The sequence below is a fragment of the Pristiophorus japonicus genome, chromosome X (genome assembly GCF_044704955.1).
Source record: "Pristiophorus japonicus isolate sPriJap1 chromosome X, sPriJap1.hap1, whole genome shotgun sequence".
Lineage (NCBI taxonomy): Eukaryota > Metazoa > Chordata > Chondrichthyes > Pristiophoridae > Pristiophorus > Pristiophorus japonicus.
This window is the reverse complement of record NC_092010.1, coordinates 35,373,887-35,445,975: the sequence shown is the minus strand read 5'-3', so window position 1 is coordinate 35,445,975 and position 72,089 is coordinate 35,373,887. Positions and strand designations below refer to the sequence as shown.

The following is a 72,089-nucleotide window of genomic DNA, read 5'->3' as shown; positions in this document are numbered from 1 at the left end:
GCAGGAGTAGGCCATTCAGCCCTTCAAGCCTGCACCACCATTCAATAAGATCATGGCTGATCATTCCCTCAGTACCCCTTTCCTGCTTTCTCTCCATACCCCTTGATCCCTTTAGCCATAAGGGCCATATCTAACTCCCTTTTGAATATATCCAATGAACTGGCATCAACAACTTTCTGCGGCAGGGAATTCCACAGGTTAACAACTCTCTGAGTGAAGAACTTTCTCCTCATTTCAGTCCTAAATGGCCTACCCCTTATCCTAAGACTGTGTCCCCTGGTTCTGGACTTCCCCAACATCGGGAACATTCTTCCCGCATCTAACCTGTCCAGTCCCGTTTCTATGAGATCCCCTCTTATCCTTCTAAACTCCAGTGTATAAAGGCCCAGTTGATCCAGTCTCTCCTCATAAGTCAGTCCAGCCATCCCTGGAATCAGTCTGGTGAACCTTCGCTGCACTCCCTCAATAGCAAGTACGTCCTTACTCCGATTAGGAGACCAAAACTGAACACAATATTCCAGGTGAGGTCTCATCAAGGCCCTGTACAACTGCAGTAAGACCTCCCTGCTCCTATACTCAAATCCTCTAGCGATGAAGGCCAACATACCATTTACCTTCTTCACCGTCTGCTGTACCTGCATGCCAACTATCAATGACTGATGAACCATGACACCCAGGTCTCGTTGCACCTCCCCTTTTCCTAATCTGCCGCCATTCAAATAATATTCTGTCTTCGTGTTTTTGCCCCAAAAGTGGAGAACCTCACATTTATCCACATTATACTGTCATAAAAGAGAGGAAGTTCATGTGTGTTAATTATATGCAAGTAGTATATATTTTTTTTTAAAAAGCACACCACTCCAACACGTACATATACATACATTTATCTAATTTTGATATCCAGCCAGCAACAAGGAGAGTGAGATCATCTGCTTCGAATGGAGGAGTAATGTTTGACGAAAGCATTTCATGGCTCTGATCAGATGAGTGGAAACATCCTAAAAACTGGCAAGATGGTAGAGATAAAAATAAAGTGAGCTGGTCTGGGAGAAGAGATATTGCCATGGGGGCAGGACACAGGTTCATCCCCCATTTCATTGGGTTCCTGATCTTCACCGCATTACCTGGAAGGCTCCTCATAGAGTAGCTGGGGTTATCCCCAAGCTGCTCTTGGGCACTTTCTAGCAGCTGGTTCACAGCAGCATAAGTAGATGTTTGGGAAGAACAGAAAAATAAATTACTGATGAGAAAGCCATAAATACTTGTTTATATCAGTGCAGATGAAATATAGGGGCCTGTTACAGTGAGGAGTGTATGATATCAAAGATAAGGGGATGGAATTCCTCTTGTTGAAAATGGGAGAAAGCCTGTTTTCCTTTATAAGTAACAAAGTTGCATTCTCAGAACTCACACATTCCTGCAATTTTGTTCAGTATCTGACCTGGCAGTGCTAACACTGAGTGCCACAATGAAAAGTGGCTTATTCCCCAGCAATTGCATGCCTGAGCTTGATAAGCATTATGTTCACAAAAAAAGTATTTTCCTCAGTTACATCTTTCACCTGAAATGTTTTTAAAAGTAACACATCTTAAAAGAATCCATGTTTTTTTGTTAAAAACTGCAGTGCACTATGAGGAGACCTGCTGTTTCAAGTCAGGTAAAAGCTGCAATTTGAAGTCCATTAACATCAGCCACTGGTGAGTGCTTGTATTGAGATAATATGAATCAGCATCTATTCAATCACAGACACTGAAAAAAGAAGCTGGGATTTGCTCCCTAACAATACTGCATCCAATTTACCGGCAGATTCTCCCTAACCAAATATTAAGTGTCCCAGAATCCTGCTGAATTGTTCCCTCGTAGCCTGCCCATCTGTATGTCATTTAAAGAGCAACTGATTTTACAGCATACTTTATATGGAGTGCATTTAACTCAGTAAGTGCCAAGTTCCTTCAGGATTTCATTTTGTTGAACACTTCCTTCAAGTGCTGTGCTATGGTGTGGTGCAATGCAGGTTCATACCTCGGGTCCTTCGTTCGGTGAGTTACCGAATCACTGCAGCCCGAGGAATGGACTGAACAAAGCAAAATGCCTATTGGACACAGATCATTTTCTCAGACAGGAATGGTGTGTGGTGCAGGGAGAATCAAGAGAGGAGATTGCGGGGGGGGGTTTGAAGATGCTTCAAAAAAATAAATTAAAAAAATTAACATGGAGTCCAAATAAGATAAACTCCTGTTTAGCTCCAATTATAAGTTACTTGATACCCACCTCCCCTCCCCCCCTTGACATACATCCTCTGCCAGCAGAAAGGGCAGACAAGTAATGCTGCTCCTCAGCCTCTGGGGAATGCATCTTGGGGCCAGGCAGTGGAGGGGGGGGGTATAATTAGTCTATTACTATTCCCTCTTTCCTTGCAACAAAGTGCCTTTACTTAGTACCTTCCCCATGGAAATCATGGGCAAGAACACAAATCCCATCTTTTTATGATGCTGTGAATTAGAGTATCAGTGCACCAACACCATCCATTGTAACTGAATCCCATAAAATCAAAAGTGTTCCATCAGATGCAGACTCTGTGCCCATGCGTTTTAACATTTTCAATAGTATAGTGTATCTGATATCTGGAATGAGGAGCGGACAGGCATTGTATCCCTCTACTGTCTTCGTCCCCACTCCCCCCCAAAATACCACCACTTCCCGCTCATAGATTAACTACCTCGACGTCTGTACTGGTGACTAATGCAGATAGTTCCACTTTAATGGAACGGTGGTTGCAATCTCTGGGATCGAGGTTACCATACGCCACTGAACTGCAAGCTTGTAACAACATTAAAAATGCATTTTTGCTTCAGCCACCTCTGCACTGGGGAGTAAGGAAGGATACATTCTACACCCAGTGCCCCATGCACAGCAACCCTCTAATAAGGAATTTATAACAGATCTAATGAGGAAGAACATCCAAAAAGAACAAACCATCCTAAAATCTGCTACAATTAAAAATAATAACGTTTTATCAACAAAGGCATGCAATGTAAAAAGTATCAGAATGCAGTATGACCTCACTCTATTGGAACTTTTACCCCATCACTACCAACCCTTATACGGAGAAATACGACAAATCATCCTTCAGATAAATAGGTTTTATATATTTTTTTTAAGTATTCAAATCACAGCCACGCACACATCTTATTGTCATGTGAACTTTTAACATTTTCTGCACTGCTGCTGATGTATTTGGAGGAATGACATGAGCGCACATCTGGAATGAAGGATTGCACCGGCGCTAGGACCACGCGCATCCCTCTTCCCCCAATAATGTCTCTGACTGGGATTGCGGTTCCGCACAGATACAGAAACTTTGTAACTAAAAAAGAAAACTCCTGCACTTTCTGCACGGCGAGGCTTGCGGCTGCCCGTCCCTTACCCAGGCTGGAAGGCTGTTGTTGGTCCTCCTTTTGGTGACGACCTCTTCGTTCTCCAGGAGGTAGAAGGCGTCCCTCAGCTTGTTCCACTTGCTGTCCCTCCGCATTTTCCAGCCCATCCACAGTATCAGCCCGAAAACCAGAAAGCTGACACTCAGCCCGAAGTAACCGGTCAGATAGATCGGCATGAGCCACAGCAGCGTCTTGCCGAACCTGGTGAGCAGAGCCATCATGTCGGTGACGGCCAGGCTCGGCGCCCCGGCTTCCCGAGGGGTCCCGCCAACTGAGGCCGGCGCCCCCTCCTCGCGAGCGCTGGCCGTTCGATCCATGGGGTTGGAGGCTTTTTTTTCTCACACACAAAAAAAAGGATTTTGAAACCAAATAAAACACAACACACTCACACACAAACTGAAGGGGAAAAAAAGAAATGTTCGGGATTCAGTCAAAGGCACGGCAAGTCATCCCAGCGCGAGCAGCTGACTCCCTGACTCTGCAGCGTGCTCCGGAGAATAACAAATCGTTCGCTAAATGTCGGAGGACTGCGGCCAGAACGTTGCCCCGCCGCCTGTCAGCAGCAAGAAGTGAAAGCGAGCTCTCCTCGCTCTCTCTTATAGCCCTTTGCTAGAGGGCGTTGCTGGCGTCTGGATCCTGAAGAAATCCTTTGCTCGCACACGGCTCTCCTTTTTTTCGGGAATTAGGAAGTGGCTGCAAATCTCAAGTTATAACCACACTTTTCCCCTCAACTCACCCTCCCCCCCCCCCCCCTCCCCCAAATGGAGGAAAATATATTTAATTCATCCTGTAGCCACATAGAACGGGCAGTTTGTTATTATCAGGTGATTTATCTGTTGTGGGGTATTTTTTTGTGTCGATCGAAAAGTTTGGTCCCAACGTACAGAGCAGACCCAGGCACGAAGAGTGAGCCAGGCCGACCCTCCACATTCATCCAACTTCCGTCACATCCGTTCGCTCTTTCTCGCAGTTTTTAAAAAATATAATAAAAGTACCATCTGGTTCCTAAATATGTTTGTGTTGTTTTGAGAAGTAACCAGTAGTTTGTCAGCCGCAGGCTGCAGCACGCTGACACCGAGTACACAACCTATGTTGAAGATCACATTACTTATTTAGAAAGGCCGCCTTTCCAGTCACCGCCTCAAGTAACTCCTCTGTTTGCCACATTCAGTTAGCAGGAGGATTTACTTATTATGGATTAACTGTAAAATATTACTGAGGATTTTCAGGTTTTTACACACTTGTTGTCAACATCCAATAAATGGAGTGACACAGCCAGCAAAGGTGGCAGATAACAAACTCGTCTCCACATACTGGGCGGGGAGGCATGATTCCTCTGTGCAGCGAAATGGTAAACGAGTTTATAAATAGGTTCCGGTTTTGTTACAAATAGATAAAGTCTCCCCCACCCACGTGGAGTTGCGTTTATTACTGAGTGACATCCATCAAAACGAGTTACATTGTAAAATCAAAGTGAGTGTCACTGCCAGTGATTGACACGTGGCCCATTTGATCTCACTCTTCCAAAACACCAACCCTGCCACCTTCCTGTTCCAGCATCTGAAATGCAGGAGGTTTTGCTGAGGATCCCAATAGACCCCCAGTGTGCCAAGTAGTTCTGCATCCCTGCCTAGAAGCAGTTTTATTGCTGATTAAAACTGCTGATAAAAAAAACACTACCATTCTGACACAAAGGCACTCCATGTGTTCATGCACAAACATACTCTGAACCTGGAGCGTTTCAAAAAGTAGCAGTGACGGCTCTAGCAGTGAAATAGGAAACTGGGATGTCTGTTGTCAGGAGGTTGTTTCTAATTGGTTCTACTTTAGTACAGGTCACTGGCTGTCTGTAGTTTGCAAGGATGGACAAATTTGAAACTCCAGGCAACCTGAATTGTTTTTTTGGGGGTTGTGTTATTTAGATCCAACTATCCTTTTAAAATGTCTTTCTACACATGCACACAATTCTTCCCATTTTGTCATCATAATGAGAGGAAACTGCCAGCTTTCTGTTGGTGGCGTAACAGCAGCAGTAGCATTGTTTTCATATTACTGTAATGATGGGTCTGCATCTGGTCTTCAAGTGGCAATTACCTGGATGATATAGTCATCCCAAAATACAGGTGAGAATACAATATTTTCTCCTGCTATAGGAGGAAGATTTAACGCTGTTATTAATGCTCAAATTAACCATCACAGTAAAAGTTCTGGTCTAATCCTTTAGTACAGTTTTGGCATGGCTGTTCCACACATGATCTTCTTGCCATGTTACATATTATTTGAAAGATGGCTCTTGAACAATTTGGTGATTCATTTGACATTGCCATTAAAATTTCCTAAGCCCATGAGGGTCTGGCATCATATAATGGTAACTTATCATTTGGTCTTCTACCAAAGTTATAGTCATGGCTCACAGGTTCCTTCTCAAATCACTCTGTGCTGTGGTTAATGGCTGAGTGTCTGCCTCCGTTTCTGTCAATTCAGGGGTTCCCCAGGGCTTTGTTCTCTTTTCCACTCTGTTTCTTCTCTGTATTCAGTCATCATCCAACCTTATCCATTCATTTGCTGATGATTGCATGTCCATCAAGTTCCTTCGGATCATACAGCCTTGGTGATCATAACCTTAATTTCTCTCACATTGCAGTGTTTGAATTATGACACCATTATCTCAATGCCTTTCAATGGGATCGAGCTCCAACAGATTGCACCATGGAGTGAAGGATTAAATCTGCATCCTGTCCGTCCACAGCATTGTTACTTTGGAACTCCGATGCAGTTCAATGCTCTGCTGCATGTTTAGAGAATCGGATCACACTAGGTCATCTACCTGAGCCACAGCAATCACAGCTTTAACCTGGGCTTTCCACATCTGGTCAAGGATCCGGTAACTCCTGGTAATGTATCTGGTTCAAATGCAACATTATCTAAAAACAAACCTGTCTGATCAGATTAAATTAAAGGAGCATTTGCAAAATGCCTTAAGGTGAAATTCAAATAAGAACATAAGAATTAGGAACAGGAATAGGCCATCTAGCCCCTCGAGCCTGCTCCGGCATTCAACAAGATCATGGCTGATCTGGCCGTGGACTCAGCTCCACTTACCCGCCTGCTCCCCATAACCCTTAATTCCCTTATTGGTTAAAAATCTATCTATCTGTGATTTGAATACATTCAATGAGCTAGCCTCAACTGCTTCCTTGGGCAGAGAATCCCACAGATTCACAACCCTCTGGGAGAAGTATTTCCTTCTCAACTCGGTTTTAAATTGGCTCCCCCGTATTTAGAAATATAGAAACATAGAAAATAGGTGCAGGAGCAGGCCATTCAGCCCTTCTAGCCTGCACCGCCATTCAATGAGTTCATGGCTGAACATGAAACTTCAGTACCCCCTTCCTGCTTTCTCGCCATAACCCTTGATCCCCCGAGTAGTAAGGACTTCATCTAACTCCCTTTTGAATATATTTAGTGAATTGGCCTCAACTACTTTCTGTGGTAGAGAATTCTACAGGTTCACCACTCTCTGGGTGAAGAAGTTTCTCCTCATCTCGGTCCTAAATGGCTTACCCCTTATCCTCAGACTGTGACCCCTGGTTCTGGACTTCCCCAACATTGGGAACATTCTTCCTGCATCTAGCCTGTCTAAACCCGTCAGAATTTTAAACGTTTCCATGAGGTCCCCTCTCATTCTTCTGAACTCCAGTGAATACAAGCCCAGTTGATCCAGTCTTTCTTGATAGGTCAGTTCCGCCATCCCGGGAATCAGTCTGGTGAATCTTCGCTGCACTCCCTCAATAGCAAGAATGTCCTTCCTCAAGTTAGGAGACCAAAACTGTACACAATACTCCAGGTGTGGCCTCACCAAGGCCCTGTACAACTGTAGCAATACCTCCCTGCTCCTGTATTCAAATCCCCTCGCTATGAAGGCCAACATGCCATTTGCTTTCTTAACCGCCTGCTGTACCTGCATGCTAACCTTCAATGACTGATGTACCATGACACCCAGGTCTCGTTGCACCTTCCCTTTTCCTAATCTGTCACCATTCAGATAATAGTCTGTCTCTCTGTTTTTACCACCAAAGTGGATAACCTCACATTTATCCACATTATACTTCATCTGCCATGCATTTGCCCACTCACCTAACCTATCCAAGTCACTCTGCAGCCTAATAGCATCCTCCTCGCAGCTCACACTGCCACCCAACTTAGTGTCATCCGCAAATTTGGAGATACTGCATTTAATCCCCTCGTCTAAATCATTAATGTACAATGTAAACAGCTGGGGCCTCAGCACAGAACCTTGCAGCACTCCACTAGTCACTGCCTGCCATTCTGAAAAGTACCCGTTTACTCCTACTCTTTGCTTCCTGTCTGACAACCAGTTCTCAATCCACGTCAGCACACTACCCCCAATCCCATGTGCTTTAACTTTGCACATTAATCTCTTGTGTGGGACCTTGTCGAAAGCCTTCTGAAAGTCCAAATATACCACATCAACTGGTTCTCCTTTGTCCACTTTACTGGAAACATCCTCAAAAAATTCCAGAAGATTTGTCAAGCATGATTTCCCTTTCACAAATCCATGCTGACTTGGACCTATCATGTCACCATTTTCCAGATGCACTGCTATGACATCCTTAATAATTGATTCCATCATTTTACCCACTACTGAGGTCAGGCTGACCGGTCTATAATTCCCTGTTTTCTCTCTCCCTCCTTTTTTAAAAAGTGGGGTTACATTGGCTACCCTCCACTCGATAGGAACTGATCCAGAGTCAATGGAATGTTGGAAAATGACTGTCGATGCATCCGCTATTTCCAAGGCCACCTCCTTAAGTACTCTGGGATGCAGTCCATCAGGCCCTGGGGATTTATCGGCCTTCAATCCCATCAATTTCCCCAACACAATTTCCCGACTAATAAAGATTTCCCTCAGTTCCCCCTCCTTACTAGACCCTCTGACCCCTTTTATATCCGGAAGGTTGTTTGTATCCTCCTTAGTGAATACCGAACCAAAGTACTTGTTCAATTGGTCTGCCATTTCTTTGTTCCCCGTTATGACTTCCCCTGATTCTGACTGCAGGGGACCTACGTTTGTCTTTACTAACCTTTTTCTCTTTACATACCTATAGAAACTTTTGCAATCCGCCTTAATGTTCCCTGCAAGCTTCTTCTCGTACTCCATTTTCCCTGCCCTAATCAAACCCTTTGTCCTCCTCTGCTGAGTTCTAAATTTCTCCCAGTCCCCAGGTTCGCTGCTATTTCTGGCCAATTTGTATGCCATTTCCTTGGCTTTAATACTATCCCTGATTTCCCGAGATAGCCACGGTTGAGCCACCTTCCCTTTTTTATTTTTACGCCAGACAGGAATGTACAATTGTTGTAATTCATCCATGCGGTCTCTAAATATCTGCCATTGCCCATCCACAGTCAACCCCCTAAGTATCATTCGCCAATCTATCCTAGCCAATTCACGCCTCATACCTTCAAAGTTACCCTTCTTTAAGTTCTGGACCATGGTCTCTGAATTTACTGCTTCATTCTCCATCCTAATGCAGAATTCCACCATATTATGGTCACTCTTCCCCAAGGGGCCTCGCACAATGAGATTGCTAATTAATCCTCTCTCATTACACAACACCCAGTCTAAGATGGCCTCCCCCCTAGTTGGTTCCTCAACATATTGGTCTAGAAAACCATCCCTTATGCACTCCAGGAAATCCTCCTCCACCGTATTGCTTCCAGTTTGGCTTGCCCAATCTAGCCAATCTAGCCCAATCTATGTGCATATTAAAGTCACCCATTATAACTGCTACACCTTTATTGCATGCACCCCTAATTTCCTGTTTGATGCCCTCCCCAACATCCCTATTACTGTTTGGAGGTCTGTACACAACTCCTACTAACGTTTTTTGCCCTTTGGTGTTCTGCAGCTCTACCCATATAGATTCCACATCATCCAAGCTAATGTCTTTCCTAACTATTGCATTAATCTCCTCTTTAACCAGCAATGCTACCCCAACTCCTTTTCCTTTTATTCTATCCTTCCTGAATGTTGAATACCCCTGAATGTTGAGTTCCCAGCCCTGATCATCCTGGAGCCACGTCTCCGTAATCCCAATCACATCATATTTGTTAACATCTATTTGCACAATTAATTCATCCACCTTATTGCGGATACTCCTTGCATTAAGACACAAAGCCTTCAGGCTTGTTTTTTTAACACCCTTTGTCCTTTTAGAATTTTGCTGTACAGTGGCCCTTTTTGTTCTTTGCCTTGAGTTTCTCTGCCCTCCACTTTTTCTCATCTCCTTTCTGTCTTTTGCTTTTGCCTTCTTTTTGCTTCCCTCTGTCTCCCTGCATTGGTTCCCATCCCCCTGCCATATTAGTTTAAATCCTCCCCAACAGCACTAGCAAACACTCCCCCTAGGACATTGGTTCCGGTCCTGCCCAGGTGCAGACCGTCCGGTTTGTACTGATCCCACCTCCCCCAGAACCAGTCCCAATGCCCCAGGGATTTGAATCCCTCCCTGCTGCACCACTGCTCAAACCACGTATTCATCTGCGCTATCCTGCCCCTAGTTCTAGTCTCCCCGACCAGTGGAAACAACCTCTCTGCCTCTATCTTGTCTATCCCTTTCATGATTTTAAATGTTTCTATAAGATCACCCCTCATCCTTCTGAACTCCAACGAGTAAAGATCCAGTCTACTCAATCTATCATCATAAGGTAACCCCCTCATCTGCGGGATCAGCCTAGTGAATCGTCTCTGTACCCCCTCCAAAGCTAGTATATCCTTCCTTAAGTAAGGTGACCAAATCCTGGAGCCACGTCTCCGTAATCCCAATCACATCATATTTGTTAACATCTATTTGCACAATTAATTCATCCACCTTATTGCGGATACTCCTTGCATTAAGACACACCAATACCTTATACAGTTGCAGCAAGACCTCCCTGCTTTTGTACTCCATCCCTCTCGCAATGAAGGCCAACATTCCATTCGCCTTCCTGATTACCTGCTGCACCTGCAAACTAACTTTTTGGGATTCATGCACAAGGACCCCCAGGTCCCTCTGCACCGCAGCATGTTGTAATTTCTCTCCATTCAAATAATATTCCCTTTTACTGTTTTTTTCCCCCCCCCAAGGTGGATGACCTCACATTTTCCGACATTGTATTCCATCTGCCAAACCTTAGCCCATTCGCTTAACCTATCTAAATCTCTTTTGCAGCCTCTCTGTGTCTTCTACACAACCCGCTTTCCCACTAATCTTTGTGTCATCTGCAAATTTTGTTACACTACACTCTGTCCCCTCTTCCAGGTCATCTATGTATATTGTAAACAGTTGTGGTCCCAGCACCGATCCCTGTGGCACATCACTAACCACCGATTTCCAACCCGAAAAGGACCCATTTATCCCGACTCTCTGCTTTCAGTTAGCCAGCCAATTCTCGATCCATGCTAATACATTTCCTCTGACTCCGCATACCTTTATCTTCTGCAGTAACCTTTTGTGTGGCACCTTATCGAATGCCTTTTGGAAATCTAAACACACCACATCCATCGGTACACCTCTATCCACCATGCTCGTTATATCCTCAAAGAATTCCAGTAAATTAGTTAAACATGATTTCCCCTTCATGAATCCATGTTGCATCTGCTTGATTGCACTATTCCTATCTAGCTGTCCCACTATTTCTTCCTTAATGATAGCTTCATGCATTTTCCCCACTACAGATGTTAAACTAACCGGCCTATAGTTACCTGCCTTTTGTCTGCCCCCTTTTTAAAATAGAGGTGTTACATTAGCTGCTTTCCAATCCGCTGGTACCTCCCCAGAGTCCAGAGAATTTTGGTAGATTATAACGAATGCATCTATTATAACTTCCGCCATCTCTTTTAATACCCTGGGATGCATTTCATCAGGACCTGGGGACTTGTCTACCTTGAGTCCCATTAGCCTGTCCAGCACTACCCCCCTAGTGATAGTGATTATCTCAAGGTCCTCCCTTCCCACATTCCCGTGACTAGCAATTTTTGGCATGGTTTTTGTGTCTTCCACTGTGAAGACCAAAGCAAAATAATTGTTTAAGGTCTCAGCCATTTCCACATTTCCCATTATTAAATCCCCCTTCTCATCTTCTAATTGTTATCACACAATGTCTATTTTCAAACCCTGCTCTTGCCTGGTATCTGCCATCTTTTAAAGAGGATCTAGTTGCTCCTTCGATACAAAGGAGGTTTTGTAAATGTCCTTTTTACACAGAATGAAACATGGAGAGACAAAAAGAGCAGCTGACACAAATTCCAATACAAACACTTCTGTAGTGTGGGTACTTCACATGAAAACTACGGCTGTTGCCTGTTTTGTTCAGTAAATAGTGAAGTATATATCGGTCAGTACTAACCGATGGTTACGTCCTATTGTTTGAAAGAAAATATTCCCCCAAATCCTTTTTTCTTTTGTATAGAGCCATCCCAGGAATGAATAAGAAAAATACTGGAATGACAGGAGGAGTGGCTCAGGTAACTCATTTACATTAATACAAAAGCAAAATACTGCAGATGCTGGAATCTGAAATAAAAACAGAAAATCTCAGCGGGTCAGGCAGCATCTGTGGAGAGAAACAGAGTTAAGGTTTCGGGTCTGTGACCGCTCCTCAGAACTGGAAAAGTTCGAGATGTAACAGATTGTTAAGGAAGTGCAGGGGCGGTAAAGGGGGGAGGGGAGGAAAGAACAAAAGGGAAGGTCTGTGATCGGGTGGAAGGCAGGAGAGATTAGAGAGACAAAAGGGATGATGGGCAAAAATGAGATAGTAATAGCAGGTTAGGAAACAAAAGATGAGTCTAGATGGGGTGTGAATGGCAGAACCATCACCAGCTGCCATGGGAAAGAGAAAAAAAGAGGGGCGGTTATAAACAAAAAGAAAGGAAAGGAAAAAAATCTGGGCAGCGGTTATGGTCTGAAATTGTTGAACTCGATGTTGAGTCCAGAAGGCTGTAAAGTGCCTAAACGATAGATGAGGTGCTGTTCCTCGAGCTTGCGTTGAGCTTCATTGGAACAGTGTAGGAGACCGAGGATGGGGATATCAGAGTGGGAATGGAGCGGGGAATTAAAGTGACAGGCGACCAGAAGCTCGGGGTCATGCTTACGGACTGAACGGAGGTGTTCTGCAAAGCGGTCACCCAATCTGCATTTGGTCTCCTCTACATTGGGGAGACCATCATCATCATAGGCAGCCCCTCTAAATGTAAGTTCTCAGGTGGGAAAGATAGTCGTTGAGGGAAAGGGTGGGTGGGACAGGTTTGCCGCATGCTCCTTTCGCTGCCTGCGCTTGGTTTCTGCATGCTTTCGGCGACGAGACTCGAGATGTTCAGCGCCCTCCCGGATGCTCTTCCTCCACTTAGGGCGGTCTTTGACCAGGGACTCCCAGGTGTCAGTGGGGATGTTGGACTTTATTAAGAAGGCTTTGAGGGTGTCCTTGAAACGTTTCCTCTGCCCACCTGGGGCTCACTTGCCGTGTAGGAGTTCTGAGTAGAGCGCTTGCTTTGGGAGTCTCATGTTCGGCACACAAATAATGTGGCCTGCCTAACGGAGCTGGTCGAGTGTGGTCAGTGCTTCGATGCTGGGAATGTTGGCCTGATCGAGAACACTGATGTTGGTGCGTCTGTCCTCCCAGGGGATTTGCAAGATCTTGCGGAGACATCGTTGGTGATATTTCTCCAGCGACTTGAGGTGTCTACTGTATATGGTCCACGTCTCTGAGCCATACAGGAGGGCGGGTATCACTACTGCCCTATAGACCATAAGCTTGGTGCCAGATTTGAGGGCCTGATCCTTGAACACTCTCTTCCTCAGATGACCGAAGGCTGCGCTGGCGCACTGGAGGCGATGTTGGACCTCGTCGTCGATGTCTGCCCTTGCTGATAGTAGGCTCCCGAGGTATGGAAAGTGGTCCACGTTGTCCAGGGCCGCGCCGTGGATTTTGATGACCGGAGTGCAGTGCTGTGTCAGGCTGGTGGAGGACCTTTGTCTTACGGATGTTTAGTGTAAGGCCCATGCTTTCGTACGTCTCATTGAGGATGCTGACTATGACTTGGAGTTCAGCCTCTGAATGTGCGCAGACGCAAGCGTCGTCCGCATACTGTACCTCGACGACAGAGGATGGGACGGTCTTGGATCTGGCCTGGATGCGACGAAGGGTTGAACAGGTTCCCACTGATTCTTTAGTTTAGTTCCAGTCCAGCGGGGAGTGTTGAGCGTGAGGTGGAGCATTGCAGCGAGGAAGATCGAGAAGAGGGTTGGAGCGATGATGCAGCCCTGCTTGACCCCGGTCCAGACATGGATTGGGTCTGTGGTGGATCCATTGGTCAGGATCACGGCCTGCATGTCGTTGTGGAGCAGGCGGAGGATGGCGATAAACTTTTTGGGGGCAGCCGAAATGGAGGAGGATGCTTCTTAGTCCCTCGCGGTTAACAGGCATTCCAATGCCTGCCCTCAGCCAGGCCTCAGTTTTCTCAACACCTCACCGAAGGGCGCTGCTCAGCGCCGAGCTTATGGCTCGCATCCCGCTGCAGGCAACTAGGCCCATACAGCAGTGCCTGGTCTCCAGTCATCTTGGGCCCCCTTGCCACTGGAGCAAGACCTTGCTCAGCTAAGCCCGTTTGGTAGCTGGTGTACAACGGCCACCCCACGTAAAAAGAACTTACGCAGGCATCTTCCACCCTTCAATATGAAATTCAGGACCTGGAACGTCAGGACCCTCATGGACAACACCAACATCGACAGACCGGAACACCGCACCGCCATAGTTGCCCAGGAAATTAGATGCTTCGATGTCGACATCGCCGCCCTAAGTGAGACCCGATGGGCAGGGGAAGGCCAGCCCAAGAACAAGGTGGAGGTTACATCTTCCTCTGGAAAGGCAAACCAGAGGAAGAACGCCGCCTCCATGGAGCTGGTTTCGCTATCAAGAACGAGCTGGTCGACCGCCTCAGAGACTCCCCCTGCGGGATTAGCAAACGTCTCATAACTCTCCGACTCACCCTGTCCCGGAACTAGTGCGCCACAGTCATCAGTGCATACGCCCCAACACTCGATGCAACAGATGAGACCAAAGAGGAATTTTAGTCCAGCCTTAAACAATCCCTGTCCCGCGACCCTACAGACGACAAACTGATCCTCCTCGGCGACTTCAATGCCAGAGTCAGTAAGGAAGGACACAGACCTCTGAGGAGGCATGATCGGCAAAGGGAATACCAACTCCAGCGGTACCCTATTCCTGACAAAATGCCTGGAACACTTTGTTCCACCAGAGGGACAAGTACAAGGCATTGTGGCAACACCCTCGCTCCAAGCACTGGCACCTGCTCGACTACATCATCGTTCGTTCGAGAGATTGCAAGGATGTGCGCATCACCGACATCTTGACAGGAGCCAATGACTGCTGGATGGACCACCACCTAATCCGTTCTATCAACATCAACATAGCCCCAAAGCGGTGACGGCAACAGAAGCAATACCGCAGAAAAATTAACGCCAGGGCACTCAAAAACCCAGCTAAGAGAGCCCTATACAGCCAACGCCTCACTGCCAACCTGGCGACCCTTGATGACCCTTGGACACAGAATGTCCACAGCGCTTGGTCTGCCCTCCAGGGCTCCATAACCAGTGCCTGCGAAGAGACACTCGGTCACTCAACCAGGAAACACCAGGACTGGTTTGATGAGAATGACCAGGAGATCCAGGAGCTAATAAACGGCAAGCGCAGGGCATTTCTGAATGTAAAGCAACAACCCACCTCGGGAGCAGCAAAGCAGTTTTACAGACGGCTTAAGGCTGAGGTCCAACAAAAAACCCGCGACCTAAAGAATAGATGGTGGGTGGAGAAAGCACAGGAGATTCAGCAGCTGGCCGACAGCCATGAAGTGCGAGGATTCTTTACCGCAGTCAAGTCCACTGATGGCCCAAGCACACAAGGTCCCACCCCACTGCTGGCCAAGAACGGGGAGACACTCATCAAGGACACCGAGGCAGTCAGGACCCACTGGAAGGAGCACTTCGAAGATCTCCTTAACCGAGACTCTGCCTTTGACTCGAGTGTTCTCGACTCCATCCCGCAGCATGCTACCCGCCACCATCTCTGCATAACACCAGCCCTACACGAGGTAGAAAAGGCCATCCGCCAGCTCAAGAACAACAAGGCATCGGGAGCGGATGGAATCCCCGCTGAGGCACTAAAGTATGGCGGAGAGGCACTACTGGCACGAATGCATGACCTCATCTCTCTCATCTGGAAGATCTCAGAGATGCAGTAATCATGACCATCTTTAAAAAAGGGGACAAGTCCGACTGCGGCAACTACAGAGGAATCTCCCTGTTATCAGCCACTGGGAAGGTCATCGCTAGAATCCTCCTCAACCGCCTTCTCCCTGTGGCTGAGGAGCTCCTCCTGGAGTCACAGTGCGGATTCCGTCCACTACGGGGTACAACGGACATGATCTTTACGGCGCGACAACTGCAAGAGAAATGCAGGGAACTGCACTAGCCCTTGTACATGGCCTTCTTTGACTTCACAAAGGCCTTTGACAGTGTTCCTCGAGCTTGCGTTGAGCTTCATTAGGACAGTGTAGGAGGCCGAGGATGGAGAAGTCAGAGTGGAATGGAGAATAAAAGTGACAGGTGACCGGAAGCTCGGGGTCACGCTTACGGACTGAACGAAGGTATTTGCAAAGTGGTCATCCAATCTGTGTTTGGTCTCCCCAATGTAGAGGAGACCACATCCTTAAGAATCTGTTACAGCTTGAACTTTTCCAGTTCTGACGAAGGGTCACAGACACAAAACGTTAACTCTGTTTCTCTCCACAGTTGCTGCCTGACCTGCTGAGATTTCCAGCATTTTCTGTTTTTAACTCATTTACGTTCTTGAGTTCATTGATATTAATTTTTCCCTTGCACTATGGATGCGAGAGACTGTTGCAAACCTCTCTCTCCCCCACCAGAGATCCAGCACCTAGTTAAGAATCAAATTCCATATTAAAACATTCCATTGGAAGAAAGTCCCTACGATGTGCAGTACAATGTTGACCTTTCTATATGGATTTGTTCCCAGTATGGTAAAAGTTTAAAACACACTATTAAACTGACATTGTTGAAATGTAGAAGTGACTAGTATTTAGACAGATTTGATGATTGATCTATATTGTACCTGTTATCTGTATAGGTCCAATCCCTTTAATGCATCATAGTGATAACATCCTATCCAGAATGCAGTTCAGAAAGACAAAGTGATGATATCCCCTTGTTAATTAAAAATACAATGTTAAATCTGCAATCTTTCCTTTCTTTGCCAACTTTCTGTGTTTACTCGGCAGGAGTACTCACCATTTCTTTTGTCAAGGGCTGCAATCTTTAGCATTGGTTTGCTTAAAGGTGGCTCTCACAGACATGCCATAAAGCAGCGCTACCTGCTTTTTAACAAAAAGGTTCCTTTCTCTCTCTCCATCAACCACAGAAACATGCCAGTATTAATGGATTGTGAACTGAGGCCCACAGACACATATATAGGACGGGTATCACTACTGCTCTGTACCATAAGCTTGGTGCCAGATTTGAGGTCCTGGTCTTCAAACACTCTCTTCCTCAGGTGATCGAAGGCTGCGCTGGCACACTGGAGGCGGTGTTGGACCTCGTCATCGATATCTGCCCTTGCTGATAGTAAACATCCCGAGGTATGGAAAATGGTCCACGTTGTCCAAGGCCGAGCCGTGGATCTTGATGACCAGGGGGCAGTGCTGTGTGGCAGGGTCAGGTTGGTGGATGACCTTTGTCTTACGGATGTTTAGTGTAAGGCCCATGCTTTCGTACACCTCAGTGAAGGTGTTAATTTCGGTGAAGGCTTGGAATTCGGCCTCTGAGTGTGCACAAGCATTGTCCACGTACTGTAGTTCGATGACAGAGGATGGGACGACCTTGGAGCTAGCCTGGAGGCAACATAGGTTGAACAGATTCCCATTGGTTCTATAGTTTAGTTCCACTCCAGCCATATACAGCAGACACCTCAAAGCGCTGGGGAAATAACACCAGCGCTGCCTCCGCAAGATCCTACAAATCCCCTGGGAGGACAGACGCACCAATGTCAGTGTCCTCACCCAGGCTAACATCCCCAGCATCGAAGCACTGACCACGCTCGATCAGCTCCGTTGGGTGGGCCACATCGTCCGCATGCCCGACAGGAGACTCCCAAAGCAAGCGCTCTACTTGGAACTGCTACACAGCAAGCGAGCCCCAGGTGGACAGAGGAAACTTTTCAAGGACACCCTCAAAGCCTCCTTGATAAAGTGTAACATCTCCACTGGCACCTGGGAATCCCTGGTCCAAAACTGCCCAAAGTGGAGGAAGAGCATCCGGGAGGGCACTGAGCACCTCGAGTCTCGTCGCCGAGAACATGCAGGAAACAAACACAGGCAGTGGAAGGAGCGTGCAGCAAACAAGACTCCCCACCCACCCTTTCCTTCAACCACTTTCTGTCCCACCTGTGACAGAGACTGTAATTCCCGTATTGGACTGTACAGTTACCTGAGAACTCACTTTAAGAGTGGAAGCAAGTCTTCCATGGTTTTGAGGGACTGCCTACGATGATGACAGACACATGCAACGCCAGCTCTGCTGAGGGAGCTGGGTTCAAGGAAAGTGGGCCGCAATTGGCTCTGGGACTGAATTATGAGTTGAAGATTGACATTATGATGCTGGATTAAATAATATTCTTCTGCACTCCCAGCTCTCCCATCTGTTTTCCACCCCATTGAGCCCTCACCATTCTTCTCTCTGCCCCTTCTCCTTAACACACTCATTTTGTCCACAAGAACATAAGAATTAGGAGTAGGAGTAGGCCACTCGAGCCTGCTCCACCATTCAGTGAGATCATGGCTGAACTTCTACCTCAACTCCACTTTCCCGCCCAATCTCCATATCCCTTGATTCCCTAAATATCCAAAAATCTATCGATCCCTGCCTTGAATATACTCAAAGACTGAGCCTCCACAGCGCACTGGGGCAGAGAATTCCAAAGATTCACCACCTCTGAGTGAAGAAATTTCTCCTAATCTCAGTCCTAAATGGCCGACCCCTTATTCTGAGACTGTGACCCTGGTTCTAGACTCTCCAGAGGAAACAACCTCTCTGCATCTACCCTGTCAAGCTCTAAAAGAATTTTGTATGTTTCAATGAATTCACCTCTCATTCTCCCAAACTCTAGAGAATATAGGCTCAGTTTACTCAATCTCTCCCAGTAGGGCAATCCCCCCCATCCCACGAATCAGTCTGGTGAACCTTTGTTGCTCTCCCTCAATGGCAAGTATATCCTTTCTTTCCTTAGGTAAGGAGACCAAAACTTACGAAATACTCCAGGTGCGGTCTCACCATGGCCCTATATAATTGCAGTAAGACATCTTTATTCTTATACTCAAATCCTCTTGTGGGTGTCAGCTGTGTCATAGTGGGTAGAACACTTGCCTCGGAGTCAGAAGATTGTGGGTTCAAGTCCCACTCCAGGGACTTGAGCACATAAATCTAGGCTGACAGTCAACTGCAGCGCTGAGAGAGCGCTGCACTGTCGGAGGTGCCGTCTTTCGGATGAGACGTTAAACGTAAAAGACCCCATGGCACTATTTCGAAGAAGAGCAGGGGCATTATCCCCAGTGTCCTGTGGCCAATATTAATCCCTCAATCAACATAACAAAACAGATTATCTTGTCACTATCACATTGCTGTTTGTGGGAGCTTGTGATACGCAAATTTGCTGTCGCGTTTCCCACATTACATAAGAAATAGGAGCAGGAGTAGGCCATAAGGCCCCTCGAGCCTGCTCCGCCATTCAATAAGATCATGGCTGATCTGATCATGGACTCAGCTCCACTTCCCTGCCCGCTCCCCATAACCCCTTATCGTTTAAGAAACTGTCTATTTCTGTCTTAAATTTAATGTCCCAGCTTCCTTCCACAGCTCTCTGAGGCAGCGAATTCCACAGATTTACAACCCCAAGAGAAGACATTTCTCCTCATCTCAGTTCTAAATGGGCAGCCCCTTATTCTAAGATCATGCCCTCTAGTTCTAGTCTCCCCCATCAATGGAAGAATCCTCTCTGCATCCACCTTGTCGAGCCCCCTCATTAGCTTATATGTTTCGATAAGATCACCTCTCATTCTTCTGAATTCCAATGAGTAGAGGCCCAACCTACTCAACCTTTCCTCATAAGTCAATCCCCCTCATCCCCGGAATCAACCTAGTGAACCTTCTCTGAACTGCATCCACAACAACATTGACTACATTTCAAAAGTACTTCATTGGCTGTAAAGCACTTTGAGACTTCTGATGGTCGTGAAAGGAGCTATATAAATGCAAGTCTTTCTTTCTCTTGTAATAAAGGCCAACATATTATTTGCTTTCTTAATTGCTTGCTGTACCTGCATGTTAACTTTCTGATTTGTGTACAAGGACACCCAGGTCCCTCTGAACACCAACATTTTCCAATCTCTGACCATTTAGAAAGTACTCTGCTTTTCTATTTTTCCTACCAAAGTAGATAACTTCACATTTTTCCACATTATATTCCATTTGCCATATTCTTGCCCACTCGCTTGGTCTGTCTATATCCCCTTGAAGCCTCTTTGCATCCTCTCCTCAATTTACATACCCACCTAGCTTTGTATCATCAGCAAACTTCGATATATTACATTTGGTCCCCTCATCCAAATCATTGATACATATTGTGAATAGCTGAGGCCCCAGCACTGATCCTTGCAGCACCCCACTAGTTACAGCCTGCCAACCCGGAAATGACCTGTTTATTCCGATTCTGTTTCCATGAAGCCTCACCTGCTCCCTCAGTCCTCTCCTGTCGCAGCTCCTGACTACCCAACTTTCATTCCCGAGTCCCCTGCTTGTGACATCTTCACTCCGAAGTCCTAGAATACATCATTGACTTGCAATTATGCTCCTACCTTTCCCAATTTAAGACCTTCCAATCCAGTTGTCCACAGCACCGAGACTGCACTGGTCAAAGTCACAAATGACGCGCTGTGTGACCATACTATGGCTGTATGTTTCTCCTCATTCTCAACGTGTTGACCATTTCACCTTTCCTCTGCAGCACTGCTGTCTTTGGCTCTTCTCATATCTGTACAGGAATTACATCAGGTCCAATAGCGTCGCCTTCTTTTCCCTCAATCACCTCCAGTGTACCCGTGTCCATTCAAGGTTCCCTCATCCTCACCATCTACCTGCTACCTCTGGGTTAATTCATCAGCCAGCATAGATTCAACTTCCACAGGTATGTGGATAGCAAACAGCTGCACCATTCTAATTCCTCCATTGATTCAAACACTGTCGCTGGACTCTCCAAATACCTGTCCAACATCAAGACCTGGATCAGTCAAGGTGGCCTCCAATTTAATGTTGGCAAAACTGAAGTCACCATTTTGGATCACACCAGTGGCCCCGATCTTCGAATGCTCTTCGCTAGCGAGCTGCCTATTAGGTACCCGCAGGTTACCAGAGTAATTTAAATGAGGCCTGAGGGCGAGGCCCAGTATCAGGTGAGCCTCGGGCCTACTTGTTCGGGCAATGCCTTCGACCCATGTTCCGTTCACGATGACAGGATGGCGCAAGCAAATTTATAGCCCATTGGGTCTGGGAGCAGAAACTGCAAGATCCATTTTAGTTCATGGTTAGGCTTGATGTAGTTCGCAAGACCTGGCTGCAGACTTGTTTGGAATTATCCTATCCTAATGTGAATGATTTGAGTCATGTGTGGGCCACTACAATGATCATCTTATGATGTCAAACACAAGAACAGACTTGAAGATTTACAAATTAAACTTTCCAGAGAATCATAGATTGTTACAGAACAGAAATACGCTATTCAGCCCATTAAATTGGTGCAAGTGTTTTTATTCACTGAGACACTGGGGTTATTTCCATTGGAGCAGAAAAGGCCAAGAGGCGTTTTTAAAAACGATGAAGAATTTAATGGTGTGAATAGAGAAACACTATTTCTGTTGGTTGGGAAGTCAATAAAAAAGGGTTCATCAATTTAAAATTGACACTAAGACAGCGAGGAGAGGGGTGAGAGTTGTGAGAGCATGGAAAGCTTTGCCACAGGGAGTGGTTGAGGAGAGTTCTGCTCCTCCCTGCTCCACAATCAGGTAAATATATTTTAGACACTTATCTTGTTGGTTGTGGCCTACAGCGGTCCCATTAAAAAAGTGTGGGGGCCTTGGACACCTCTTTTCTTGCCTGAACCAAAATGGCAGATGTGCACTTCTGGCTTGCTATATTGGAGGCTTAGGAGGACATTTAGCGCTAAAAAATAGGCCAATATATTTATGGTATTAGAGAATGCAGCAGATGATGGAGAAAAGGGTTGAGAAGTGGACTGGGCTAACAGCCTAAAAAGTTATTTGTTTGTAATTTCCTAAGGAAACAATTAAAAACAGATGACTAATTCTGTTGTTAGCTTTGTAGATACAGCCATCCCCTGATGTAGTACTAAGATATATAGACTATGATGATTGGGGCTCAAGCCAGGTCTGTGCTGAGTTTGCTGATCTTAGCTGGACATTTGTTGAATCATTGGCCTCAGCAATGCTGAGCTAGAGAGGGAGAAATGAAATCAGGCAGGGCTCCTGTTGCTGGTTGCTATCCAATGGTCCCTGCTGTGAAGTGTAGGTGCGTTGACCTCAGGTGAGGTCAGGATTGCCTTCATCTGTGATTTTCTCCAAATTGAATAGTCTGCGGAAGCTCCGTCTAGGCTCACAGATGAAGTGAGGTAGCAGAGGGGTGCCAACACCTGTGGAACTGCACCCCTGTGAGGAGTTAAAGCCTTTAGTAGACTGGGGGGGGGGGGGGCGGAAATTAAATTGGCCAGCCAAAAAAATCTCAAGTGGCTTGGTGAGTGAATGCAGCATGTGCTTAATCATACAGACCAGAAATATTTCTTATTCAATTCCCTGCTCTGTGCTGAGTTAGCTTACCTTTGTCATAGTGATTGGTTCTTCCATATTAATTGAATTACAGGACAGGGAATGAATCTTAAAAGAAAGCTAATAACTGATTTAATCTGATTCAATTGCTGAATTTTTAATTTTAAACTTAATTTAATAATTATGGTATATATTATTTAATTTTGTTTAATTATAATTATTTACAATGTACTTTGAATTTTAAAAAAAAGTTTTTTCTCCTGTGTCTATCTGCGTGCACATTTTGGCTACCGCTTCGGACCCGAGCCGTTAATCTCTTTTACATTTCCTTCTCCTGCTTTTTCTCTCTTTCCCTCGATGGTCAATACCTAACGTGTTGTAAAATTGTTGTGAAGCGCTATATAAATAAAAGTTATTATTATAGAGGCCCCAGACTAGGCATAGATTGGATTTGCAGTTCCAATTGCTATTCAGTAATCCCTGCTAAGGATGTTGTGTGAGGACATGATCAAACTTGCCGGTGATGCCACCCACAGCTGAATAGCTTGCCAACACTCACTGTCTAGGCTCACACATGAAAATTGACCACTTGGGCGAGGTATTGGAGGGCTGCCAGTGCCTATGGAAGTACACCCCAGTGTGAGTCAAAACCTTCAGGTGAGGAGAGAACAAAATCAAATTGTTGAAGAAAATGTATGTGCCTCGTACAGTTAAAAAAGCTCAGTTCATTCTCAATGGGTTAAGCAGTTTCCTTTCCAAAATAAAAGCTCAGCCTTTGTACAAGAACACGTCACCTACCGTGGAGTTGTGCTTTTAACAGACTAGGCTGCTTGAAACTATTTGCATGTTATAAACATCTGCATATGCAAACCATGCAAATGCTCTCCTCTCTGCTCCCTGGATTCTCTATGGCTGCAGTAGTGTCACCTGGCAACAGTGCAACTCCTGGAATCTTTAGTGTCATTTTTTGCAAAGCTGAGATAGACAGATTCTTGAATTATAGGGGAGTCAAGGGTTATGGAGAACAGGCAGGAAAGTGGAGTTCTGGCCAGGACCACATCAGCCATGATCTTATTGAATGGCGGAGCAGGCTCGAGGGGCCATATGGCCTACTCCTATTTCTTATGTTCTTATACAACTCCTACTTGGGTAACACACACTCTAGGAACTCTCGTGATGACTCGAAAGAGGATTTTGGCACCAGAGTAAAGGCATTGGTCTGCTGAGGTCTGCAGGGCCTCACTGAGACCTCAACAGTTGTCACAATTTAGGTAGGGTTTAATAGAGTAAGAGCTTTGTTACGCCATGCAGTCGGTGTGCAATTTGTCTGCCACATAAGTTATTGAAATAAGGTCTCCAGTTTAAAAGAAAACTTTATTTTAAAAAAAATTGTCATTAGGGCAGTTTCTATGCATTCACAAGTTTTAGGGCTGTAACAATATAAACAAATCAACAAATTCAATACTATCTAAGATGGCCGTGCTATCCACCAGGACCTCTTCAACAGTACTACTTTCAAAAGAGTTTAAACAGTACATACAGAAATTGTTCATTAATAAAAAAAATATTGCTTTTATACATATGCATACAATCAAAAAGGAAAACTATTATAAATAATGTGAAGGACAATCTGGCATCAGTAAAGTTACGTTAAAAAATTTAGAGCTCCCCGATAGCTCAGTGGTTAAATGAACCACATCGTGTAGCACCGAACAACACAGACCAAGGGGATCCCAAGTTTGATCACCACTTTGTGCTGAGTTAGCTGATCTCAGCTGGGGTAACAGTAAGGGTATTACAATCAGCCTCAACGTCCCACTGTTAGAGAAGGGATGGCATTCCTGATAGCTATCCAATTATCCCGATTGGAAATTTGTGTGTGTAAAAATTACTACAACTTGCATTTATATTTCTTCCTTTATATAGCACCTTTAACGTAGTAAACATCCCAAGGCGTTTCACAGGAGCCAAAGGAGGAGATATTAGGATGGGTGACGAAAAGCTGGTTTAAGAGGTAGGTTTTAAGGAGGAGCGGTGGAGAGGTTTGGGGGGAGGCGGCGGAATTCCAAGCTTAGGGCCCAGGCAACAGAAGGCACAGTCACTGATGGTGAGTTAAAGGAGTGGAATAAGTGCAAGAGGCCAGAATTGGAGGAACATACTTCTTGGAAGGTGTGTAGGCTGGAGGAGATTACAGAAATAGGGAGGGACGAGGCCATGGAGGGATTTGAACACAAGGATGTGAATTTTTAAAATTGAGGCATTGGTGGACCGGGGGCCAATGTAGGTCAGCAAGCACAGGTGAACGGGACTTGGTGCGAGTTAGGACACAGGCTGCCGAGTTTTGGATGAGCTTAAGTTTACGTAGTGTAGAATGTGGGAGGCCGGCCAGGAGTGCGTTGGAATAGTCGAGTCTGGAGGTAACAAAGGCACGGATGAAGGTTTCAGCAGCGGATAGCAGGGTGAGAATGGGCAATGTTATGGAGGTGGTAGTAGGCGGTCTTTGTGATGGTGAGGATATGAGGTCGGAAGCAGTCTGGTTCGGCCCAAAACAGTGGCCAGGGAGGGGGTAGAATCGGCGGCGAGGAGTTTGTGGTGGGGGCTGAAGATGGTGGCTTCAGTCTTCCCAATATTTAATTGAAGGAAATTGCAGCTCATCCAGGACTGGAGCAGTTTGACAACAGAGGCAGTGGAGGGATCAAGAGAGATGGTGGTGAGGTAGAGCTGGGTGCCATCAGCGCCTATGTGGAACCTGATGTCTTCAGATGATGTTGCCGAAGGCCAGCATGTCGATCAGAAATAGAATGGGGCTAAGGATAGATCTTTGGGGAACTTGAGGTGAAACTTGGTGCGGGGGGGAGGGAACAGGAAAGAGAGCCTATTGCAGAAGATTCTCTAGCTATGGATGGACAGGTAAGAATGGAACCAAGCGAGGGCAGTCCCACCCAGCTGGATGACATTGGAGGAAGATAGTGTGGTCAACTGTTTCAAAGCCTGCAGACAGGATGAGGACGAGAAGGATGAGGAGGGATAATGCGTCAGTCACTTAGGGTGTAATTTGTGACTTTGATTAGGGCCGTTTTAGTACTGTGGCTTGGGGCGTAAACCTAATCGGAGATGTTCAACTATGAAGTTGCGATAAAGATGGGCAAGGATTTGGGGGGTAACATGTTCAAGGACTTTGGAGAGGAAAGAGAGGTTGGAGAAGGGGCGGTAGGATGCAAGGTCAGAGGGGTGAAGGTTGGGTTTTTTGAGGGGGGTGGGGGGGGGGGGGGGGGGGATTAATGATGGCATATTTGAAAGGGAGGAGGACAGTACCCGAGGAGAAGGAACCATTTACAATATCTGCTAGCATAGGGACTAGGAAGGGAAGTTAGGTGGTCAGCAGTTTAATGGGAAGATAGGAGAGAAACTAAAGAAAGATGTAAGTTCAGGGCTAGGGCAGGGGGCATTCTTGGGGGAAGTTTGCAGCAGAGGTAGCTGAATGGATGGTTTCAATCTTAGTGACAAAGTCTTCCATTAGCTGCTTACACTTTTTGTCGGAGGGGAGGGTGAAGGAGGCAGGGAAAAGCGGTTTCAGGAGATGGTAGGTAGTGGAAAAAAGAAGCCAGGGGTTATCTTTGTATTCCACGATGATTCTGGAATAGTAAGCAGTTATGGCAGAAGAGAACAGGGCCAAATAGTGCTTGATGTGGCCCAGCTAGATCTGATGATGAAAGCCTGCACCCCTTGGACTTAAGGAAGTGAAGATGGGGGTCGTACTAGTGCAAATGACTGGGAGAGAGAGTATGAGTTTTACTGGGGACAAAGGCATCAACGGTGGAGGTGGAGGTGTGATTGAGCAGATCGAGAGCTGTAGAAGTATCGTGGTGAATGGAGGGCCAAAGGTTGGACATTTGGGAGTTTGAAAGTGCAGCCACAGGTGACCTGGGAGCGTTTTTTCCAGGGGAGGACACAGAAGGAAATGGGGTTGGAAGGAGGGAAAAGGAGGATGCGAGTGGAGAGGGATACAGGGAAGTATTCAGAGATGGCCTTGTCTGTGATTGAGTCAATAGGAACAGAGAGGTCATGTGAGATGGCACGGTCAAGGGGGTGGTCGTGTATATGGATAGGAGAGGTAAATAGAGGAAGAGATTAAGGGAGGACAGGAGTGCAGTGAACTCAGAGGAGAGAGGGCAAGTTGAGTTGAAATGGAAGTTGAAATCACAGGATGAGAAGTCGCTCAGTGCATAAAAATTTGCTCCGAAGCCTAACCACTTTCGGTGCTCTGGGGTCTAAGTTTGACTACAAGGCTACTATCTGTGGTCCTGGTGCACCCATGAGCAATGCTATGAGCGATCTCTCTTTAAAAAAAAGTCTGTCCCCACCCACCCAGCGTCCTGCCTGACTGGTGCTTGACCGGCCCAGAGTTGTTCCTAGGCTGGCACAGGCACCCCAATCTGCCTCAATCCATGCTTTTTCCAACCCAGCTGACCAGTCAGAGCTGCTCCGAACTATTACCATGCTGCCCAGCCTGCTCCAAGTTGTCCCAGCCCGGGTCTTTCTCCTGCTGTTTGGGCTCCCACACGGTACTTCTGTACTTGCAATACTGTGAGAGAACCCAGTGTTGCAAGCACAGTGGATGGGAGCTGAATGCAGAGTCCCAGCTATCTGATTGTTCACCCGTCCACCTCGAAAGCTTCATGGCCCGCCACCGTGACCACATGCTTCACGAGCCCACATGCTTCCTCTTCCGCCTACCTGCCCCAAGTGCTTCCTGGCACACCCTCCTCCGCTCACCCACCCTAAGTGCACACCGAGGTGTGAAAAAAATAGAGCAAAAGGTGAAGGAGGAGAGCAAGATGTGAATGAGAAGAACAAGAGACAGAAATGGCACAGGAGAGAGAAACAGATAGAACTGCAGTGGGAAAGAAGAGACAGTTATTGAGGATAGGGGAGGAAGATAGATTTTCTGATTGATTCTGCCCAATAAATGGGTGTAAAGACATAACCAATCAGAAAATACGGTCAGAGCTCAGTGACACCTAACCTTTTCCTTCACACTCTCAGCCTCCCCAGTGTTTCCATGGCTACTTATTCCTGAGCCTCCACATCTTGCATAAATGTAGATAAATCATTTGTAGCTGATTTTACTTCTCTTCGATGACCATTGTTCAACTCATCCATTCTCTTAATGCAACTTCGGAGCTGAGATGTTGACATGTTGCTGAGACTGCACTTTAGGTTTGTGTTCAACCCTTTCATTCCCTCAACGCAACCTTAAGTCTGAGCGTTTGGCAGGCAACCGAGTTTGAGAGGTTGTTCTCTGGGACCAGCGTTGAACTCATCCACTCCCAACTCTTAGTTGTTCAAGCACTGGAATCCCAGGATAGTGCTGATGAGAGATGGGTTAACAACTGTGTTAAACTTGTGTAGACAGAAATTTAACACAAACAGTTTGACTAGTGTGCTAAAAATTAAATCCCCAACAGTTACATACTCAAAAACATATTTTGTGAAAAAGTTGTACACTTTACATGGTGATTGAGGAGAGTATATTGGGTACACTGGCAATGGTTGCTCATTCACTGGGAGCAATGTGTGCTTAAAGATTGCAGCAATGTGTTAGTTGGGGAGATACTGAATTAGATTGGTTGAAACGTTAATGGTAATAAAACCTTCCACATAACATAAAAGGGAACCCAAAGGTCTTCTATAGGCATATTAATAGTAAAAAGGCTGTCAGAGGAGCGGTGTGCCCAAAATGGAGATCTATTGGTGGAGGCAGAAGGCATGGCTGAGGTACTAAATGAGTACATTTCTTCGGTGTTTACCAAGGAAGAGGACTTTGCCAAAGCTATGGTGAATGATGTGGTTGCTGTGATACTGGATGAGATAAAAATAGATAAAGAGGATGTACTATACAGGCTGGCAGTAATTAAAGTGGATAAGTAACCCGAACCTGATAGAATGCTGAGGGAAATAACGGTAGATATTGCGGAGGTCTTCCAATCTTTCTTAGATACAGGGATGATGCCAAAGGACTGGAGGATTGCAAATGTTAACACCTTTGTTCAAAAAAGGGAGAAGGATAAGCCCGGCAGAAAGTTAACAGCCACTTGGACAAGCATAGTCAGATTTGTTAAGGGGCAAATCGTGTTTGACTAACTTGATTTGAGTTTTTTGATGAGGTAACGGAGAGGGTGGGTCAGGGCAATGCAGTTGATGTTGTGTATATGGACTTTCAAGAGGCGTTTGATAAAGTACCACATACTGGGCTTGTTAGCAAAATTGAAGCCCAAGGGATAAAAGGGGCAGTAGAAACATGGATACAAAATTGGCTCAGGGAAAGAAAACAGAGTTGTGGTGAATGGCTGTTTTTTCGACTGGAGGGAGGTATATAGTGACGCTCCCCAAGGGTCACTGCTGTTTTTGATATACATTAATGACCTGGACTTGGGGATAGAGGGCACAATTTTGAAATTTGCAGACAACATGAAACTTGAAAGTGTAGCAAACAGTGAGGAAGATAATAAAGAACTTCAAGAAGACAGAGACAGGCTGGTGGAATGGGCGAACACGTGGCAGATGAAATTCAATGCAGAGAAGTGTGTGGTGATACATTTTGGTAGGAAGAATGAGGAGAGACCATACATACCAAATGGTACAATTTTAAAGGGGGTGCAAGAACAGAGACCTGGGGGTGCTTGTGCACAAATCTTTGAAGGTGCCAGGACAGGTTAACAAAGCAGTTAATAAAGCATATGGAGTCCTGGGCTTTATAAATAGAGGCACGGAGTACACAAGCCAGGGAGTTATGCTAAACCAATATAAAACACTAGTTCGGCCCCAGCTGGAGTATTGTGTCCAATTCTGGGCACCACACTTTAGGTTGGATATGAAGGCTTTGGGAGAGGGTACAGAAGAGATTTACTAGAATGGTTCCAGGAATGAGGGAGTACAATTATGTGGATAGACTAGAGAAGCTGAGCAGTGAAGGCTAAGAGGAGATTTGATAGATGTTTAAACCCATAGATAGAGTAAATAAAGAGAAACTGTCTCCAATGGCTGAAGGGTCGATAACGAGGGCATAGATTTAAGATGATTGGCAAAAGAACCAGAGGTGACATGAGGAAAAACATTTTTACACAAGTGGTCAGGATTCCGAATCCACTGCCAAGCAAAATAATTGCAGGGATATGGGGAAAGAGCAGGGGAGTAGGACTAAGTGGATTGCCCTACGAAAGAGCCGGCAGACTCAATGGGTTGAATAGCCTTCTTCTGTGCTCTACTATTCTATGATTCTCCTCAGGCACCTATTTAGTCAACCAACATACTGGACCTATAAGCAGCATTTGTCATTAGACACTACAGCTGAAGAGAAATTTCAATATATTGTAAAATGTATAAACAATTTCAAATCAGCACAAAACAATCTATCTAATCAAATTGTACTTTACAGCATTGTGAGGAAATTTGCAATTCTGCTTAAAGAAAGACTTTGCATTTATATAGTGTATCCCACATTCTCGGGACATAGAAAAGCACTTCAAACCCAATGAATTACTTGGCAAGTGTAGTCACTTTTGTTTTGTAGGAAAATGCAGAATGCAATTTGCAAACGAGATCAGTGACCATTTAATCTGTTTTGTTGGTGTTGGTTGAGAGAGGAATGTTGCTCAAGACACTGGAAGATATCCTTGCTTTTCTTCAAAAAAAGTGCCATGGGATCTTTGACATTCTCCTGAATATGCAGACCAGGCCTCAGTTTAGTCTCTCATCTAAAAGGCAGCATCACCAACCAATACAGCACTCTGTCAGTACTGCACTGAAACATCAGTCTAATTGGCTAGATTACGTAGTGAAGCCTGTGGTGGGGGATTTGAACCCATACCCTTCTGACTTGGGAGGTAGGGGTACGACCATTGAGCCAGTTGACACATATTGATCACAAAGAGTGAGAATGAGAAAGTATCAGACAAATAGAGAGATAGACACCACAATGAAAAACAGCAACATAGAATGAATTAGAGTAGGAAAAAACAAGAGAGACAGTTGCAGGAAGAATCAATTTTGATTTGATTTTCCTCTCTGAGTAATACCATGAAAGATCAATTAGTCGGTTATATTTATCGGCAACTTATGCTCCATAGCAACTGAAAGAGGAAACTTCCCAGTTGCCTATCTGTAACCCGAGTTTCTATCAGGCTGTGAATTTATCTTATATAAAATTACCATATTCGTACTACAGTTGAAAAATGTGTTTGTTGCAAACTACACTAAATGGTCAAGAATTTATGGTACACGCTCAGAGTAAGAATTACCTCCTGACCTTGGAACTGTTCTGGGCTGTGAAGTAGATTTGTTCAGGCTGGTATTCAAAGATAATACTGATGTCAATCTCTGGGCATTTACTGTGGGGATAGAAAGCAATGGGCTGGGCAAAGGTTAACATTTTGGGCCATTTGTCAAACTGGAAACTATGCAAGCCCCATTATAGGTCAGTGCTTTTTACCAGAGATAACTTAGCATCAAACTGCACTTGGGCAGCCAAGAGCACAAACTTTGGGAGTTTCCACTCAGTTCAGATCATCCCAATTGAAATTGAATGCAATGCTGACAGGGAGAAGAGGTCATAATATAAACACGGCTCTTGTTAGCCACACAAAGCTCAGAACATACTATAGGTGTCAGTTGATTTGATGGGTGTAGCTGTTTGAAGGAATAAAACTGTTTAACTAGTTTGAAAAAATGAAACAAAAGCAAAAATACTGCAGACACTGGAAATATGATATAAAAACAGAAAATGCTGGAAATACTCAGGCAGCATCTGTGGAGAGAGAAACAAGAGTTTCAGGTAAATGACCTGATCCTGAAATGTTAACTTTGAAAAAATGGAAGTTTGATACACTGGCGATTCACAGAAAAAGACAATGCTATAACTGATTATACAATGATGTGACAGAAGTGAGAGTCGTATTTTTGCTTAACAGGAGTGGGCTGTTAATTCCTAATGATAGGCATTCAGCAGGAGGCCAGTTTAATCTGATTAACATTCAATGAGAGAGAAGGAAACACATAAACAACAGTACATGGGTCTCTGAAACAGACTGCAGAAAGTACCAGATGTGCATTACAATGAGACTGCTGTCGTTTAAATACCATCCACATCATCACCTCAGCCTGCATCATATGCACGCAAGATTTCAATGAACCATTTTCCAGTGGATCCTCTAAAGCTGTAACAGCTCAAAATTGTTTTTAAGGTGATGGGGAGCAGTTAAAATAAAATCTTCCGACCAGCGCCACATCATAAGATTTTCTATTTTTCACAGCACCAGTTCAATTTCTGGATGTTGGTTCCTTGCTCTGCGAGTGACAGGGATTTAGGGCCAATGAGCAGAGGTCAACGATCTGAGTGCACAAACCATTTGTTCATGAAATTGACTTCTCTGAACTCCACTGATGGCTCAACAATAACCTGCATTTATATAGCGTTTTTAATGCACAATAGGTCCCAAAGTGTTTCCCAAAGGAGAAATGCACACTGAGCCATAGCAAAAGAAAAGTTGGGGAGTTGACTGAAGAAGGTATGACCAAAGAGGTAGATTTTGAGGAGGCTTTTAAAAGATGTGGAGATAGCAAGTGCAAGTGCCATTCTCCCTGGTGCCCTGGTCGATATTTATCCCTCAACCAACAGATTATCTGGTCATTCTCCCATTGCTGTTTATGGAACCTACCTGTATGCAAATTGGCTGCTGCATTTCCTACATTACAACAGTGACTACACTTCAAAAAGTACTTCATTGGCTCTTAAGCGCTTTGGGATGTCCTGAGGTTGTGAAATGAGTTATATAAAACACAAGTTCTTTCTAGGAACACTACAATTAGCTCCACTATCAAGGGAGGAGAAAAAACAGCAGCTAGGATCCTGCTCCCATTTGCTGCCCAGTTACCTTCTGCTGGAAGAGCACATGTGTGGATGTTCAGTCAGAAAAGGCTCTATGATGGTCATGACCAGATTGAAAAATGGCCTCAGGGTAAGGTACAGGAGGGCTGCCCGTACCTGTAGAACTGTGCACCCAGCAGGAATCAGCGCCATACGGAGAGAAGAAAATGGGGAAGGGGCAAGAAATTTGATCTCTGCTTTGCAATAGATGGCACCAGGGAGACGTTCCCCCTCCTCCCCCCACTCCGGCTTTTATACGCCTCATCTCCGGAAATTCCACACCATGACAATTACCCAATTTATGGCGCAGATTATCTGATATTATGTTGATATCAATTGATGATAACTAAAAAGGCAGCAATATCTACATTTAATGATGTCTCTCACCCTCATCTTCCTGTGTTTAAAACTACTGGTCAGAAACAGGCTGGGAATGGACATTTTGTGCAGGAACCCCATTTCAATGACATCATGAGATGTGCGCTACCTGTTTATAGCGATTGGAATTCAAGCAGTACACGTCAAGCTCTGCTAAGGCAATCCTGCAACATAGATTGATCATTATTTTGAGGCGAGCAACAGTGTTTTGGAGGAGTTACATTGTCAACTTACAGTAACTAGAATGAACATGGAATGCCATTCAGAGCATTATGTTGAGCTCCCCCAATGGCTTAGTGAGTAAATGCACCCTGTGGCACCGAGCTAAACCTAGAAGATCCCAGCTTCAATCTCCAATCTGTGCTTAATTACGTGATTTCAGGCAGAGTAGTAGGGATACTACAATTGGGCTCAGCATCTGAGAAAGAATGCATTTTTATATAGCACCGTATCACGTCCTCAGGACATCCCAAAGATCTTTACAACCAACTTTTGAAGTGCAGTCACTGTTATATAGGCAAGCAAAATAGCCAACTTACACAATATGCATTAAGGAGGTGCGAGATAAGAGCCAGGGTTCTGGCTTCTTATCGATATCCATACCCTGCAGGAATGTGCTTGCAGTGAATATTAGGTTAGGACAGGATCGGTTTGTGCTGTGATACGCCAAGTTCAAATAGCCTGCCAATACTCACCATCTCATACACGGACAATTCTCATTTGGGCTGGTGGTGGCCATCGAGTTGTATCCCAGCACGAGTCAAGGCCCTGGAAAAGAAAAATAAGATTCATACACAGAGGCATACATACAAGTGGCAAGAAGCAGATAAATGGTAGAGTAGCAAGGAAAGAGTATGCTTTGATATGAAAGAGCAGAATGAGGTGGATAATCAAATGGAGGGATAAAAAGAGAACAGAGAAAAACAAAGATAGAGAACAGAACAATAAGAGCAAAACAGATGAGGCGAGCTTATATTGGGCAGGCTTTATGAGCTGATAGACCAAACAAGTGCATGCAGGTGGTTAAAAAGCAGTTCCACTGGGAAAACAAACTCAATCACTTATCTGGGACATAAATTATTAATTAGAAAAACATGAGAGAGAGAAAATTGTCCAGGTGTTTTCATGTATGTAAAAATCCTGTAAATCATGAGCCATGCAAGGGTTTAACACTTTCTTGGACATCAAATAATGTTCTGGATCTTACCATCACTTGTGATATATTGTGGAGAATGATTCCTTAGTTCTAAAAGTAGGCATTCAATTAATACTAAAATACATTAGATGGGCTAGAAATTGGCTTCCATTGCGCCTCCCGTTAGCGCCTCTGGGGGGGAGGGGGGCGATAACAGGTTGCTACCGGCTCTGCGACCAGACGCGGCGAGAGTACCGACGCCCGCGAACTTGCCGTGGAGGTTTGCGGCGGCGGTAACCCCTAGGCTCCACGATCTCCTGCGGCCCAGAGATTGTGACGACATCTGGCTGTAGGGCGCCCTGGAGCATTCCCTGCAGCATCGCCGGGCATCAACACCGGCAACTGCAGGTGGTGTTGGAAGGTAGGCCGGCCGCTTGGGGAGTGGTATTTCAAGGGATCGCCGCTAAGGTAAGTGCAACAACCCTCTGAGCATTGTTTTTTACTATTCTTCGGCCACGATTGATCAGCCCTGCACCCTGTACCATGGAAATATATTAAATGCAGAGCCTGCAGCAACGGCCTTTCCCTTTAAGGGAGGGAAGGAGCCTCCGATCCCGAAGTGCTGCACGGGACATTGTGCAGCGCTGCACCGCTCCGCTCCTCCTGTGTGGTTTAGCGCTCCCAAGAGAAGTGGTAGCGCTTGATTTAAATCGAAAGTTTGCATCTGCTGGAATCGGGCAGCCCCTGGTGATACTTTTACGCTCCCGCAAAAGTTATCACTCCAAACAGGGCACGACGCAATTTCTCCCCCGTAGTCAGTTATCCAATGATAACGGTCACAATCACTTTTTGTTTTCACGCAAGTAATCGAACACACTTCCGTAATTTGCTTTTCTGTAAAATCTGAGGATGCATCCCACTTATCTACTTCCAAAGAGCTTAGGCAAAAGCCAACGCTTAGTACACCCCAAGTGCATGCAGGGCAGTTGGATTTTAACCAGCTAAAACTGCAGTTTACTAGAACAGAACACTGGTAAGCTTTCCATTGCCTGTCCAGCAAGGATCACCCTACCCATTAAGCCATTTGCTTGTTGGAGCTAGGTGGGAAGTATCCCAGAACCTACTGAGCGGCCAACCCCTATAGGTCCCATTAATGAGCTAGACTGGCGAGTCAATCACCATTAGTGCCCTGGAGCACTGTGGGCCAGCCTGGCAAAGGTATCCACCAGATGATTGACTTGGTTCCAATCTTCCATCATCAGGCATGTTATCTTGGAGCCAACTCCATCCACAAGGAGACCCTGCTTACCTTCCTCCCTCCCTCCCAGAATAGAAGTCACTAGTTGGGCAATAGACAACGGATAAGCCTTCACTAGGCAGATAGCAAGTACCAGGAACTCCTCACAAGTAATGTGGTGAGCAGCACAATTCAGTACAAGATGTATTAGTGCATTCCTACAATCCTCCTGACCATAGCATGAGCACACATAATATCTGATTAAGTGGTGGTTCCACCAGTTGGGGCTGCAGAGCATCAGCAGCAGCCACCTGTCTCTCTACAATCCAATCATGGTAGGCACTGAGCCTTGGATACGAGTGCATGTTCTCATACTTGGTCTGCAGGTAATGCCTTCCAGCAGCTCTTCAAGATTCAGTTTCCTCGTTGCTATTAGTTTGGTGAAAGGATCTATGCAGAACAGCTTGCAACATGCCAGCCACCTTAATGTTCTATTTATTAAAGTTCAATGCCGCCAATGAATGCACTAAATTTGCTAGACAGCTGCAAACAGGAGCCACTTAATCTCTTTTTTCTGGCAATTTGTCTTCCATTTGTGACTATAATTAAGGTGTGAGTGTTTCATTTTTTGTGCTTAACCCTCAGAATTCCACTGATCAAATATTTACTTTCTGCGCATGCTCTTACCTTGGCTGCTAATAATTATCTTGCTGGGAGCTTTGCAATTATTGGCGTAAGCAGTCAGCTGAAAAACATCAACATTTTGATCCTTCACTCAGGCTCGGTCAGATCAGACTCCAACGATCTGTCTCCCACTCTGCTAGAAAAATCAGCCTTAGGATGGATTTTAAACAGTGTGGTGCCTGCTCCAAAATAGACAAGTCACAGAGCCACAGGAAAACAGATAAATTTACTAGATAAAACTAGACAATTATTTCTTATATCTATGTTCTGTTTTATTGCCGTTTATACAAAACTAAATGATAAAATAGAAAGACAATATATAAATTAAAGATAAAATGAATACAGGGAGGAAAAAGACAAGACCGCACAGAAATAACAGTTTCATAATGGTTTAATATATATTATTAATGTTATAGTAATATTACGATAATATACTCAAGAGCATCTCAGCAATGTTTTTGTGCTGAACGTTCTATGTAATATTCTATGTAATGAGGTGATTTTTAAACCTCAGTGTATCAGCTGAAATAAAGAGTTGCATTTTATATAGCGCCAGAGCCTCATACGATGAATTACTCTGAACAGCAATGATTGTTATTATGTAGGCAAATGCAGCAGCCATTTTGCACACAGCAAGATTACATAAACAGCGATGAGATGGATGAACAGTTAATTTATTTTGATGGTGTTGGTGGAGAGAGGAACGTTGGCCAAGCCATCTCCCTACTCTTCTTCAAATAGTGCCATGGGATCTTTAATATCCACTCATCAAAAGGACGGCACCCCCAACAATGCAGCACCCTCGCTGGACTGCACTGGAGGTAGGCTCAAACTGCCAACCTTATCACTCAGGCTAAAGTGCTACCAACTGGTCCAAGCTGACCCATAACACTTTAACCTGAAAAGATACTCTCAGTAAACCACCACCAGGAAGTCCTTTATCCAGTTCATACCTTAGTCTGTAAATAGCTGCAACATTGGCACCTTGGAGAAATAAAATATTCATATCCCATGAGTGGTGTTGCACATCCTTAAAAGTATAAATACAAAATCTTTTCAGAATATTAAAAATATGGTACTGCATAGTGCTGTGCCGCCACTCTATAGTCGGGTCCGCAGTCAGATTACCTGAGCAGGCAAGCCTTTTGCCCTGAAAAGTGAAAGGAAATCTGGAGCAATAGTTAACTTGCTCCGGCCAGTGGTTTGTTATGGAACAGTGTTACTTGAGGGCTTGATAAGTCACATACCGTCCGATGTATTTGTATGACAAATGTTGAAACGTATGCAACCTTTTCCACAGCTGAAATCACTTAAAGCATCATTATAAAATATAATTAATTAGAGCAAAGCATATTAGCAAACATAATTAGAACAATGTAAAGAATGCCCACAATCTCAGTTGGGTTCATGGGGTGAGGCACTGAACTGAAGCTGGGCGGAGAGAAAGAAAACAAATTAAGTGATTCCTCCTGCTTTCGCGCACCTCCTAGTAGCCGCTTATTAACATTAGCAGAGACCAGGGGCCAGTGCTTGCCCATCATCTTGGCCTGGGAACCTAAAAAGGAGGGGGCGCGGAGGGTAGTGGAAGACTATATATAATTTAAATTGAGTTAACTGGTTACTATCAGTACATGACACAAATACCTTTGTCCTTACCGAATCATGTCAGTTCATTAAAATCCAGCCGATTTTTTTGCTTTTGGAACAGAGACATCATAGCAGCTCAATGTGGCAAGCGAGTCAAAAGCAACTTGCAAGCCCTGGTAGTCCCGGCCTCAAAATTCAGCTCTATTTGCGCTAATATTTCTTACTTGTTGATTTGTCCTGCTTGAATTTTGGAAACCTGGAGGTTTAGAAAGGGCCATTTTCAGCGCTGTTACCTCAATGCTGGATAAATCCTAAATCAGAACACCAAAATCTGTTAGTATCAGCAATATATCTGCAAATTAATGCGAACATGAGTTTAAACTTTATACGTGGCCGTCTGAGGCTCCATGGTATCCACCGATGCTGCTCACAAAAGGTAAAAAAAACTTGAGACATTCCTGCTTAAGTTACCCCACACTTCAAGATGAAAGATTGCTCATCCTAGGACTGTACTGATATTATGGAGAGATCCTGTTTCAACACAACCCTATCTGATGATTATCTGGTAATTTTCCCACAGCATTGTTTTGTTGACTGAAAATGAAACAATCAACCCTCAAAATAATTGTCTGTGTAAACAGGGACATGATTTCATGAATGGTAACAAAGTCTACAAGTTCCAGTTTTAGTGAATCTGCGACTCCTGATCTCAACTGATGCTTTCCGAGGAGACATTTTTAAAAAACTGAATGCAACTCAACTCCAATGACTCTCCCACTTTTAGTTACATAAATGCAATAGCAGAGGACTGGAAACTGATCACAGGCATGCCTGTATGGTCAGGGATAGTATGTATGGTGGCTTGGGAATAGCTAAAGGGGGGGAAACCTTTAGTATGGTTTTTAAAAAACAAATCAATTAAATTGTTAGTCTGTGTGTATGGAAAAATATATCTGTATCCATAAAAGGAACACCAGATTATGGGTTCTGTAGCTTTTTCATTCTTATGAAATCTCATGTGTGTATGACAAGCTATGTTTTTTTAATATTGGTAGATATCCAGTGGAGATGCTAATGGGCAGATTTCTTATTTTTATTGCAGCCCTGCTCAGAGACTTCTTGGAACTTCTTGTTCCCACTCCAAGAGTGGCCCGACTCAGATGCCAAAAATACTTCCGAGTGGTTCCTGGACTCAACCAATGAGAAAAAACAAAACGAACATGTTCAAAGGGGATGTTTAATAGACACTACAATCATGGACCGGATTTATACTGCATCTGTTGCCAAGCCCAGGCAGTATATAAGATGACCCCTGGAGATGGTTGCTATAGTTTGTGTTTTTAACCCATCACCTTTTCTTGTCTTTGTGGCTGGACTACAATCTCCATAAGCAAACCAAGTCTCTTGTGAACCCAGCCCTGTATCTTTATGCTCTCTCTGCCTTGTGCGAATTAGCATAGCCCAGGTCTAATTATTAACCCTGATCATAATAAACCATTTACTGGAGAATACATGAGTGAGCCACCACATTCCCCATTCCCTGGTGATGTCAGAAAGTGGAACAATATCAGACCACTGAGCAAAAACAATTTGTCCAGATTTATTTCAAGACAAAATAATACAGAAGCAAAAAGATTGACAAGAAACAATGCAGCACAATAATCAAACTTACACCACAGCCAAATGGGGAAGGCGGGGTGGGGTGGGGGTTGACTCCATGAAAAGACAGCGTCCAGTGTTCTTACAGTTCCTCCCAGAAAGTCCTTAGAAACACAGCCATTGACAGTAAATACGTAGGATTTTGAGCCTTTATTGCCCCCTTCATATAGAGAGACTGAAGAGAAGACCACAAGAAAGTTCCTGAATTATAAGAAGGTCTTTTCCGCTGAAGAAGCAGTCGCTCTGAAGATTGTCTTTAACAAAATTCAAGCAGACTTAAAATACATTGAACAATAAGTTAACATCTCTTCTCAATGGCCTTCACACTCCCAGCTAGACCAGTTTTTAACACTTAACAGAGGAAATTACATTATATGACAGCTAGCACTGAGATGAATTTACAAATGTAGACCATGGAGGATCCCACATAAATAATGGACTGCGTTTTGCCAGCCAGATTTAGATATGAAACAAGCACAAAAAATATATTTGCATTAACTAAGTTGAAGAAGGCCGGTTGCTGCAGCTATGTGTACTGGCGTCAGAATAAAAGGATGTTTCAGTCACCCCAGAGCCACAGCTGGCTAATGCTATTATAAAATCCAATTTACCTTATCTAAATCATATAAAATTCAGACAACATTTCCTATTTCCATCCTCGAGTTCAGGACCCGACTTTGGGTTATACTGGCACTTTTCACATCATTGTGTACCCCAAATCAATGCATTAACATCAATGTGGCAGTATAAGTTCTGTCTTATTTTTGACGTCAGTTTACGACTGCTTCTCACTCTTCCTTCTCTAATCCTAATTTTTCCTACTTTGCTGGGGGTTTTTTTTCAACTCAGTATTCCTCAACATTCTTTTCCTGCTGTCACTACGTTTTCCCCCTTTCTTTTTAAATCTTCAATTTAGCTCTCTGAACACTCATTTCTACTCACTATTTCTTCTCTACTCTTTTGCTCTTTTTTTCTGTTCAGTCCGGCTGCTTGTGTTTTATTTGCTATGTGACCTGATTATGTCTTCTCCACCTTAAAGCATATTACCAGATGTGCCACTCGGAGGCAAAATTTCACGCGTACATGACACACAAAGATAAACATGAGTGGCTCCAAAAATATTGCAAATGGAGGCCTAAGAAAACAATGGAAGTTCTGCGAAGCAAAATAAAAGCTGGGATTGGTAGAAGAGGGGAGGGCTCTTGACAGAGGTAAAGCCAGTGAGGCTTCTGAAGAAATATGATAGTAGTGCACAGGAGGAGATGCAACAACTTGAGGATTCAATGTTTCCATGCCATAAGTCTCTAAAATGGCATGAGTATGTGTGTATGCATTGGGGTCGAGAATTAAAAGACAGGAAATTGGAAAACTCTCGTAACATCCACTGAGTTGCTTGTTTTTTTGTGCGATGTGCTTGGTTCCCTTTTTTCTAAATGGGAATATTTTGAGACAGTGAAGTTCGTTGTGTTTGTTTGTCAGTATTCACGTGTCTATGATTGCTGCATTTTAGTGAATGTGAAATTTGAGCCACACTTTGGAATCTTACAGATACGTCAAAAGACTTTCCATGAGATGGAAATTTTTTTTATATAGGTTTGACAGTGTCAAGAAAGAAATCACTACCAAAATAGAATGAGGAATTGGATTTGTTACATATTTACATTAAAAAAATGGCAACCATGGTCTGACTCAGCTATTTTGATTTAAAAATGTAATTGGGAGTAAAATCTATCCCAAAATATTAGGGAGTTACTGAGGTCTGAAACCACCCATAAGCGCAGGACCATCAGGCAGATTATGTTTTTATTGGGAGAAAAAAATGGCAATAATTAACATGACAGTGAATCCTATCACTGTGGACACAACACAGCTCGATGGTCGATATCTGAACTGCAGGTAGGTGTGATAATCCACTGCATCTTAGAATTTAATTCTTAAGTTTCTCAGATTTGTTCCCTGCCCTTTGTTGCTTTAGCTGGTCCCAGCCAGCGGAGTGGTTTGGGTGTTGCAGTTGGCTTCTGCAGGTCTTTGTTGACAACTGTTTACAATATACATAGATGACCTGGAAGAGGGGACAGAGTGTAGTGTAACAAAATTTGCAGATGACACAAAGATTATAGGAAAGCGGGTTGTGTAGAGGACAGAGAGAGGCTGCAAAGAGATTTAGATAGGTTAAGCGAATGGGCTAAGGTTTGGCAGATGGAATACAATGTCGGAAAGTGTGAGGTCATCCACCTTGGGGGGGGGGGGAAAAAAAAAAAAAACAGTAAAAGGGAATATTATTTGAATGGGGAGAAATTACAACATGCTGCAGTGCAGAGGGACCTGGGGGTCCTTGTGCATGAAACTCTTTTTGTCCCAAAAAGTTAGTTTGCAGGTGCAGCAGGTAATCAGGAAGGCGAATGGAATGTTGGCCTTCAATGCGAGAGGGATGGAGTACAAAAGCAGGGAGGTCCTGCTGCAACTGTTCAGGGTATTGGTGAGGCCGCACCTGGAGTACTGCGTGCAGTTTTGGTCACCTTACTTAAGGAAGGATATACTAGCTTTGGAGGGGGTACAGAGACGATTCACGAGGCTGATTCCGGAGATGAGGGGGTTACCTTATGATGATAGATTGAGTAGACTGGGTCTTTACTCGTTGGGAGTTCAGAAGGATGAGGGGTGATCTTATAGAAACATTTAAAATAATGAAAGGGATAGACAAGATAGAGGCAGAGAGGTTGTTTCCACTGGTCAGGGAGACTAGAACTAGGGGGCACAGCCTCAAAATACGGGGGAGCCAATTTAAAACAGAGTTGAAAAGGAATTTCTTCTCCCAGAGGGTTGTGAATCTGTGGAATTTTCTGCCCAGGGAAGCAGTTGAGGCTAGCTCATTGAATGTATTCAAATCACAGATAGATAGATTTTTAACCAATAAGGGAATTAAGGGTTATGGGGAGCGGGCGGGTAAGTGGAACTGAGTCCACGGCCAGATCAGCCATGATCTTGTTGAATGGCGGAGCAGGCTCGAGGGGCTAGATGGCCTACTCCTGTACCTAATTCTTATGTTCTTATGTTGAGGAGGGGAATACCTGCTGCTCACTATCCAGGGATCCCTGGTGGAAATGTGCATCCATGGATGTTGGGTGCAGGTAGGATTGTGTCTGGCTGTGATATCCTGCCTGACACTCACTGTCTCAGCTCACACATGAATAATGGGCACCTTGTAAAGTATCGGAGGGCAACTGGTGCATCTGGAACTGCACCCGAACAAGGAGTCAATGCTTCAGGAAACAAGGGAAGAAAATTGGCAGAAAAATATAAATTTTCCTTAAATCTCTCAATTACACTTCAGGTTGAACCTCTCTTATCCGGGACTCCCTTATCCGGCACCACCCCTGCCGCTGGGTGGCGCTTGCGCGGAACTGCGACCGCCTGCCCCCAGGGTACAACAGTGATAAATCATGTACCTAAACAGAAAATCAACATACTTACTAAAAAGAAAGTGATCAGCAGTAGCAGAAGCCCCCTCAACTTAGAACACCTCCCGGGGCCTGCTAGGCCTACCTACCTCTCCTCCCTCCCCCTCCTCCCCCCCCCCCCCCCGGCCGGCATCCTCCTTCCTCTCTCTCCCCTCCACCACCCCGCAGGCAAAATCCCTCATCCAACACAGGCCAGGTCCCGAGGGTGCCGGATAAGGGAGGTTAAACCGTATCATGTTATACTGTGGAGTCTTCAGAGGCAAGTTCTCACCCATGATTCCTCAGGTGAGGAGCTTTTGATCTTGGCAGGACTGGGATCAGGACCTGGTTTTAAATCCAGTTCAGACTAATGGAATGAAAGTTTTGTCTCTCTGCTGCCTGCGAGGGTTCTATATGAAATAAGTTTGGTCCACCTCAGCTCAGATTATAACTGGTGTGGATCTACAGCACCAACCGCCCCAAGTTCAGCATTAAATGGCAATCTTACTCAGTGAGATGCAAAGTATGGCTGGCTGTGAGAAATGGATACTCGTTAGCCCCAACCTTTGAACAGCCTCTATCGGAGAGGCCTGCAAGGTAATACCAGGGTCCACAAGGTCATCAGATTTCTCGATTTATGACTGAATAGCACGTTATTTGTGTCACTGAACACTAAAGTTCATTTGCTACAATGATATCTGTTTCCTTTGGGTAGCTGACACTCTTTTGTAAGATAGGTTTGGGGCTGGTGGTCCTTGGGTGTGCCAATATTTGCAAGAGGTTGCTACATTGAAGTTTGAAAACCTCTAGAGTAAAAAGCTTTACTCTGTAGCTGTACCTGATGAGGGGCTTGCTTGATGCTGAGATACTGGGTGCCTAGAATGGTATTGTTCCATTCTTTAATCCAAGCATCTCCCACCTTGATGAGCACGAAAAAGTCACATGTAAGACATGTCAATCAAGGCAATATTTTCAAACACACCCAACATCCTGAATATTTGACTAGTCTCAAATCTATTTAAATCTACAAGAATCTTCTGGTAAAAGTGACCTCTCAGAACCATCTGTTGATCTCTTGATTATGTAGGGCAGGTGGTTTATGTAGCATTGCCTTTTCAATCAGACATATGAAACAAATTAATTTCAGTTAAATGTCTTGTCTTCCCCCACCCAAAAATGTCCACGGCATAGCCAAAACGGCAGATCTGCACTCGGGTTTCTGCCAATTCTGCACAAGTAGCTCTGGGTGAGCTGAACACCCCTGAGGGGGCAAATGGCCTGTTCCTGCTCCTATTTCTTATCTTCGAACACCAATGCTACCCTCCTCTGATCTGTGCACATTGTGCAAGAATGAAAAGACAATGCAATTAATAAGCGAAAAATTACTTTATTGTTATACACTCACCAATCGGCTTTCAGAAATGTCTACTTTTAAAAGGCATACAAACAGTAAATGAATAGGGGGGGGGGGGGGATCTCTAGATTTAGGTATCAATGTAGGATTTAACAGATGGCAGGTATTAACAAATTAAATGGTATCTTTTATGTTTTTTAAGATGTAGCCAAATTTCAATGTAAGGTCTGTGATTTCAATGTAGGAATCCCTGTTGATTTAAGCTAAGTACCTGCAATCTTGAAGGTCTTTCTATCAGCGGAAAGATTTAACCTTGAGAAAGAACATTGACGTAATCGCATAGAAAAGCACTGACAAATACCGTAGCAATCAGTATATAAAGTAGAATTAACATATATACTGTATCATTAAACCTTTCCAGCCCATAAAATAAAGGCATGAATGTGTAGATCAGTAACTTTATTGCCTCTAATATCCAGATTAGTCGTCATCTGCAGCATCTATTAATCTACTAACCATTTCAAAAAATTTAAATTCAATGTAACAATTTTTTTTTAAATGGAACTTGAAAGCATTTTGCCAAAGTGCCTAGCCCAAGGGACCTCAACTCCTTTTGCATTAATCCACCACAATTAACATGGTGTAAAATAGTACAAAAATTAGATCAACTTCACGCTTTATAACTACTGTGACTGAGAGCTGCATGAGAAAGGAAAAAAAATTATTGAGACTATGTATATCACAAACATAACGTCCTAATAATTGAGCATCGCAGCCATTTTCTCACTAGAATTCTCTTAAACTACCAAGCATATTTAAGAAACTGTGTTGTGGGTGTTTTGGTAAATGCCTTATGAAACTAATCCTAGTGGAGTTCCAGGGCACCTTTGGTATACTAATGTCCATACTAAGCAGACTGACATCTGCCAAAGACATAAAGTATGTATAGAGAGCTTACTGCCATTATGGTATAAACATCATAAAAATATAACATTGTGGAGCTGCTGGTCTTTACATACGAAGGCTGGGCCTGGCTTCCTTAGCTGGAAAGGGTTAATAATATTATTCCCGAATATTCACAGGTAAACAACTAAGCTCATTCAGCAAGTTCACACAGCGTTGCGTAATACTAAATATATTTGGGGGAGGGAAAGAGAGCATTTTCAGCATTCTGATGTTAAGTAGCAGTAGGTTGAATACATGTGACATTCAAACCTTCCAAAGGCATCTATAAGGCCCAAAGAATGTTTCAGTTCTGAAAGTGGAGCTCTCAAGCAGTGACATTATGCGCCTTTTCTTGCATACAAGTTCCACTCCTGTCCCCAGTCTGGCATTTTCTTACTGAGGCTGAGAGAGTGGTTAGTATGATAAAACTGGGGACATACTGATACCGCCATGTGCTGATCCAGTATCTTGTGGAGCCAAACTATGAATACCAGATACCATTTTATGAAACATTATTGGATTACAAGTACAGTGTACACAATATTAGAGCAACTGAATAGAAATAATACCAGATTTCAGTTACACAGACTCCTTCATTGAATACTTACATTTATTCTTATGCACCCTTAGAACTGCAAATTCTCATGACTTTTTGGACTGACAGGATAGAAAGGAATTCCATAGCAACTGATACCTGCGCATTTAACTGCTGATATCCAATGTGACCATTACCCAGTGTTACTGTAGTTTGATATTACAAGTTCTCAGATGTGTTGGGGAGGGGAGAGAAGAGAATACGTTCAATGAGGATCTCCAGTGTTTCAAGGGGTTGGGAGGAAATTGCTCAATGCGAGTCAAGATATGCAGATTGCCAAAAAGTCAAAATGGGCGTGGCATATACACTACCATTATACATTTTCTATTCAAAAAAGATGAGTGTCTCTTTTAGACAACATAAGGATAACCCACATAATTTGTTTTCTTTCATTTCATGCCAGCCGCACGGTTCGGTTTGCAAGGCACCACATCTTAGGAGAAAAAAAAGCATTGCAGCTTTATTGTGTCATTCGATTTCAGGGTACTCACTTAACTGGTATTGTAACGTTATCAGAGTTCCTTTGCAATGGTTTACATGATTGTGTCAGACATGTTAGACGCTGTTCCAGATCACTCAATTAGAGAGATTTTGGAACACGAATGTAGGTATACTTGAGTCTGGTTCAGCTCAGTCCAAAGGCAACATGGCCACCACCATTCTGGTCCCAAATACATTGTAACCCAGATCACCATTAAAGGTCTGTGGTAGCACTCCCTCAGTGAGTACGGCCTTGAAATTAACCTGTTGTTTTATACATTGCTTTTTGCACTAGGTATGGTGTTAAGACACAAGCTGTATTTCAACAAAGTTTGCAAAAGATTTGCATTTCCTATGATGCTGGCCTACTTTGGGCACCTACCATTGGTGCGAGCTCTTCAACGCCTTTTCCAAGTAACAATTTTTCCCAATATGGCTTCACTTAGCCATTGCTGCCAGCATCAAGCAAAAGCTAGTCCAGCTAAAATCCATATATGCTTCCTGCAGGATCTTTTCAATTTGTCAAGAAGCTTGGTATGTTCCTTGATTGGATAGACTGAAGCAATAAACAGTACATTTCAGGACTTGAATAATATTCTTCAAGGATAGCACCCCCCTCCCTCCCACCCAATGTCACAGGGAGCAGAGACTCTGATGCATTGAAACATGTAGGGTCACTGCTGAGATGTTAAAGATTTTAGAAGTCAGCCCATTAGAACTATTGGATTAATTTTCAGATTTTGCAATGTTAGGAAGCATTTTACTCCCAAAGTCCTCTGGTCTTAACCCCTGGGGAAGTGCAGTGGCTGAATCTCCCAGTTGTTGTTGTTGTGGGCAAGGAGTTCACCATTGCCGCCTTTATTTGGTTGCGGAGAAATGCATTCTGCTCCAGAAGCACCTCATTGTTGCCCATCAAATTTGACACCTGCTTTTTGAGTTCCTCATTCCGGTTTCGCAACATTAGGTTCTCTTCCTCCAGGTATCCTGAGTCAACTTGCCGTCGAGTTGTGAGATCATACTCGTACACTTCAAACTCAAACCCTTCCAACTTTCTCCTCTTCAAGCGGTGGTCATACTCATAACAATTGATACCACTGTCATCATCCAATCGGTTAGATCTACGCAATGGCTGAGAAAGTGGGGGGTCTCGTGACAGCCTGATATCATGTTCTGAATTGTCACGTTTGAAGTGCCGGAATCTACATTTTGAGCCTCTTTGACAGTCACCTTTAAGGTAGTCACGGCATACTGGAATCTCACCTTTATCAGCAGGTAAGTCAGAAACTGACAGACCGTAGGTTTCAGCCACCTTGGAGCGCAAGTGAAGGGGAAGCTCCCCTGTTTTTTTGTAGTATTCCTCATCCTCTCCTGTCCCGTGTATGAATGTGCACTTTGCACGGGTACAAACATTATTCATAAAGTAATGACAGAAGACAAACTCATTCTTTTTCACACCTAGGTCATGTACCTCATTTATGTCCGGGTGGAGGTACTTGCAGGTCTTGCCGCGATAGCAGACATTGCGCAGGTAGTCCCGGCAAACGTCTTCCTTGCTCTGGCCAGCCTCGTCTTTGCCATTGTTAACAACATTATTGTCTGCCATTTTTACCGATTATTTCTGCACTGCTCAACAAACAACTGCAAAAGAAGAATGAATCATGTCAGAGAAAAAGGGACCGACCACAAAGTAAGCGTGGGTCATCTTCGCTCCCCCCACAAAAAAATCACAATCAAAGGTGACTTAATCGAGGATACACAACGAGGAGTAGTTGACAAGTTTATCCCAGAGTGTGAAAGATCTCCCACAAATTGTAAGCACTCTTTTTATGTATATTAGTTGCCTTGTTTTGTAAAAGCGACAGCATTAAGAAAGGCATTTGTATGAGGCTTCAATGTCAATATTAGCCATTTTGTGTGCCGCCAAGTTGCGTCATCAGGGTGTGATCTCACTTCCCAGCTGTTGGTATAATTGAGCAGTGGGCTCCTGTATTCGACAAGAAAATTGTAGCAAAAATGTATATAGTGATACCCATGACCCTCAACTGACTTAAAAAACAGCCATTGAATCCTGTTCCTAGCCAAGGACCATTTTATTTGGATTTAGCTCCCACCTCCCAAGTGGGTGGTGAGACCCAGGAGACAGAAATTAAATAAGTTTTAAGCTCAATACTTTCATTTTTAAGATTGGGTTGGATTAGATGGAAAAACAATTCAAATAAAAACAAAAATAGCAGACTGAGGGAGAAAGTGGACAAAGAAAAGAAGGGGCTTAAAAATCAAAGACAGGCTGAGCAGAAATGTTTTTAAATAAATATTTTATTTTAAATTATTTAAGGCATTTATTTTTGTAAGTTAATAAAACTGACATTTAATTATCCTTATTGCAATATCAGGGTTTGGTTCAGCACAATATACAGGCTGAAAACTTAAAAGGATGTGGTTAGCCTAGGCAGCCTGAAGGTATTTAAAAAAGTTAAAACACTTCCCTGTGGACTAAAAGTGACACAATGCCCTATTTATATAGATGTATTTTGGATGGTGTTCCTTCCTGTTGAGCATGTTATTTCTCTTGAGTTTGGAGGATCAAGCCTCTGCACTACTTTATCAGCAGAATCAATACCATTCTTCAGTGCAGCAGCGAGGAGGCGCACTTAAGAAGTATGGAAAAGACTCACAGCTTAACCCTCAAACCAGGTCACAACACAGCACCCCAGAGAACAAACTATTAATAAAAGTCCGTTAAAGTTGCAATTTGAACTGTTTTCCCAGTTTGAGGTAACAGTATACACAGAAGCAACAATGCAGCAGAGATGGAAACTGCAAAACACACAAAAATAATTATAATGGAATCATTTGAACAAAGCCATCTAATTCTAGGTCCTGTGTCATTACCAATTTGATTTCCTTTCTCCCTCCCCCATGCACCATTTCCTCACAGAGAAGGATAGCTCTCATGCCTCTCGGTAAGGAAAACGCCTCAAAAAACATGGGACTAAATTCATTGTACAATGCACTGGCATTATATTTTCACCGACAGCATACCACCTCACAACTCCAAGGTAAGAGGTTCATGGCGTGTATGGTTGTCTAGATGCAGTGCCTCATAGATGAAAGTTATACCAATGCACTATGTCACTCAGTTATGAGGAGTTACTACAAATAATTGATGACAACTTTAAGACTTCCACTCAACCTTGGGGGTTCTTCTGGCAGTCAACAACTCTATGTTATCTCTGCAAGTTATTACAACAGAAGACCTACTCAATTGAATTATTGTCCTTTACCTATTATTATTTTTAAGACTAGTTATTTAATTTGTTAAAACTTTGTTGACCTGAGTGAATGATAAATGCCTGTCCGTGGAACTGGGAAAGCAGCAGGAGGTGTGGACCCCTTTCTGCAGGCGATCATTTCGATACACTGTGATCATGGTATTTCAAGTTGAAAAGTTGATTTTCTATTTATTTCTCCGTGAAAAAATGACATTATTATTATAATCTGACTCAAAGTGTGTAAAATATCACAATATACACAGAAGCAACAATATTCTCCTGTAACCTGGTTGGTGAAATAATTTGCCAAATCATGTGATATAACACCACTGAAAGAAAGAACTTGCATTTATATAGCGCTTTTCATGCTCTCAGGATGTCCCAAAGCACTTTACAGCCAATGGATTGCTTTTGAAGTCACTGTTGTTTTGTAGGCAAACACTGCAGCCAATTTGCGCACAGCAAAGTCTCAAACAGCAAATGAGATAAATGGCCAGATAATCTGTTTTTAGTGGTGTTTGATGAGGGATAAAGGTTGGCCACGACACTGGGATAACTCCCCCGTTCTTCAAATTATGCGATAGGGTCTTTTACACCTGCTTGAACAGGCAGATGGAGCCTCGGTTTAACATCTCATCCAAACAATGCCATTTCTGACAATGTAGCACTCCCTCAGTACTCACTGAAGTGTCAGACTAGATTATGTGCTCAAGCCCGAGAGTGGGGCTCAAACCCACAACCTTCTGACTCACGGGCCCACCATGTCACATGGTTTGATCACCTGCAGGGCCAGAACAACCCAGCAGCGAAGAAAAGTAGTGAAACAATAAGAAATCACCAAGGTTCTGTAAATTACCCAGACCAGCACCCTGTGGAACATGTAAGCAGGGCAGCAGCATATCTTATTGCAGATTATATTATATATGTGATAATCCAAGACAAATAGAAATAAATGCATAACATTCACATGGGAGAATTCACATTTAGTGACTTGATTTATTGCACATAAAAACCATGGGATAAATTCACAACCTCCTGTTCCAAGGAAGCACAGGTTCAAGAATCGGTACTACAGAGCTGCAGCCCTATCTCCAACCTGTGCTTCCTTTGAACGTGGTCCCCTGCTGAACTTACTCTCATATTTCAGTGCCAGTGGTGTAAATGTTTTGAGTGATCTGACCAGGCACATAATCACTCACTCAGAAATAACAAACAGTAAACTATCTTGTGAGGTCATTCAACCACTAACACCAAGGTATTGCTTTTAGTTTGCCAATAACTAGTGGATTAGCAAGCGTGTTTATAGAAGGGACTCCATCGCATAGCTGCCAGAATATGCCTATAATTATTCCATTTTTTTTTTGCGCATGACTTGTGCCATCCAGAACTAGCACTGCTCTTGCTCATAGCCGCTGCCACAGATCTGCTAGCTGCTTGCCAGGATATTGCTGTAATTATTCCATTTTTTTTGCGCATGGCTTGTGCTATCCAGAACTGGCACTGGTTTTGCTCAACCGCTGGCACAGATCTGTTCGTTGGTTGCTTGCCAGGATAGTGTTATAATTATTCCATTTTTTTTGCGCGCATGACTAGTGCTATCCAGAACTGGCACTGGTTTTGCTCATTGCCACCGCCACAGATCTGTCAGTTGTTTGCCATCAGAAAAAAAACATTGCATCCAGTATAAATAGCAGTACGATGGTGAAATAAAAGCCGCAGCTCCAAAAATTCAGCATTATGAAAATCCTCCTGAACTGCTCTTCCTGAAGGTTTCATACCAGTGAGAGTCTGAAAGTGTCTCATTATGCGTTAGATGCATATTTAAAGCCAGCACCTTTATCCTTGAAGTTAGCAACTGATATTCAAAGGCTGAAATGAGCATCATACAGCAAATAAAAAGCGACACTGAACAGCGGCAATCAACAGGGCGGGTAGTTTCTCATAACATTGGGAGCCAGGGTGAAGGCTTTTCATAACCAGAATCTGAAGAAACCCCACGAATACCATGCACAAGTGGAGATGAAGGCAGCAATCAGCAGCAGAAGAGCTGGCTAGAATTAGATGCATTTTCCTCCATTTGCTACGTTAGCGCAAAGATTTAGCGTGAGTGCAAGTGGGGATTCAAATGAGAGCATATGACAGATTGATCTCGCTCAAATGGGATGCCAAAAAATGAGACCACAGATTTGGTACACTGCTTTGGGGGTTATTAAGCACAAAGACACAATTCAACATTTGTATTATGTTCACTTGCATTGGAAATTGCATTTTGACAAAAGTCACTATAAAATTGAATGAAAATTTTGCAACTCCTTGAGATTATTAGTCAATGTCTATTACAGCATCAAGTATAGTTTTCAATTTAAATAATACTGAAAGGAACCCACCAGAGTCCGATGAGACAATGTCCCCTATGTTTTTATGGAAGGCAAAAAGCTGCAACTGGCCATAAAGGATCAGGTGTACTGAGAGAAAAACAAGATCAGAATTATTTGCAAGCTGCTGAGGTTTCAGCTTACCAAAGCTGGAAAGTAATTTTGTCTCAGGCTAGTCAGTATATGGAATATTTTAGCCCTATTTCAGTAACATGCCAAATACACATATAGTTATGTGTAATGCCTTGTGAGTTATGTTAGTAAGCATGCACAAATGGAAAGTTTACATGGTTATTTTGTTGTTAATAAATTGAGTGCGTGAAAGATAAAATCACATGAATTCGACTGAAGCCTACTGAAATCCTTAACTTACTGGGGTCATAATTTAGTGTTTTAGATACACAAATACAGCATGTGCACCTTCCTGCTTGCCTAGTATCAGAAGGAGCCAAGAGTCTGATAAAAAATTCCTCAGTAAGTTTGAAGTTTTGTTACTTTGGTGATAAACTAGTGCAAAAGAAATTCCAAGTGTTTGCCTATAGAATCAGCAGAAACAGGCCATTTGTCCCATCAAGTCTGCACCCACGTTTTTCTCCTCAAGCCACCTAGTCTACTCCACTTTCTTGCTCGTTCTCCAAACCCTTTAATATCTCACCAAGCTTAATCCCACTCTCCTACTTGCTCCCCATACCTTTTAATATTCCCCTTTTTTAAGCAACGATCTCATTTTCTTTTAAAATAATTTATGTAGCCTGCTTCAACAATAGACTGTGGCAGAAAATTCAACATTCTAACTACACTGAAATTTTTCAACCCCCTCTTTATTTCTGTGATTATCTTAACTTTGTACTCTCCTAGTCCAGTCATAATCTTGATGACCTCTTATCAGGTCATCCCATAATCTTCTCAACTTGTGAAAAACAGCTTTAACTTCTCATGTCTCTCTTGATAACCATATCTCCTCATCCCTGGTAACATTCTCGTGAATCTACGCTGCACCATTTCCATTGCTTTCATATCCTTCCTATAACAGATTGCCCATAACCGTACAGAATACTCCAGCTGCAGCCTGACTGAGGCCTTCTACAAGTTCAACATCACTCTCCGAACTCTGTACTTCAAGACATAAAGCAAGGACTCTGTTGCCTTTTAAGGCCTGATTCACTTGCACTGCCACCTTCAATCACCTGTGTGTCCACACATCAAGGTCTCATTGCGCCTCTACTTTCTTTAGAATTTTACTATTTACGGTGCATTTCCTTTCCCCTATTCTTAGTTTCAATATGTAATATTTCATATTTTTCTACACATCTACCACTTGTCTGCCCATCTTCTAGCCTATGTCCTCCTGTAGTCTTTCACCATCGGTTACTGGAGAGATGCAATTGGGAGAATTCTGCAGCACTTGAGGACAAGATAATGCTTCTGAAATTTGGTTGAAATACAGTGATGTGTTTTTAAAATGACTGGCGATATTAGAATTTGCAGAATCATAATCATTGTACTACTAAACACAAACTATCAAATTTGTAAAATATAAACCACATTTTCTTTTCAAGCAGAATGTGCTTAAGTCATACTATATTATTTTTAATGGCAAAGCAACACAGGATTCTAGAGATTCTAAGAACCTGCAGGACTCACCACATGTTGCCAGTATTCCTCATTCTGCGCCAGCTAGGCAAACCAGAATCAAAAAGCAAGGCGACCAGAATAACTAAAATAAAGGTTGAATGAGACATAAGCATATAAACCACTTGAACGCAGCCACAAAACTGAAAAATCCACTTACTTTTTTATTACAGAGTTCTGTGAACTGCTCTGGAGATGCTCCATTGGTCCTAATTTTTATAGTAATAAAAAGGCATGTTATACCACCTAGGTGTGTAACATACAGCATTAATAATCCATTTGAAACATATAGTATGGCACAATCCAGAACATAATCAAAGAAGTAACATTACCTATATTGTACGGTCGTTCTCATTCTTCAAATAAAAGTATCCTTCATGTAGCTCAGGAGTGAGTCCAGGTTACCTAAATGGACACAATCCCTTTGGACGTTTCACTTTGATGATGTTGCCCATGAGATTTTCCCTTCCAGTACCCTATAGTGACACCATTCATTTGATGCATACATTTTCCACAGCAAGCAGAACAAAGCATAATACATGATAGCACAATATTATTATGGCATTACTTTGTGTGGAAGCAAATACATGGTACATAATGATGGTTCGTTTTTATGGTATTTCAACAATAAGCGCTGTATGCATGAGGGGTGGCCATCATAAATACCTGATCACATTTCACAAAATACTTAGTGCAAGGAGACATTCTCGGTCAAAGTGAAAACAGTTTTGCAAGAGGGAAAATCCGAAGATGAAGAATTCAGCCCAACTGAACAGCAGCACTCTGTGCAACAATGAAAAAGAACGAGCACATTAGTAATGGGAAGACGGCGCCCTTATACAGTGCAGGAAAAGACCATCTCGTGCATGGTATTCCTGAAGGGGGTGCCAAAACCCTTAAAAAGGAGTATACACATAATCGTTTTCCTTGGCTGATAATCTGGACTTATTCCTACTGTATGCAATGATGCAGAATGTGACAAACTAGTCAAACTGTGCATCTGTCCTATGAACAATATCTAAAATAAGTTCCAATTAGAAAAAGGTATAGCTCAATAAAATGTAAACGTGCAGGATTTCTCTCTGTCACGAGAAGAAAAATCTGACCCACCAATGTATTGAAACTTTCCTTCCCAATCTACCCACAATAACGTGACAGGTGTTGAATGATTTTGTTCCAATTGACTACTTTAACAAAAGAACATAAGAAATAGGAGCAGGAGTAAGCCACCTGGCCCCTCGAGCCTGCTCTGCCATTCAATAAGATCATGGCTGATCTGATCATGGACTCAGCTCCACTTCCCTGCCCACTCCCCATAACCCTTTATTCCCTTATCGCTCAAAAATCTGTCCATCTCCACCTTAAATAGATTCAATGACCCGGCCTCCACAATTCTCTGGGGCAGAGAATTTCATAGATTTATAACCCTCAGAAGAAATTTCTCCAAATCTCAGTATTAAATAGGCAGCCCCTTATTCTAAGACTATGCCCCCTAGTTTTAGTTTCCCCTATGTGGAACTATCCTCTCTGCATCCACCTTGTTGAGCCCCCTCATTACCTTATAAGAACATAAGAAATAGGAGCAGGAGTAGGCCATACAGCCCCTCGAGCCTGCTCCGCCATTTAATGCGATCTTAGCTGATCCGATCATGGACTCAGGTCCACTTCCCTCCCCGCTCCCCATAACCCCTTATCGGTTAAGAAATTGTCCATCTCTGTCTTAAATTTATTCAATGTCCCAGCTTCCACAGCTCTGAGGCAGCAAATTCCACAAATTTACAACCCTCTGAGAAAAGAAATTCATCCTCAACTCAGTTTTAAATGAGCAGCCCCTTATTCTAAAGATTATGCCCCCTAGTTCTAGTCTCCCCCATCAGTGGAAACATCCTCTCTGTATCCACCTTATCAAACCCCCTCATAATCTTATACATTTCAATAACATCACCTGAATTCCAATGAGCAGAGGCCCAACCTCCGTAACACCTTTCCTCAAAAGTCAACCCCCTCATCTCCAGAATCAACCGAGTGAACTTTCTCTGAACTGCCTCCAAAGCAAGTATATCCTTTCGTAAATATGGAAACCAAAACTGCACGTAGTATTCCAGGTGTGGCCTCACCAATACACTGTAACTGTAGCAAGACTTCTCTGCTTTTATACTCCATCCCCTTTGCAATAAAGGCCAAGATTCCATTGGCCTTCCTGATCACTTGCTGTACCTGCATACTATCCTTGTGTTTCATGCACCAGGGCCCTCAGGTCCCACTGTACTGCAGCACTTTGCAATTTTTCTCCATTTAAATAATAACTTGCTCTTGGATTTTTTTCTGCCACAGTGCATGACCTCACACTTTCCAACATTATAGTCCATCTGCCAAATTTTTGCCCACCCACTGAGCCTGTCTATGTCCTTTTGCAGAATTTTTGTGTCCTCCTCACACATTGCTTTTCCTCCCATCTTTGTATCGTCAGCAAACTTGGCTACGTTACACTCGGTCCTTTCTTCCAAGTCGTTACTATAGATTGTAAATAGTTGGGGTCCCAACACTGATCCCTGCGGCACCCCACTAGTTACTGACAGCCAACCCAAGAATGAACCATTTATCCCAACTCTCTGTTTTCCGTTAGTTAGCCAATCCTCTATCCATGCTACTATATTACCCCCAACCCCGTGAACTTTTATCTTGTGCAGTAACCTTTTATGTGGCACCTTGTCAAATGCCTTCTGGAAGTCCAAATACACCACATTCACTGGTTCCCCAGGGCCTGACAGTCTGCATCCCAGAGTACTTAAGGAAGTGGCCCTAGAAATAGTGGATGCATTGGTGGTCATTTTCCAACATTCTATAGACTCTGGATCAGTTCCTATGGACTGGAGGATAGCTAATGTAACCCCACTTTTTTAAAAAATGAGGAAGAGAAAACAGGGAATTATAGACCGGTCAGCCTGACATCGGTGGTGGGGAAAATGTTGGAATCAATTATTAAAGATGGAATTAGCAGCGTAATAATTTGGAATAGCAGTGACAGGATCGGTCCAAGTCAGCATGGATTTATGAAAGGGAAATCATGCTTGACAAATCATCTAGAATTTTTTGAGGATGTAACTAGTTGAGTGGACAAGGGGGAGCCAGTGGATGTGGTGTATTTAGACTTTCAAAAGGCTTTTGACAAGGTCCCACACAAGAGATTGGTGTGCAAAATCAAAGCACATGGTATTGGGGGTAATGTACTGACGTGGATAGAGAACTGGTTGGCAGACAGGAAGCAGAGAGTCGGGAGAAACGGGTCCTTTTCAGAATGGCAGGCAGTGACTAGTGGGGTTCAGTGCTGGGACCCCAGCTACTTACAATATACATTAATGATTTAGACGAAGGAATTGAATGTAATATCTCCAAGTTTGCAGATGACACGAAGCTGGGTGGCAGTGTGAGCTGTGAGGAGGATGCTAAGAGGCTGCAGGGGGACTTGGACAGGTTAGGTGAGTGGGCAAATACATGGCAGATACAGTATAATGTGGATAAATGTGAGGTTATCCACTTTGGTGGTAAAAACAGGAAGGCAGATTATCTGAATGGTGACAGATTAGTAAAAGGGGAGGTGCAACGAGACCTGGGTGTCATGGTACATCAGTCATTGAAAGTAGGCATGCAGGTACAGCAGGCAGTGAAGGCGGCAAATGGCACGTTGGCCTTCATAGCGAGAGGATTTGAGTATAGGAACAGGGAGGTCTTACTACAATTGTACAGGGCCTTGGTGAGGCCTCACCTGGAATAGTGCGTGCCATTTTGGTCTCCTAATCTGAGGAAGATCATTCTTGCTATTGAGGGAGTGCAGCGAAGGTTCACCAGACTGATTCCAGGGATGGCAGGACTGACATATGAAGAAAGATTGGATTGACTAGGCCTATATTTAATGGAATTTAGAAGAATGAGAGGGGATCTCACAGAAACATCTAAAATTCTGACAGGTTAGATACAGGAAGAATGTTCCCGATGTTGGGGAAGTCGAGAACCAGGGGTCACAGTCTAAGGATAAGGGGTAAGCCATTTAGGACCGAGTTGAGGAGAAACTTCTGCAGTCAGAGAGTTGTGAGCATGTTGAATTCTCGACCACAGAAAGTTGTTGAGGCCAGTTCATTAGATATATTCAAAAGGGAGTTAGATGTGGCCCTTACGGTTAAAGGGATCAAGGGGTATGGAGAGAAAGCAGAAATGGGGTACTGAAGTGCATGATCAGCCATGATCATACTGAATGGTGGAGTAGGCTCAAAGGGCCGAATGGCCTACTCCTGCATCTATTTTCTATTTCTGTGTTTCTATCCACCCTGTTCGTTACATCCTCAAAGAATTCCAGCAAATTTGTCAAATATGACTTCCCCTTCATAAATCCATGCTGATTCTGCCTGACCGAATTATGCTTTTCCAAATGTCCTGCTACTGCTTCTTTAATAATGGACTCCAACATTTTCCCAACCACAGATGTTAGGCTAACTGGTCTAGTTTCCTGCTTTTTGTCAGCCCCCTTTTTTAAATAGGGGCGTTACATTTGCAGTTTTCCAATCTGCTGGAACCTCCCCAGAATCCAGGGAATTTTGGTAAATTACAACCAATGCATCCACAATCCCTGCCGCTACTTCTCTTAAGACCCTAGGATGCAAGCCATCAGGTTGAGGGGATTTATCCTCCTTTAGTCCCATTATCTTACTGAGTAACACCTCCTTTGTGATTGTGATTGCTCCTCCCCCGACTATAGCCCCTTGACTATCCACTGTTGGAATATTGTTTGTGCCCTCTACCGTAAAGACTGATACAAAATATTTGTTCAGAGTTTCTGCCATCTCCATGTTCCCCATCACTAATTCCCCGGATCGCTTTTCCTTTTTATATACCTATAGAAACTCTTGCTATCTGTTTTTATATTTCGTGCTAGTTTACTTTCAGTCTATCTTTCCTTTCTTAATCATTTTTTTAGTCATTCTTTGCTGGCTTTTAAAAGCTTCCCAATGTTCTGTTTTTCCATTAGTTTTGGCCACTTTGTATGCCCTTGTTTTTAATTGGATACCGTCCTTTATTTCTTTAGTTAGCCACAGATGGCTATCTTTTCTTTTACACCCTTTTCTTCTCGCTGGAATATATTTTGAGAGTTGTGAAATATCTCCTTAAATGTATGCCACTGTTCATCAACCGTCCTACACTTTAATCTATTTTCCCAGTCCACTTTAGCCAACTCTGCCCTCATACCTTCATAGTCACCTTTATTTAAGCTTAGTACGCTGGTTTGCGATCCAACTTTCTCACCCTCCATCTGAATTTGAAATTCAACCATGCTATGATCACTCATTCAAAGGGGATCCTTTACTAGGAGATAGTTTATTAATCCTGTCTCATTACAGATCCAAGATAGCCTGCCCCCTGGTTGGTTCCGTTACATACAGTTCAAGGAACCCGTCCCTTATGCACTCTATTACTCCGACCAACAGAGTTGCTACTGTTCGGGGCCTATAGACTACACTCACCAGTTTTAATAAGATCATCCCTCATTCTTCTGAACTCCAATGTGTATAGGCCCAATCGACTCAACCAATCCCGTCATCTCTGGAATCAACCGAGTGAACCTTCTCTGAACAGCCTCCAATGCAAGTATATCTTTCCTTAAATACGGAGACCAAAACTGTACGCAGTACTCTAGGTGTGGCCTCACCAATACCCTGTACAGTTGTAGCAGGACTTCTCTGCTTTTATACTCTATCCCCCTTGCAATAAAGGCCAACATTCCATTTGCCTTCCTGATTACTTGCTGTACCTGCATACTAACTTTTGGTGTTTCATGCACAAGGACCCCCAGGTCTTCCTATACTGCAGCACTTTGCAATTTTTCTCTATTTAAATTATAATTTGCTTTTCTATTATTTCTGCCAATGTGGATAACCTCCCATTTTCCCACATTATACTTCATCTGCCAAATTTTTGCCCACTCACTTAGCCTATCTATATGCCTTTGCAGATTTTGTGCGTCCTCCTCACAATTTGCTTTCCCACCCATCTTTGTATTGTCAGCAAACTTGGCTACATTACACTCGGTCCCTTCATCCAAGTCATTAATATAGATTGTAAATAGTTGAGGACCCAGCACCAATCCCTGCGGCACTCCACTAGTCACTGTTTGCCAACTGGAAAATGACCCATTTATTCTGACTCTGTTTGTTTGTTAGCCAATCCTCTATCCATGCTAATAATATATTACCCCCAACCCCGTGAGCTTTTATCTTGTGCAGTAACCTTTTATGTGGCACCTTATCGAATGCCTTCTGGAAATCCAAATACACCATATCCACTGGTTCCCCCTTATCCACCTTGCTCGTTACATCCTCAAAGAACTCCAGCAAATTTGTCAAACATGATTTCCCTTTCATAAAACCATTCTGACTCTGATTGATTTGGAAAAGCATGATTCAATGTCCCACTACTGCTTCCTTAATAATGGACTTCAGCATTTTCCCAACGACAGATGTTAGGCTAACTGGTCTATAGTTTCCTGCTTTTTGTCTGCCTCCTTTTTTAAATAGGGGCATTACATTTGCAGTTTTCCAATCCGCTGGGACCGCCCCAGAATCCAGGGAATTTTGGAAGATTACAACCAATGCATCCACGATCTCTGCAGCCACTTCTCTTAAGACCCTAAGATGTAAGCCATCAGGTCTAGGGGACTTGTCCGCCTTTTGTCCCATTATTTTACCTAGTACTACTTCATTAGTGACAGTGATTGTATTAAGTTCCTCCCTCCCTATAGCCCCTTGATTATCCACTATTGAGATGTTTTTAGTGTCTACTACCGTGAAGACCGATACAAAATATTTGTTCAAGGTCTCTGACATTTCCCTGTTCTCCATTATTAATTCCCCTGTGTCGTGCCTACAGCTTAACATACAAAGTGAAACCAGACCTAAAAATGTTATACACCTGTATTAAAAATACTTTTAAGATATAAATTGATATTCAAACCTATCTCAATTTGTGTGAAAAGTTTTCTTACAGTCTGGAATTTAAATTGCCAGAATGTAACTTCAGACACAATAGCAGCTCCCCAGTGAGTAAATGCATTGTATAGTATTGCACTAAGCTATACAGACTAGGAGGTAGATTTACCCCTGGCTTGTACAGTTAGTCAATCAATTAGACTGGTAGCGAGAGCACGATAACCATCAGGTAGCATGTGGGTGGGGCTGGGGTGTCAGCCAGAATTGCTCTGCATTAAATGGTCAAAAAGATGGATGAATCACTGCCAAACATAGTTCTCCGACCAAATACTGGGAAGTGTACAGGTTGATCTTTACTTCGAATTTTCCTTCCGAGACCGGGAACCACTGGAAAAGATTTGGCATCCAGATAGAAAAGCTGTGATTAGGACAGTTTTTGTGTTGCCACTACAGTACGAGCAGCCTCAACATATTAGAAAACCACTTCTACTTGAAGTGCTTCTGTACATAAAGGGGCATTAATTTAGAAATCTTAATTGTGTGGGCCTATGCATGAACCAAACTTCCATCATTTCATGGCACGTTATATTGGTACACCATCTCTTCCGATCTGATGCCTCATTCAAAATGATAGGCTTAGCAGAAGATAGTTTTTCCATTTGCTTTTGCAAGGTAACCCATCCTCTAATTTCCAACACTCGCCTCAGTTAAATACCAGTTTTTCCAAGACCTTAAACCCGCATTTGCAGTGAATCTCATATTCCAGGCCGTGTTACGAGCTAACTTGTCTTTCAGATCCCAGATACTAAAAGGTCGGCAATTTTTTAAAAATTCATTCATGTGGGCGTTGCTGGCAAGACCAGCATTTATTGCCCATCCCTAATTGCCCCTTGAGACGTGCACTGTAGTCTTCCAGTCTATGCAGGATTTTAAAAAAAATACTCCTAGGCTTTAGCTTCTATTTGTAAAAAGCACTACACAGTGCTCGAAAGGGTAGCAACATTAAAGACATTTCAAATGAGCAATTTCAATTAAAAATATTTACTGTCATCTTCAAGAAAGGTGACAAGTCCGACTGCAGTAACTACAGAGGAATGTCCCTGTTGTCGGCCACAGGGAAAGTCATTGCAAGAATCCTCCTGAATCGCCGCCTTCCTGTGGCTGAAGAGCTTCTCCCAGAGTCGCAATGCAGATTCCACCCACTAAGGGATCGTGCAGTAGATACAAGAGAAATGCAGGGAACAGCACCAACCCTGTACATGGCCTTCTTCGACCTCACAAAAGCCTTCGACACTGTCAACCGTGAGGGATTATGGAGCGTCCTCCTCAGATTCGGCTGTTCTCAAAAGTTTGTCACCATTCTCCGCCTGCTCCACGATGACATATAAGCCATGATCCTGACCAACGGATCCCCCACAGTCCCATTCCACTTTCAGACCAGGGTCAAGCAGGGCTGCGTCATCGCACCAATACTCTTCTCGATCTTCCTTGCTGCAATGCTCCCATCTCACCCTCGGCAAGCTCCCTGCATGGAGTGGAGCTAAATTACACGACAAACGGGAATCTGTTCAACCTCCACCGCCTCCAGTCCAGATCCAAGGTCGTCCCACCCTCCGTCATTGAACTACAGTACGCAGACAACATTTGTGTCTGCGCACATTTGGGAGGCCGAACTCCAAACCATTCAACACCTTCACTGAAGCGTACGAGAGCATGGGCTTTACACTAAAAATCTGTAAGACAAAGGTCCTCTACTAACCCGCCCCCGCCACACAGCACTGCCTCCCCGCTTATCAAAATCCACGACGAGGCCTTGGACAATGTGGACCATTTTCCATACCTCGGGAGCCTACTGTCGACAAGGGCAGACATTGACGACGAGGTCCAACACTGCCTTCAGTGTGCCAGTGCAGCCTTCGGTCGCCAGAGGGAGAGGGTGTTTGAAGACCAGGACCTCAAACCCGGCACCAAGCTCATGGTCTACAGAGCAGTGGTGATATCCGCCCTTCTATATGGCTCAGAGACATGGACTATGTACAGCAGACACCTCAAAACACTGGAGAAGTACCACCAACGCTGCCTCCGCAAGATCCTGCCAATCCTGTCAGGCCAATATAAGAACATAAGAATTAGGAACAGGAGTAGGCCATCTAGCCCCTCGAGCCTGCTCCGCCATTCAATAAGATCATGGCTGATCTGGTCGTGGACTCAGTTCCACTTACCCGCCCTCTCCCAGTAACCCTTAATTCCCTTATTGGTTAAAAATCTATCTATCTTTGACTTGAAAACATTCAATGAGCTAGCCTCAACTGCTTCCTTGCGCAGAGAATTCCACAGATTCACAACCCTCTGGGAGAAGAAATTATTTCTCAACTCGGTTTTAAATTGGCTCCTCCGTATTTTGAGGTTGTGCCCTAGTTCTAGTCTCCCTTACCAGTGGAAACAACCTCTCTGCCTCTATCTTGTCTATCCCCTTCATTATTTTAAATGTTTCTATAAGATCACCCCTCATCCTTCTGAACTCCAACGAGTAAAGACCCAGTCTACTCAATTTATCATCATAAGGTAACCCCCTCATTTCTGGAATCAGCCTAGTGAATCGTCTCTGTACCCCTTCCAAAGCTAGTTTATCCTTCCTTAAGTAAGGTGACCAAAACTGCACGCAGTACTCCAGGTGCGGCCTCACCGATACCGTTTACAGTTGCAGCAAGACCTCCCTGCTTTTGTACTCCATCCCTCTCGCAATGAAGGCCAACATTCCATTCGCCTTCCTGATTACCTGCTGCACCTGCACACTAACCTTTTGGGATCCCCAGGTCCCTCTGCACCGCAGCATGTTGTAATTTCTCCCCATTCAAATAATATTCCCTTTTACTGTTTTTTTCCCCCCCCCCCCCAAGGTGGATGACCTCACACTTTCCGACATTGTATTCCATCTGCCAAACCTTAGCCCATTCGCTTAACCTATCCAAATCTCCTTGCAGTCTCTCAGTCCTCTACACAACCCGCTTTCCCACTAATCTTTGTGTCATCTGCAAATTTTGTTACACTACACTCTGTCCCCTCTTCCAGGTCATCTATGTATATTGTAAACAGTTGTGGTCCCAGCACTGATCCCTGTGGCACACCACTAACCACTGATTTCCAACCGGAAAAGGACCCATTTATCCCGACTCTCTGCTTTCTGTTCGCCAGCCAATTCTCTATCCATGCTAATACATTTCCTCTGACTCCGCGTACCTTTATCTTCTGCAGTAACCTTTTGTGTGGCACCTTATCGAATGCCTTTTGGAAATTTAAATACACCACATCCATCGGTACACCTCTATCCACCATGCTCGTTATATCCTCAAAGAATTCCAGTAAGTTAGTTAAACATGATTTCCCCTTCATGAATCCATGCTGCGTCTGCTTGATTGCACTATTCCTATCTAGATGTGCCGCTATTTCTTCCTTAATGATAGTTTCAAGCATTTTCCCCACTACAGATGTTAAACTAACCGGCCGATAGTTACCTGCCTTTTGCCTGCCCCCCATTTTAAACAGAGGCGTTACATTAGCTGCTTTCCAATCCGCTGGTACCTCCCCAGAGTCCAGAGAATTTTGGTAGATTATAACGAATGCATCTGCTATAACTTCCGCCACCTCTTTTAATACCCTGGGATGCATTTCATCAGGACCAGGGAACTTGTCTACCTTCAGTCCCATTAGCCTGTCCAGCGCTACCCCCCTAGTGATAGTGATTGTCTCAAGGTCCTCCCTTCCCACATTCCTGTGGCCTGCAAATTTTGGCATGGTTTTTGTGTCTTCCACTATGAAGACGGAAGCAAAATAATTGTTTAAGGTCTCAGCCATTTCCACATTTCCCATTATTAAATCCCCCTTTTCATCTTCTAAGGGACCAACATTTACTTTAGTCACTCTTTTCCGTTTTATATATCTGTAAAAGCTTTTACTATCTGTTTTTATGTTTTGCGCAAGTTTACTTCGTAATCTATCTTCCCTTTCTTTATTGCTTTTTTAGTCATTCTTTGCTGTTGCTTAAAATCTTCCCAATCCTCTAGTTTCCCACTAACCTTGGCCACCTTATATGCATTGGTCTTTGATTTGATACTTTCCTTTATTTCCTTGGTTATCCACGGCTGGTTATCCCTTCTCTTGCCGCCCTTCTTTTTCCACTGGAATGTATTTTTGTTGCGCACTACGAAAGAGCTCCTTAAAAGTCCTCCACTGTTCCTCAATTGTGCCACCGTTTAGTCCTTGTTTCCAGTCTACTTTAGCCAACTCTGCCCTCATCCCACTGTAGTCCCCTTTGTTTAAGCATAGTACGCTCGTTTCTGACACAACTTCCTCATCCTCAATCTGTATTACAAATTCAACCATATTGTGATCACTCATTCCTAGAGGATCTTTTACGAGGAGATCGTTTATTTTTCCTGTCTCATTACACAGGACCAGATCTAAGATGGCTTGCTCCCTTGTAGGTTCTGTTACATACTGTTCTAAGAAACAATCCTGTATGCATTCTATGAATTCCTCCTCCAGGCTACCCCGTGCGATTTGATTTGACCAATCGATATGTAGGTTAAAATCCCCCATGACTACTGCCGTTCCTTTTTCACATGCCTCCATTATTCCCTTGATTATTGCCCGCCCCACCGTGAAGTTAGTATTTGGGGGCCTATAAACTACGCCGACCAATGACTTTTCCCCCTTACTATCTCTAATCTCCACCCACAATGATTCAACATTTTGTTCATTAGAGCCAATATCATCCCTCACAACTGCCCTGATATCATCTTTTATTAACAGAGCTACCCCACCTCCTTTCCCTTCTTGCCTATCTTTCTGAACCGTCAGATACCCCTGTATGTTTAATTCCCAGTCTTGGCCACCCTGCAACCATGTTTCTGTAATGGCCACCAAATCATACCCATTTGTAATGATTTGTGCCGTCAACTCATTTAATTTATTTCGAATGCTGCGTGCATTTAGGTAGTGTTTTCATCCTAGTTTTTAAACCATGATTTTTAGTTTTGACCCCTCCTGCAGCCCTTTTATATTCAGTGGCCCTTTTTGATTCTTGCCTTTGGTTTCTCTGCTCTCCACTTTTACTCATCTCTTTTCTGTCTTTTGTTTTTGTCTCCTTTTTGTTTCCCTCTGTCTCCCTGTATTAGTTCCCAGCATCGAAGCACTGACCACGCCCGATCAGCTCCGATGGACGGGCCAAATCGCCCGCATGCCCGAGACGAGACTCCCAAAACAAGCGCTCTACTCGGAGCTCCGACACGGCAAACGAGCCCCAGGTGGGCAGAAGAAACGCTGCAAGGATACCCTCAAAGCCTCCTTGAAAAAAATCTAACATCCCCACCGACACTTGAGAATCCCTGGCCCAAGACCGCCAGGGAAGCATCCGGGAAGGCGCTGAGCACAGAGTCTCTTCACCGAGAGCAAGCTGAAGCCAAGCGTCGACAGCGGAAGGAGCGCGTGGCAACCCAGGCACCCCACCCACCTGTTCCTTCAACCACCGTCTGCCCCACCTGTGACAGAGACTGTAGGTCCCGCATTGGACTCTTCAGGTCACCTGAGAACTTTTCTAGCGTGGAAGCAAGTCATCCTCGACTCCGAGGGACTGCCTATGATAATGATGATGACACCCCTTATCCAAACACCGTTTAACTGAACTGGCTGGACCTCGCAGCATACCCTGCTTATATAACTGCTGAGCTGAATATCATATGACATTAGAATTATCTGAATTATTCACTTTTATAACCATGGTATTTTCTAAACCTAGATAAACCCATGTCCCACAGTATACATGCTGAAGGCCCAGAAAAGTCTGTTGGGTGGATGGAGAAAGAATAATTTCTGTTCAAGTTTGTTGCAGCAGCTTTATGACCCGTCATTTTAGGTTTCCTTCCCTGCCGTAGCTGCTCAGTGATGCAAGTTATGAAGAAGAGTTGAGAGGTGGTAAAAGATATGGTTCAAGAGGGTGATTATGAGGATTTTGAAAATGGGGAGAGATGTAGCAAAGTGGTGATACAGACTTCCAAGAGTGCAGGACAGTGACTGGAAGATTCTGCCACCAATGATGGAAAGGATGAGGGGCGGAGGAAAACGTAGTCGGCCACAAGATCCTGTCAGAAGAATGGAGGATGTGGGTCGTGACAGAGCCGTAGGTGATTTAAGAGTGTGACAAATAGGATGTGGACAGCAAAACTGCAGTTCATGTAGAGTGGTGCTTGGGAGGGTAACAGCGACATTTCCACAAAACTTCCCTTCCTGGCCCCACACTAGTTGACATTTCAACTGGTTCCCTCTCTTCAGATACTGTCTCCCTCCTTTTTAAAACTGTTGTCATCACCCCCACCCACCTCAAAAAAACTATCCTCAATCTATGCCCTTGAAAACTACCACCTGGCCATTCTCTCCAAACTCCTTGAATGTGTTGTCACCTTCCAAATCAGTGCCCATTTCCACTGCAAGTCTACCCGAATCATTTCAAAATGGTCTTGACCACTCCCACAGCACCGAAATGGCCCCAACCAGTTACAAACAACATTCTCTGGCTGATCGTTGGTGTATTATCCCTCCTCATCCTCTGATAATCAACCATACCATGCTTCTCCAACGCTGCTCTGTTGTCCAGTTTGGTGGGATTGCCCTGCTTAGTTCTGCTCTTACCTATCTACATTAGTCAGAGCATCTACAGAATAATCTCCACCCCCCCCACCCCCACCACTGTTCGCAGACTCAGCATCCAATTCAACCCGAGCTGAGCCTCTGACCTCATATGCTCTCCATCACAATGACCAACTTACACCTCCACAAGCTCGCCCATCTCTGCTTCTCCCTTGGCCCATCTGCCACTGAAACCTTCATCCATACCTCGCCATCTTCGGACTCCTTATTCCAGTACTCTCCTGGTTGGTTTCCCATCCTCCACGCTCAGTAAGCCAGTTTATCCAAAACTCTTACTTCCTGCTTCCTATCCCTCACCAAATCCTAGTTGACCTATTTTTTTTTAAAATTACATCTGTGAAGTGCTATGCAACATTTTTCGAAGTTAAAGGCACTCTATAAATGCAAGTTGTTGTTGAGACTGTTGGAGTGTACTCCCTCCATGTTTTATCGTGCTAACTAATGGGGTGGACTCTCTTCCTACACTCTCTCCCCAAGCTTAATCACCACACTAGTACACTATCAAATATCAACACACACTACTACTACTACTAGGCAGGCCCTCGTGACAAGGATGACGCTCTTCACATCAAAAAAAGATGGGCTCACAGGTGTTAGAATGAGTTACATCTTAAAGGGTGGAAGATGCCTGTGCGTGGAATTTTTAACATGTGGTGACCGTTGCACACCAGCCACCACACGAGGTTGACAGAGCTAAGTCTTTGTCCCATGGCAAGGATTAACCAAGACGACTGGAGACCCAAGCTCTGTTGCGCCTCCCCTGGGCCCCGACCCCGCTGCGCCGCTCCTGGGACACGACCTCTCCACCGTTACATGCTGCGCTGCTCCTGGGACACGGCCCCACTGCTGTTAAATGCTGCGTCGCTCCTGAGTCACGGCCCCGCCACTGTTAAATGCCCAGTAAGGAGCGGCGTTCGAGCCCAGCGAGGGGCAGCGCAGCAACACACAGACTGCACTTTGTTTGAACACAAAAACTGTTTTGCGTGCTATGTCTCTATCTATAAACAAGGACTTATCTTTCGGAAAGCCTTGGTGGCTTCTCCAACTTACCACACGAGCACCTACTAGCAATGCCAAGACATGATCAGTATGAATGGAGATGCTAAAATTGGTACCAGGAAACATGCAATAGTCCTTGCAAAATTGGTATTAGTAGAAAGAAAAAGCATCAGAAGTACGCTAAGTTAGAATGTTGCAGATTCTGCAGAAAATAAAGTTAATTGTGTTGCTGCGCATGAGAACCTTTGCAGTTGGAAATAAACTGAGCTCTTCACAATTGAAAATATGTCGAGGAAACAATTGAGGCCCACCAAGAAAGTAAGTGCAAGATAAAGCAGTTTGTGCAAGAGATGTGAAAAAATGACTATGTAGTGACAATCGAGGCTATTCAGACAAAAGCATCCAAGGGCTGGAGGAGGTTGCAGAGAGGATGGGAAAGGCCATGAAGGATTTGTAAACAAGGGGTGATAAGTGAGTGGCACATGGTATGGAATAGAATGCAAGCTGCAGAGTTTTGGAAGAGTTTATGCAAGGACCTCAAAAGGCTGGCAAGGAGAGAATTGGTGAAATCGAGTCCAAAGATAATGAAAGTGCAGACAAGGCCATGGGGAGAGAAAGAGTTAAGGGTAGAGGTGGGCAAAGTTGTGGAGGTGGAAATAAACAGCCATGGTGATGCATACTATATAGCTAAAGCTCATGGTCAAAACAGGCTACAGACATTATGCATCTTATAGTTCAACTTAAGCTTGCAGCTGGAGAGGGGAATGAAGTCTTTGGTGGGCACTAAATAAGTTGGCATTGATCTTCCCAATTTTAAATTGGAGACGGTTTAGGCTCATGCATGACTAGATGTCAGACAAGCAGTCCCACAACACAGAAGTGGTTTTCAAGTCAATGGTGGTGGCGGAAAGGTAGAGTGGGGTGCCATCAGCACACATATGGAACCTGAACCCATGCTTATGGAAGGGTAATATGTAAACAAGAAAAACAAGGAACATCAGAGTTTGAGAAGGACAAGAAGTGATAATATTAGCAATGTAACTATTTGCACTGCACTTTTTTTTTGACAGACATGGGTCTGTCAAGCTCTGCACCCCACCCACCCCCCCCAAATCATTCCCTCCACGTGGTGCCGAGGAGTAGGACTTGAGGCACCGACTCTCTTCGCCCGCTCAGGCCCCAGCCCTCTCCTCTCTCCCCCACCCACCTCCTCCCCTCCCCCCCCCAACTGGCCTGGGGCTGAGAGCGGCCGGCGTGGGATCGAGAGGGTCTGTGGGTAGTGCCGGCACAGCAAGCAGAGAAGCGGCAGAGGGTGAGAGAGCAACGGGGGGTGGGGATGGGGGTGGGAGGAGAGAGAGAGAAGCTGGGGGGGGGTGGGGGGAAATCAGAGGAGAGGGGAAACTTAAGGAAGAGGGATCACGTTCTTCCAACCCCCTACAAGGGACATCGTTGGAGTGGATGATATCCAGAAATCACGACCTCCCAATAAACCTGTTAACAATCCGTACGCAATGCCTGCCCCATCTATGGTGGGATGGGGGGGAAGGGAAGGTGCACTTGCGCTGGGATAAGGCACTTTGGCTGGGAGAGGGATGTACATGGACTGGGGTAAGGCACTTTGGCTGGGAGAGGGATGTACTTGGACTGGGGTCGGGCACTTTGGCTGGGGGAGGCATGTACTTGGACTGGGGTAATGCACTTTGGCTGGCCCTTGCTGTCTTCTGGGGAGCTCTGTCCTCTGTCACTTAAGGAAGTCAAAGTGGATCGAGTTACAATTTGCAAAGTCAGTGAGACCTTGGGATGGGCAGTTCCAGTTACACATTCCAGTGAAACTTCAGGGTGTGGCTTCTCCTCCAAGGGGACCAATCAGAAACAAAGGGTGGAGCATGGCAGCCATTTTTGCAGTACAAATAAGCACGTCCTAATGTTAAGACACAAGGGATGTTGTTATTGACTTTGAACAGCTGTGAGGACAAAAGCTGGACTGAAAGGATTCAATTTGTGAATTGTGGGAGGGGTAAGTGTGAAGCTAAGTGGCAGCGATGCATTCAAGGACCTTGGAGAGGAAAGGGAAACTAGCTATGCAGCAGTAGCTTGAGAGGACATAAAGGAACAGTGCCTATACAAAAGGGAACCATCAACATTGCCAGTGAGCACTGGGGCAAGGAAAGTAGTTGGAGTGATCAGGGGTTGGGTGGGGAGGAAATCAAGAAAGCAAGGGGTGGATCTGACAAGGGGGAAACAATCAAAGAGTGATCAAGTTAGAGTCATCAGTTAATGGAACACCAGGACTCAGAACTACATCATAAAGCTATGTAAATGGCATGATTGCTATATCTTAAACCTAATGGTCAATACAAAAACAATTCTCATATCATATGCTATGTTGAGCAGCATCATAGTGCATGCAAAAGACAGCCTCTACTACAGTATTTCCATTTGAACAGGCAATGAAAAATAGCCATTTAGTCATGCTGCCAGTCATGCCAGATGGCTGGAAGCTACCTGCCATTTGAAATAATGAAATGAAAAACACTTTTACCCAAGGATAAAATTCCACCTGACATACATATATGGTCCGGGGGTGGGGGGGGGGGGGGGTGGCAGGGATGAAATTGAAATCCAGGCACTGTGGAATGGATGCTTTCTGGGGTTATTTAAACCTACCTGTTTAGGAGCTAATTCATCGATGCAAAACTGTCACGGTCTCACCAGGAGGGACCACTAGGCAACTGAAAAGTCATGAATGTGGCATTAAATAAAACGTTGAAGCATGTTTTGCAAAACAAGTACCATAACTGGCTTTACGTGTGAAATAACACGGACACCAAAAAAACCAACTGAAGAAACCTGCACAGCTTCAGATAATTGGATGTGTGGCAACAGGCTAAACCAAAATCATTTAAACAGGGATTTAAATGTTGCTGTATCCCCAATAACATGGATGGAAGTGAGGATTCTCTGCTTGATTCTAGCGAGTAACTCAAGACGCCGTCTCCAATTAATATGGCCATAACTGTAGCTTGCTTTTCCTTTCTGGTAAAGTAGAACCCTAGTACAAAAAAATCTGGCTACATGTACATGGGTACATTTCTCCCTCTCAGTAGCAGGACTGCATTTTGATTTTTCCCTGACAGCTGTAATGAATCATTAAAAGTTATGTTTGAAACTGCAAATGTGTTCTGCAGGATTTAATATTTTCATGAGATTTTCATTAGGGGGTGGGGTGCAGCCTATATGCACATCAATTTAGTAAATCTATAACTTTTGGGTATATATATCACGAGGCAGGGCTGTAGTCCATTGTACTCTAATAAATACAAACATTTATTTACAGATGTACTGCCATGAGATATTTCCTTAAAAGTGACCAAACACTTCATTATCACAAAGAACTGACCAGAAAAAATACATTTCAAAGGCCATTAATTTAATTATCCAATTGTAGTGAACAAAACACCATTATTTATTATTTTATGAATTAACGTCACGGTTTGTTTTTCCAATGAGCCTGGGCGATTGCAGCACCAGCCTTTCCACTTTACATACTGTACGAGGAATCTCTCAAAAGTGCTTCCAGGCCTTTTATGTCTGAACTTCCTGCGACAAATTAAAGTGACCCCCAGCCAAACTAATCCACACTGTGTGTCTGCAAAAAAAATCTTAGAATAATCCCAGAGCCTGAAACGTTAACATTAACAAACCAGAGATGGGATTACCAACACAGCTCAGCTCCTTCCCTCGTAGCTCCAACACAAAGAGGCTCAATGGAGGTCCTCCCAGTCAAGGGTAACTTCACATGGGCACTAACAAGCTCCTTCCAACCAAAAGGAACTGTTAAATTATTGGTGAGATGATTTTAAAACCTTATATTTTATGCAGAGTATGTAATTTCTTTATCTTTTCAAAAACAATAAAACATTATGCAGCTAAATAGAAGCACCAAGATTTAAGTAAATTTTGAAGTTAAAAGTTAAAAACTCAATTTTCTTCCCTCCTCTTCTGAAGATGATTCATTGGGGGTGGTTCGATGAGCAGGGATCACCCTCCAATATTTCACCTAGGTTTTAGACCCATCAATTTTTTTGAATGGTGTTTCTGGTGCTTTCTAAAAGTGAAAACTTGAGGACAAAGTCAATTACCTCCCCCCTCCCATTTCTTTAAAAAAGAGAAACTACAGTAAAGGGGCCAAGACCCAACTGGAAATGCCAGCGAGGTCAAAAAGAAAAATAGAGCTAAATAAGGCGGCAGTGATGAGTACTAAGTTTGGTTTAAAAAGTCTGAAAATTGT

The 72,089-nt window shown here is 43.9% G+C and overlaps 2 protein-coding genes and 1 long non-coding RNA gene across 7 annotated transcripts in view; all 3 read right to left on the bottom strand.

Moving 5' to 3' along the window:
• Window positions 1–4,044, bottom strand: part of esyt1a (extended synaptotagmin-like protein 1a) — a 141,847-nt gene extending 137,803 nt beyond the window's left edge. Inside the window, exon 1 of the mRNA XM_070869601.1 lies at window positions 3,428–4,044. Coding sequence (XP_070725702.1) covers window positions 3,428–3,754 — 327 coding nt within the window. The 5' untranslated portion in view covers window positions 3,755–4,044. The remainder of the gene's footprint in view (window positions 1–3,427) is intronic.
• Window positions 4,045–23,774: 19,730 nt separating this feature from the next.
• LOC139240975 (uncharacterized) lies at window positions 23,775–36,053 on the bottom strand. Its single transcript, XR_011588765.1, has 3 exons — window positions 35,782–36,053; window positions 33,418–33,490; window positions 23,775–27,790 (listed from the first exon to the last, which is right to left on the bottom strand). It is a non-coding gene; the product is annotated as an uncharacterized lncRNA (long non-coding RNA).
• Window positions 36,054–46,471: 10,418 nt separating this feature from the next.
• LOC139240974 (zinc finger CCCH domain-containing protein 10-like) lies at window positions 46,472–71,636 on the bottom strand. 5 transcript variants are annotated; one of them, XM_070869598.1, is made up of 5 exons: window positions 53,784–54,393; window positions 53,450–53,593; window positions 53,278–53,326; window positions 51,498–51,575; window positions 46,472–47,476 (listed from the first exon to the last, which is right to left on the bottom strand). In XM_070869598.1, exon 5 carries the CDS (start codon window positions 47,439–47,441, stop codon window positions 46,599–46,601), a length of 843 nt encoding a protein of 280 aa, XP_070725699.1. In that variant the 5' UTR covers window positions 47,442–47,476; window positions 51,498–51,575; window positions 53,278–53,326; window positions 53,450–53,593; window positions 53,784–54,393; the 3' UTR covers window positions 46,472–46,598. The 5 variants fall into 5 exon arrangements, with proteins under 5 accessions (XP_070725699.1, XP_070725700.1, XP_070725698.1 ...); XM_070869599.1 differs by lacking the exons at window positions 53,450–53,593; window positions 53,784–54,393 and adding an exon at window positions 70,466–71,636; XM_070869597.1 differs by having other exon boundaries at window positions 53,130–53,326; window positions 53,450–54,393.
• Window positions 71,637–72,089: the final 453 nt, after the last annotated feature.

Coding starts and splice junctions, on each gene's coding strand:
- LOC139240974 (XM_070869599.1), bottom strand. CDS start 47,441: ATGGCAGACAATAATGTTGTTAACAATGGCAAAGACGAGGCTGGCCAG.